This window comes from Pteropus medius, unplaced genomic scaffold (assembly GCF_902729225.1).
Source record: "Pteropus medius unplaced genomic scaffold, Ma_sr-lr_union100, whole genome shotgun sequence".
Taxonomy (NCBI): Eukaryota; Metazoa; Chordata; class Mammalia; order Chiroptera; family Pteropodidae; genus Pteropus; species Pteropus medius.
In genome coordinates, this window is record NW_024349799.1 from 2,053,929 (window position 1) to 2,125,628 (window position 71,700).

Below are 71,700 nucleotides of genomic sequence, written 5' to 3' on the forward strand. Positions count from 1 at the left end.
AAAATACTACACGCCCTGTAATTGTTGCAAGTAATACATGAGATAATATACTAAGAATGTTTAATGCTGTGCCAGAACACAGTTAAGCACACAATAAATGTGCCTTCTTCTCCTTCGTGCTATTACTATTTTAGTGGGAGTCATAGTAAACACCGAGGTGTGTCTGGCCCCAAACCTGGGACTCATTGTACTGCAACACACTGCACTGATTTTTTTCTCTCCCTGTGCCACATGTATTCTTCTTCTCTTTCTTTCTCTGCTACACAATTTCCTTCACCTTCCTTCCTATCACACACACACATAAAGCCTCTGACTTTTGAACACACACATGCCTGGCTTACGACATTTTATGTCTACCTGTCTCAGTCTTTCCCACTGAAATTTGCTAGAGCATCACAGGACTCAGAGAAGGGGTAGGAAAGCCTGGCCGTGGTCCTTTACATGAGTCATCTTTTGGAGGAAAGCTTAGTATATCCCAGCACATGTTTAATTGTTTTTGGTTTGCATGTTCCTACGCCAAGCAGATAGACTGGAGGGTCTCCAGTAGTTAAGCTGATTAAAGACAATTTTTCTTTTCAATAGTTTAGCTGAGTTAGAGGTTTCAGGAAGGAGAGAAGGACAAGCTAGGTTAGGCGTATCCACCTGAACTTCCATGTGGTGCCTTTCACTACTGAATTAATTCCCCGGATAAAGTGCCCTTTCTGGCAACAAGATAAACAGGTTCATCTAGAGGTTTGGCTCACTGGCGTATAAAGCCCTTCGTAACCGCAGCGCTCACCTCCATCCACCCCAGGCTCCCAGCCCTGGTAGGGTACAGTGGCAGGTATTGTGTGCTCAACAAGGTTTCACACCCACTGGGAATCTGAAACACAGACACTGCTTACACTGCAAAGATCTGCAGACCTGCAGGGCTGGTGCCATGATGGCTGCCTCACATCTGCCCCCACTGGGCTACAAAAAGATTTCTTTGCCAAACCTACCTATTCAGACTTCTGAAATGATAGGACAGGTAGAAACCACTGGCTGGGCAGAAGGCTGATGGCCAACACTTCAGAGCAGGGTAGGGCTATGTTGGCATCTTTTAAGAAGTTGATTCTGAAAAACCTTTCTTCCATGGTCACTCCTATTTTTAGGACAGTTCCACACCTTCCAGAGCCTCTGCTATCCTTCCCTCCTTGAAGAGACAGTTGAAGTGTTTTACAATGACTCGTCAAATGTTCTTATATTTGTTTGGGTTTTTCCAACAAGGAGATTTAGTTTGGGCCTTTTAATTTTTTTCAAGCACATACACATTAGGACAGGAGCACTGAAATATTTATAGGTATAATAAAAAGCATTCAGTACACTTGATTATTTGCTCATATACATAAAGAGCAAACTGGCCATTGCCTCTGCCTCTAGGCTCTTATTTAAGTTAATGTAGAAGGCCTTGCAACAGAACAGACGAGCCACTGAAAGGGAGCCATTTATTTTAGCCATGAACTTTATTCTGTTGCTTGATGTGAATTAGAGCCCAGGAAACTTAGAAACAGTATTATTCTGTCCTTGGAGATAAAACACCCATTTTCCCATGATTTCAAAGGTTTTGATCACCCACAAACATACAATCAAATCATTTTCAATAAATGCACCAAAGCAGTTATAGGAGGAAATGAAAGTCTTTTCGGCAATTGCTGCTAGAACAATCAGATAGCCCCATGACAAAAGAAAGAAAGAAAGAAAGATAGAAAGAGAGAGAGGAGGGAGGGAGGAGGAGGGAGGGAGGGAGGGAGGGAGGAGGAGGAAGGAAGGAAGGAAGGAAGGAAGGAAGGAAGGAAGAGAAAGAAAAAAGAAAGAAAGAAAGAAAGAAAGAAAGAAAGAAAGAAAGAAAGAAAGAAAGAAAGAAAGAAAGAAAGAAAGAAAGAAGAGGAGGAGAAGGAGGAGGAGGACGACAACGATGATAACGACCACCTCAACCCTTACCTCAACACCGTTCACAAGAATTAATTTGAAATGTGTCAGAGATCTCAATGGAAAAGCTTAAACTATACAAGTTTTAGAGAAAAATATCTCCAAGACTCAGTCTTTTAGTTCACAGAAAGTAATAATCATGAAAAACAAATTGATAAACTGATCTCCATCAAGTTAAAAACTTCTGCGCCTGGAAAGACAATGTTAAGAAAATAAACGGGCAAGCCGTGGATTGGAAGAAAATATTATGACGTGTATATCTGCAAAGAACCTGTATCTAAAATACACAAAGAACTCCTAAAATTCAATACTAAAAAGACTAACAACCCAATTTTAAAGTGGGCAAGGGACTTGAACAGAGACTTTGTAAAGGAAGATATAGAAATGATTAATAAGCACATGAAAAAGCACTTAACATCAATTGTCATCAGGAAAATTCAAATGAAAAGAACAAGGAGAGATGTCACTATCCATTAGAATGGCTAAAAAATTTTTTTTTTAATTAACACTACCAAATGTTGGTGAGAATCCAGAGCAACCAAAGCTCTCAATTGCCCCTGAAAATGTAAGGTCATTCACCTACTTCAGAAAACTGGCAGTTTCTTATAAAGTAAAACATGCATCTACTTGATGATACATCATTTCCACTTCTATTTGTTTATCCAAGATGAAAACATGTTCACAAATTGTGTCTGCTAGTTTCCTTCCTCCCTATCTTTAGCCATGTCAATCATTCCCTTCTGGAGTTCCCTTTTTCCTGTCCCCATCCCTGATTTCTGCATGTACAACCTTAAGGAATGTTCTGGATTAAGGAGCCTTGCTGGCTCCATTCCCTAAAGGAATCTCTTTATCCTCCAAATCTCTTTGGTACTCTTTTCTATGTTTCTTTTAGAACATCATTTTCAAAATTGTATTATAGTTATATATGGCACATCCCCATCTAGTCTGTAAGCTCCCATCTGACATGATCTCTCTGTGTCTGATTTATCTTTGCACCCACTTGGGGCTTTACACAAGTTGTTTTGATCTAGTATTGAATGAGTGACTATTTGGATATATATTCATCCTATGACATAGTGGACTTAAGGTGAGAAGATCTTGGTCCAAGTCCTTTCTCTGATCTTACTTGCCTCTATTTGATGATAAAAAACTGAATGGCTGTAGTAGACTGTTACTATGGTGACCTTCAATAAATTACGCCACCTAACTTCCATGCCCTTGTGTAGTTCCTTCCCACATTGACTCAAGGCTTGGCCATGTGTCTTGCTTTGACCAGTGAAACATTAGCCAACAAAGTATTGATGAGCATGGCACATTGGGGCACTGAGGAGGAGGGGGTCTTATCTTGGACTGCTGGCTCCTGGCAGCCCTGAGCTGCCATGTAAAAACTCTGACTACCCTGCTGGAGAGACCATGTAAGGAGGCCATGTGAAGATAGAGAGTCCTTGACCCTACATAGGGAAAAGGAGGCCAGCCATCTCAGCATCCCAGCTGAGCCTAGTCCAGATTACTGTTGTTTTAAGCCATTATTAGGTTTTGGAGTTTACAGGTAGGTGGGGGAATGAAGGCAGAAATAGCCTCTGCCTCTCCAAAAGGATGGTGGAGAGGGAGTCCCTTCTTTTGTGAAGAACAATATAATAGAATTGAGGGATTTGGAAAGTTTATGAGAGACCATTAGCTCCATGCCCAGCTCAGACACCTTCCCTGGACTCCCTCCCCTGACATAAGTGCCCATTTCACTTCCATCTATCCATTTTTCCTCTTTTAAGACTATATTATAATGTTGACATATATGCCAAATGCTAATCTACATGCTCTCGAGAGTCAGAATTATCTTATTCACCTTTTTCTCCCCAGTCCCTGCATAGTCCCTGGCATATAGTTGATGCTCAATCAATGTATGTGGCATTAGCTAAAAATCTGATGTTCTTTGGAAATGGCTAAAATCTGAAATATTATAACACCACCTCACTTAGAATGTTCCTTACCTTTCTGTCTCAATTTTGAAGTGGGGAAAACTGTACAGATCATTTGATCGTATGTCCTATTATGAGGAAACTGCAGCTCAGAGAGGGAAAGGCATCTGCCAGAAGTCACTCTGCCTGGTGCACCCTGCGCCCATGTGGCCCTCCTGGTGTCCTGGCGTCCAGGAGCCTTCTCTCTTACACTTCCCTCCTGGGGGCTCCAGGGAGGTAGAACCTACCAAGACTCCACCACATCACACCCCAGGGACTTAGCCTTTATAGAGGTCTTTATGTCTCGCTGAAAGAACATTGTCTTTAAATTGTGCCCATTCTTTCTTGCAGGCAGTTCCCCAGATTGTGCTACCCGAATCTTAGCGAGGAGGTGCGGGGAGAAAGGGGAAGAACCAGCTTGCCTGGAGGTCTCTAAGCCTGGATGCCATAGCCCCCCGCCCCAAGGCTGAGAGGGGGCTCCACCAGCGCTGGAGGAGGCGGTTCAAACTGACAGAGGGAGCCCCTGCTGCTATTGCAAGGAACGTTGAGGCTCCTTTAAGGAACCCTTTACAAGATTATTTTAATTGCCGTGCAGACCTTGTAACTTGACCCAGGGAGGTCCTCTGTACTCTCCTAGAGAAAGTATTCCTAAAATCCCATTTAATGTGTGCGTCTCCCTTCTGCCCTCATTCAATTTCAGGCAACTGTGTACCCCTATTAATACCCCCATGACAGTGTGGGAAATAGTTTGTAGTGCTTTGTCCCGGGCTCCCCTTTCCACTCTATTTTCTGTATCTCATTAGAATTTACAGCAAGTAGCTTTTTCTTTTTTCTTTTTTTTTTCTCTTTTCTTCCTCCCCCCTCTCCCCGTGGTTGTGGGAGCGGGTCTGGAGAGGAAGCGATGAGCTTGACTGGAGCCAGGAGAAATATTTAGAAGAGTATGTACCTTCAATTCGATCTAAACCCATCGTTCTCAAACTTGGCTGCTCATTGGAACCACCCGGGAGCTTTAAAACCTAATGATGCCTGGATGTCAGCGCAGGGGTCTGACTTAATTGATCTGGGATACGGTCTGGGCATCGAGATTTTTCAAACTCCCCAGGTTATTACCAGGTTGAAAACTACTGAGATATAGTCCTCATTTCTTTTTGTACCCTGAAAAAGTCAGACTCTCAGTTCAGGTCGATGTTCCAGAGGTTGCAGCACCTGTCCATTTGCAGCCTCCAGCTCTGCATGGTCCGGAAAAATCTGAGCGCGCGACTACGATAAACAGGCGGCAGCGGGGAGGACGGAATGGGCGGGGTGGGTGGGCGGGGCCGCGCCTTGTCCCGCCCCCTGCACGCCTATCGGCGCGCGGTGCGGGCCCTGACGTCACTCTTGTCAGGGCCGCGGCACATGGGCGGCCGGATGCGCTGAGCCAGGCGCTGCGGGGCCGCGGAGCGCGGGGGAGCAGCGGCGGCCGGCGCGGGGAGGGGGGGTGGGGTGGGACGGCGCGCGGCCTCGGTGCTGGCGGGACAGGGCCACGGCAGTGCGGTGTCTTCCGCCCTTCTGCAGCCGTCTGCAAATTGTTTCTTTCTTTTTTGCAATTTTGAACATTTTGCAAAACCAGGGTTCAAGGCAGGTGAGAGCATCCTGCTCGTCGCCGAGTAGCCCACAGGCACTTGGTGCGCTCTCCGGAGACCGTCCGCACTGGGAACCCGAAAGTTTTTTGTTTTTTATTTTCTTACTCAAATGTATTTATAAAGATTTGATTTTTTTTTCTTCCCTTGTCTCCACCGCCTTGAAAGAGAGTACTTTTGGCAAAGGACGGAAGAAAAAGCTCAGCAACATTTTGGGGGCAGTATTTTTTTTTTTTTTTAAAGAAAAATATTTGAGTGCATCGCGACGAAGAAAATGTCCCGACCGCTCCCCCTGAATCCCACCTTTATCCCGCCTCCCTACGGCGTGCTCAGGTCCTTGCTGGAGAACCCGCTGAAGCTCCCCCTTCATCACGAAGACGGTGAGCGCTGCCCTTCTGGCTGCCCCGCTCTGGGAAGGGATCTTGGGATCCCTCCTTTGCCAGGCACCCACACTGGCTTGCTGGAGCATTCATCTCTGTCCCCCTGGCCCTGCTTTGATGAAATAGAGGAGCTCACCCATCACCCCACCCCTCCTCTTCCTCAAAAAGGGGGGACGCCCTCTCTGAGCAGCGTTTAAAATAACGCTGGGAACCCGGCCCAGCCCCCCGGCGTCTAGCTCCCGCGGCACAGGTGGGAGATATGACTTGACAGGTCGTTTCCTAGATTAAGGCTTTATCCGCCCGCCGAGTGAAACCGCCTGCGCGAGGGGAGAGCTTCGCGGGCTTGGGAGGAGAAACGAGAAGGCTTGCTTCCCATACGGGTGGGGGCCTGTTGGGGGATCTCACCGCCCGGAGGGCTGGGTATTGGGATCGTACTGTTGTTTCTGTGTATTGATGAGTATTTGGGAACTCACGAGGTGTGAGCGGAGACGCATGTTCTCCAGTGGAAGGGTAATTCAGAAAGGGGGGTGAGGGCTGGGGCCGGCGGGGTGGAGGGAGTGGTCTCTCGGCGGGAAGCCGTGCACGCCTCCAGCGCTGACACTTTCCCCGTGCACTTTCCTGGTGGGAGGGGAGAGAGGAGCAGGCTCACGTGTAACCCGCGCAGGAGCCTCCTCTGGCTTGAGCCTTTTCTTGGTAAGTCCCAAACCTTCCCGAGACAACCTTGGCTGGAGCAGGACAGGAGGGGTCGTGCGAGGAGGCGCAAGACTTAGCTGGTGCCTCCAGGGATGTCATTTGGGGTTTTGTGATTTCTATCCCACAGCAAATACGGACCGTGCGGTTCATGGTGTAAAGTCTTGGAAGCTCATTTGGCTCCAAATAGCTCGGGTGTACTCCTGTCTTCTTTCCTAGCAGGGGCCAACCTGTTGCATTGCAAGAGTTGAGGGCTTTGGTTCTTAATCTGCAGAGCACAGCTTCCTTCTTAATTCTCCTTTAAGGAGTAGCACTTGGGAGGAAGGTGCTGCCTGCAGTCTTTTGCATCTGTGGGTGTTTTAAGTCAGATTCCTAGGAGATGAGACTGTAGAGGATTAGAATGGATGGCAGTGGAGGCTGTGATTCTCTGAGGAAGAAACTCAGAAACCAAATTCCTTAATCCCAGATTGCACTGGCGCCTGAGTACTAGACTGGCAAAATTGAGAGCGCTGGTTAAAGACCTCATTGGCTGGGCAATACTTCCAGGTAAAAATAGCTGCATACATTCTTCATAGGTATGTAGACTAACCACCTTTTCCATTAGCTATGCTTTTGACAGGTTACATACATTGTGTAATTTTTGTGAATCGGATTGGGGGAAGGGGAGGAAGATAACACTTTGTATTTAAAAAAAAAACTTTTGCAAAATACAGTGTAGCGCAGGGGCTTTAGAAGCAAACACATGTGGGCTCAGGAAATTGTTTTCTCTGCCAATACGAGACAAGGTCCTTCAAAGCACAGAGCTTCCATTTCTTCACTGGAAATGGAGCTAATTGCTATTTGTAGGTTGATTATGAGATTTTTGGAGATAACGTATGGAAAAAACTAGAAATATAGTAGATGCTCAATACATGGTTTCAAAGAAGGTTGAAGAGTTCCTACTTTGCCAAAATTAGAATCACCAACTTACTGGCTTTCCAAGTCTGAATGACTTCATATTGTTACTGTAATGAACTTCCTGGATGCCAAATCATGCCTGGTTTTTGCCTGTTTTCTTAAAAATCACAGCAATTGAATGTAATTGCAGGTGTTATTTTCCCAGTGTATATTAAATTATTTGTCTCCTCAAATCATGCCCTGAATTTTGTGCTCTCTTGTTTATACCCTAGATTGGTCTGTAGCCCTGTCCCGAGGACTAGTGCTTGCTTTCCAAAGTAAATAGGAAGATGGTAAAAAAAACAGGCAGAGATCCATGTCCTGCCTGAACTTTTAACTCTAGATCCACAAGAGCCAGCAGCCAGAGAAGAACCCTGGCATTTGTGACAAGTAGTTTTATAGCAGCGGCCAGGAGGAATGGTAAAAAAGTGACACTTTTTATTTTTTAAAGTCCAACTTTTCCTCTTCTCCTGCAGCATTTAATAAAGATAAAGACAAGGAAAAGAAGCTGGATGATGAGAGCAATAGCCCGGCAGTCCCCCAGTCGGCGTTCCTGGGACCCACGCTATGGGACAAAACTCTTCCTTATGATGGAGATACTTTCCAGTTGGAATACATGGACCTGGAGGAGTTTCTGTCGGAAAATGGCATCCCCCCTAGCCCTCAGCATGACCACAGCCCTCACCCTCCCGGGCTGCAGCCAGCTTCCTCAGCTGCCCCCTCCGTCATGGACCTCAGCAGTCGGGCCTCTGCACCCATTCACCCTGGCATCCCGTCCCCGAACTGTATGCAGAGCCCCATCAGACCAGGTAAACTCTTGGAAGCCTCTCCCTCCAGATGGGGAGGAGGGTGAAATGGAGGGCCAGGGTGGAGGTGGCATAAAGGTCTTAATCGGAGGACTTTAGCTCACTGTAAAAGAGGAATCTTGTATCTCACTCACAGCACTGGTTGTCTCACTTCAGCGAGCATCAGTATCACCTGGGGAGTCAGCTAAATGCCGACTCTATGGACCTACCCTAGAAATTCTTCTCAGGTCTGGGGCAAGGGCCCAGAAATATGCATTTTTAACCAGCCACCTGAAAGCTGATTCAAGGACTTCAGTTTAAGAAATACCAACCTACAGTAAATGATTCGGATAATTCAGGCATCTGTCTCATCTCCTGTCTCTTTTCCACATTCCCCAAATACACAGATCATAGGATCTTGCTGAATGTTTTGGGTAGACTCTCTAAGGCTGTGGTTTACCTGCATTCATTCCCTTCTGGCCTAAACGAAAAAAAAAAAGTTAGGGGTGTGGGGCAGATACTTTTTTCTTCTTTTCATCTTGTGTTGTCGCTGATTGAGAAACGGAATATAAAAGCAGCTCTCATATTAAGCATGGCTTAGCCTTTTTCAGCACTAGACCCCATATTTCTCTCTTCAGTAGTCCTACACACCAAATTGTTCTTACATTTCTTTTTTACATTTTCATCTGTCCATCACACTTAATCCATTTTTATCAAAGCCTTCAAGGTCACAAGGTCAGCTGTAAATGATGTCGAAATATTACAGAAAAACATCACCTGAAATGACCAGTACTTCAAAACTCACTGCTAAATGCTCAGATATACACACAAGTTGAGGCGGCTCTGGCTTCATGCCTTTAGCACCCTGTAGTACAGTACAAAACGAACGGGAAGAAAGGCCATTTTATGTGCCCAGGTAACCAGGAACAAAGATTCACAGGTAAATTGTCGGGGAGGTCGCAGAGCTGAGGCCTTTAGCTGCAGGGGAAGACAGAAAGCAGGACAATGGGAGACTTGTGCCAGAGATCATTCCTGAACTCTGTGTCCTCAACTCGTGTAGAATTTCTGTGACACACAGAGCAGGATTAAAATGGAAGGAAATGATGCAAAGGAGGAAGAGGATACCCCTGCCTTGATATATTAATATTGGAGTTCAAGTTCTCTCATGCAAATCTCTCTTTGCTGGCCCCTTCTCTAAAACCTACTTTGAACTATAACTAAGGACTACTGGCTGGAATGGAATGAAGTCCTAACCGCTGACCGCCCCAGGAGGCTGCAGAAGCTTGAGAAAACACTCTTTTATGTGAACCTAAGCCCCTATTCCTTAGAAGGTATAGTGCCATTGTCTTCAATTTCTTCCCAGGAACAGACAACCAGCAAAGTAAATAACATTCGAAATGGAAAATAACCAGGGAGAAGGGGACAGAGACCCAGTGAGAAGGCACAGTTACGCCTTAGTCATTCTGCCCTGCAGAATGAGACCTACCACTTGGTAGCTGGGTGACTTTATAAAGTGACAGCCTCCTGGAGCCTCAGTTTCCCTTTGTGTAGAATGGTATAAGTTCTATTTGATTGGGTTATTGTGAAAGTTAGAGATAATATGTATAAAGGGTCAAATGACTAATGCTATTTTATTAATGAGAGCAGTTATGATTATTGTTATATCTTTGTCAACTTTTGTCATTTATTTCACTCCCTCTCTTCTGAAATACCTTCTTAAAGTCATTAGGTACAGTATATAACTTCTTAAGACAGCTACCAATAGTTATTGGGTTGGAGTGTTTTAACCCTAACATGACCAATTGACAGGTATTTCTCAATCCTCTGCCAAATACATAATATACCACATTAGAAATAATGTATTTTGTCCCAGGAGGCATGCAAATATCGAGTCCCCCACACCTCAGTTCCTATTGAGAATCAACAATCAAGGTTTGGGGATCTGAGGTTTCCTTAAAAGTCATTCATCAGAGCTCATTAGAATCAGTATTCATCAGTGACTCTCAGTAACTTGAGATGCCTCAATCATGTTTGCAATCCACAGCAAAGGACTCCTGAGTTTCAGTGGATGTCAATTGTTAGGTTGTGGAGGAAAGAAAGGCACTAGGATCAAAGGGGACACTGGGATCTAGACATAAAGAAGATAAAAAGAAAAAAAATAGGCATAAACTATTTGAATGTCTTTTTCGATAATGGACATGCACTTCAAAATAGTCTTCTTTGAATTGAAAACTCAAAGATACTCCTAACGAATAAAGGAAGACGGCGAAAGCTCTTCTTTACATACCAAATGTAGATAAAACAATCCTCTGCTGTTTATACAATGTTGGTCATTATAAAGATTATAATATAAAATAAAATTCTAGGGGATGCGGACTCGATGGATGGTCTATCACAAGCAAACCTGAAAAAGGAAAAAGTCCTTAACTGTTCTATGTAATCACAGTGGTGACCAGAATAGAAATACCAAGTTAATCTTGAGGAAAACAAGTCCTCAGAAGGGAAGAGCACAAATGTAGCCTCGAGCATTCTGGGAATCGCGTAGTTTCAGTCTAGATCAGGATTTCACAACCTTGGCAGTATTGATATTTCAGGTAAATCTTTGTTGTGGGGACTGTTCTGTGCATTTAGAAGTTTAACAGCATTAGCGCGTGCGCGCGCACGCATACACACACACACACACACACACACACACACAATTTAGCTGTGACAAGTAAAAATGAGTCCAGTCGCTGCCCCATGTCCCCTGGGGGCAAAATCATCCCTATTGAGAACTACTGATGTAGACTTTCAAATTGGACAGCAAAATAGTGGGCTTAATTCAGGATCCTGTCACACACATAGATGCTTTTTACCTCTTGTAATGCTCTATGGCAGAATGTTTGAGAATGTCAGGAGACATTAGATTGTCAAGAAGAAATATAATGGTAATAAGAACATAGTTATACATTTTCAGTTGGTAAAACTGAAAATTATCAGGTTAAGCAGATAATTGCAGAGTAATTTTATTAAACATTTATTTTCTGCTATTTGCATCTTTCAAATTTTGCTTAGTAATACTGTATTATTAGTGCTACCTGTCTGGTTGAAAGGACACAAAGCCACAAGGTGACACATTATGCATTTCTAGGTCTGTCCAAGACATGTCTTAGTACGATAAGGTGAGCATCCTTGTGAATTCTTGTACTGTTTACCATCAGTGCCCCAAACCTCCTTTTCTATTTTGTGCACCAATCCTTACTCTTCTGTCTGGCTGTCTGATCAAAGAATGAATCAAATATCTGAATATACTTTCCTTGATAAAATAACTCAGGGATCCTTTGAAACTTCCTGTGGCTGTGGGGTGATTACTAAGCTGTCTGGGCTGACATCTCAGTGAAGAGAGAAGACGGATAGTTAGTTCCTGGATGGTACAGCCACCTGCTTGGTTGGGCTGCTTAGTCACCTGAGGGGCAGCGTCCTGGATGCAGAGGTGCAGGAGTCATCCTGACCGCTTCAGTGCTTGCATTTCAGATGCTTTCAAAGGTGGTACTTGGGAGCGCTCTCCTGGAAGGACGGACTGGGTGCTGGAAAAATAAGAATCTGTTTGCCCTGAGAATTGAGCAATTGCTTTAAGGACAGCAGTCCCTTTAGGGAAAGTCATCTATAGCAGACAAAGGCAGAGTTATTTTTAAATCACATGCTTGTAAAGCCAGAGTTGAAAACGTTTCCTCTGGTGGTTTTTCTTTGAGTAGCTTGGGGGTGTCCTAGCACTGTTAGACCCATATTCAGCTGAGAATTAAGAAGGCTCTCTCTGCAGGTCTGAGCACAGAGACCGGGTTAGAAAGAAGGCTGGTTACAGAGTGAAGCGAAAGCCTTCCATTGTGGTGTGTGGGAACAGGAGCACATCAGTGGGTGGCACAAGAAGAGCAGAGAGCTGGGGGAGAACCCTTTGTACCTTTGCACGATGGAATCGGTATTTTGTTTCTGTTGACCTTCCCTTGTGATAGGTTGTGGTGTGGAGGGAAGACGCTGGCCGTGTCATCTGAGTAATGACGGAGGGGAGTTCTGTGCTCGTGGTTCTGGGGTTATGGGAGGTCCTTTCGCCTTTCCCAGCCTCATGAGATGAAGCTTCAGTTTCTCCCTCCCCTTCAGGACGGGCAGTTCATATATTTTCCCATCCAGCATATTGATATGTCTGTCGGTTGAGAGCGCCATGATTGATAGTTACTATACACTGTGCCTCAAGCATTTTGGAAATGAATCAGGATCAGGATCAAGGGGAGAGTGTCAGCTTTGTTTTAGAGGCAGGAAGACTTTTTTCTATTTCTCGTAAGAGTTTATCTTCTCCACCACGCCTCGCAGAGAACAGCCTTGGGATTGATATGGAAAGCAAGGCGACTTGGTGGTTAAGAGCATATACCCTAGACCCAGAGTTCACTTCCTGGACCCACATTGGCTGGCTTTGTGTACTAATCAATAAAATGGAGACTATAAATATTCCCCCTGCCATGGGGTTTTAGCAGAGTTAAATAAGATAGCACGTGACAGAGGACGGCACATCGTGGGGCACATGAATCCTTAGTGCCTGAAACTGGTATGATGCCAGTGACATGGGAGTAGGGAAAAGACGACTCTATTCCTGACCCCCGTTCTTCATTTGGGATTTATTTCATCCAGTCCCTGTCTCTCTTCAAAAACAGGGCATGCATTTTCTTCCCGGCAGGCCCGGTCCTTATTCTCTGTAGCCTGCCTGACTTTTCTCTTTTCTTCTGGGTTAGGACAAGGCCCTTCCCTGATGTTAACCCAACAGCATCGCTTCTGGGTTTGCGCCTCCTGTTCTGCCAGTGTGGAGACAGCCACTCGCACTGCTCGCTGGGTGCCCAGGCCCCACCCCCGCTCCAGCTCTCGTGTGAGCCCCGGCAACCCTGGCTGCCTGCCTGCGTGACCGTGTGCTTCACGCACGTGGCTGTGCCCTGTGGAGCTCGCCCAGTTCTGGGAGGTGTGCTGGCTGGCTTCCGCCACCGCACCCCCACCCCCGCCCCACCTCGCTTCCCTTCCCAGGTGAACTACAGCAAGTGCCAGCAAGAAATCGTAGCCCTGACCCTGGCATGAGAAAGCTGAGCTCTGTGTGGCACTTCATATCCCAGGGAAAGCTGCTCCCTCCGGCACTGCGGCCAGACCCCACAGTCAGCCCTCTCCTGCCTGTCAGCCCAGAGGCCTTGTCCTCTGGACAATGAGGTGGGCAGGATTCCTGCAGGCCAACTCCTGCCAAGGGTCTTGGCAGAGTCTTTTTAGTTCAGCACTGTGCTTACCAGACTAGAAAAATAGCAATATAAAGACAGAACTAGGTAGAGGAGAAGGAAAGGGGCGGGGGAAGCAGGAAGAAAAAAGCCTTGATAACATCCTAATGTAGAAAGCCAGGGGATGAAAAGACAGCGATGATTTATTAGGTTTCTCAGAAACGTCTTTTCCAACCAGCACTAATCACTTTTACCCAAGAGTCATTTTTTATGTCTCAGCAGTAAAAATAGAGGGAAGAAGGAAGGTAGTAAGGGAAGCAATAAGATTTAAAAAACATTGGAAACAAATGTACGAGAGAGGGACAGAGAGGTACAGGGTCTCGATTTGATTCTATAGTGGAAATGGTTGAGAATATTTTTCATTTATTATAATATTTGGTATTCTCTCAGCAAATGTCTTGACCTGAAGCCACTAAACCATTGTTTTGGAATAAACTTAAATTTCCCTAAGACATAGTTGCCTGCTGGCTCACCTTCACAACATCTGTCAGAATGTCCTATGTTTGTGACACAGTTCTGTATGAGCAATGTAGGAATGATTTAGAACACAAGACCTGACAAACAAGCCTGGATGTGAATTCTGACTCTGTCATGCTTGCTCATGATCTCGGGCAGGTCATTTAAATGATCTGAGCTTCTGATTTCCCATCTGGAACTTTGGAATAGTCATTGGACCTGCCTCATAGGATTGTTGAAGGTCATGCGAGCCAACGTGCATGCAGAATACTTGGCACGGTGTCTGGCACACAGGAAGTGCTCGGTGATGGTTAGCTGCAGGGAGAGGCGGCCTCACTACCATGGGACCTCGTTTGTCACAGAGGGACCTAGCACTGGAGTCTCCACATTTTTCCCTTTCTAGCCAATTAAGGCCTCTGGTCAGGGAATTTGAGTTTCTCATCTGCTTCTCTGCCTAGTCTTGCCTGCCCTTTTAGCCTCTGAGTTTTGGGTAACTTTGGGTTGATAACTGTAACCTTTATTCATTCCTCTTTGTTCATGAGATTAAAAAATCAAACAAACCAAATGCAGTTCAAAGAATCTCTTGATTAGAAGGTTTCTGCATGACATGTTTGCTAGAAAGCCAGTCAATGTTACCATTGCAATTTTAATAATAAGCATTAATAATTAAACTTGAAGGCAATATAATGATCTCAGGGGTAAAAAAATTCGTAAAGGCATGTTACGCTGCTGGAAGAGGAGAAAGGTCTAGTCTGGTTCATTTTCCCGCTTACAAGCAAGACTTTACACGAGCATTCCAGAATATTGATTCCTCCTTCCCCAAATGGTCCTGTAATAGGTAACTCCTTAATCTTTCTGAACCTTCATGTTCTCATCCGCAAAGTAAATTCTTTGGCGGTTTTATGTGAGCTTTCCAAAGCTAATGTGCATGAAGGGTCCAGCGTGGTGCCTGCACACAGTAGGCCAACCTCCACCAAAAGCCGGTCAGTTACTTTTCTCTAGTAAGTGATATGAAGATAGGAAAGCAACAGAGGAAGTTGGAGGAGCGAGAAGCAATGTGGACGGTTCCCAGAAATAGCATCGGCTTTTGCTTTGTGCTGTGCCCTGGGGAAGACAGACAGGGGCGCGATTTGGCTGCCGGTCTCAAGGAGACGGCAATTTAGGAAGGAAGATAGACTTTTAGGTAAAAGGATGAGTGACAGGTCAAACTAGCATGTTCTTGGAGTCAAATGATGGGTACATGGAGGCCTCTAATACCTATTGAAAAGAGCATGAAAATGAGTAAAAACTTAAGGGAGCAGTGCAGACAATAAGATCTGCCAGACCTCACAGGAAGCAGCCAGTGCCCAGGGCAAGAGTGCCTGGGACAAGACTTCTTGGAAGGGTTGGACCTTCTGCTGGGCCTGGAATGAGAGGTGGTGGAGCCAGAATGGTAAGTGGGCAGAGGTGTAGAGGCAGGAATGCCTTTGGGGTATATGGAGAACAAGGTGTAGATCCAATTTGGCTGGTGCAGAAAATTCAAGTGAGGGAGTCAGGGAGATGAGTCTGGAGAGGTAGGTGCCAGCCAGGGTGGCAGCTTCGTGAATGCCAGGCTACAGAGCTTGAACTTTATCCAGCAGGCAGTGGGGAGCCACAGAAGGTTTCTGAGTAGGGAAGTGGCATGTGGACATTTCCACTTGGGTTCAAGGTTGGATCTGAAACATTTTTAGATACTTCACAATAGTTTCCTCTGGCAAACCGGGACTTCCTTATTATTATTGTTTTGAAAATAAATACTCTCGCTTGAACATCAAACAGCTTTTCAAAACACAATGTTCTAATGATCTAGAGAAAGTAATTCAAAAACACAGGGTTTAGGTTTCACTTATAAAGCCCGTAATTTTGGTGATTGGGGGAAACACTCTTTGGCAAGGAAATGATTTGAGGGATTTGAATGGTTCAGAATTTAAAAGTCTAAAAGCAGGCCTGGTCTCATAGGAGTAGAAAAATAGATTTTAATAAATCCAATCCATTAACATTCATTACTTCAAATGCTTCTATTTTATAAAGCTTACGAGGTTTGCACACAAGTATGTCGTATTGCTTTCAATGAGTGTGTGCGCACACTTTTTTTTTTTGTATGTGTGTGAGAGAGAATGAGAAAGACGCTTTAATGCCTCAGTGATACAAGTGGCACTCGCTTATAAGGATTACCTGCAGCAGTAATAGCAAGCTAAAAATACTTAGCTAAGTTTCTGGCCAGCTTATTAATTTTACTCCTGAGAGACAAAGGAATCATTATTACAGTTTTGCATTCTTGAGTCCTGACCTTGTATTTGTAGCTTCCCTCTTCCCTGAAACTAGAATTAATTGCACATCATGCCTAGATATGGTGGATACTTGGTGCGTGTGTGTTTTGTCATTGGAAGTGCTGCCAGAGGAAGGGGACTTTGTGGGAGGAGACAAGCTCTGGGGGAAGGGATAGGGGCTACTGAGTGGCACGTGCATGAAGTGACTCGCTCAGGTATCCTTGAAGTGTGCTCTACATCAAGCCAAGATTGCAGAGAGCTGGAGGAGTTGTCATAACCCAAACTGGTTCACTTAAATAAAAAATAACAGTCAATGTGTGCAATTTCACCTCCAGCTATGTATAGTAGACAATTACAGGAGTGTTGGCAGAATCGAGTGTCTGTTGGGGGAAAACTATACAGTACTTGTTTCTGTTAAATTGGCTTCTGGTGGATACACACGCCACGACTTAATGTGAAAATTCCTAAAATGTTTTCCTTCTTTTCTGACTTTAACAAATATCATTACCGTCTCAACTCCCTACCTTTCCAACTCATAGTGGGAATTCAGTCTCATTTTGTGTCCTGAAAAATTACTCAGCTCCACTGTCATTCAAGGTTCCTAAAAGTTTTGTTTTTAGAAGTTTAATCTAGGATTTTTTTTTCATTAATGATTTTGGAAGAATGCTTTGGAATTTGGGGTCTTACAATCAGAGATGGCTCATGACTAATTAAACCTCTTTCTCTCTCAAATCTTGCCTGGGAGACCCTAGATTCCTGAAAACAATGATTGCATGCTACAGAAAGATGCTCAAGGGAGCTACAACACTAAATCATCTGTGACAAAATGTTCTCTCAGAAAGTGGGATTGCATAAATGGATCAGCAGAAATAAGTGCTTTGGCAGGAACTCCTTGAGTGGGGAAGAACAATGCTTTCTTTTCTAATTAGTCCTGGGTAACAGTGTGCTTCGACTTCTTTGCTGTGGAACCTGGGCATGGACAGTACAGCAGAGAAGGAAGGTCTCATTGCTGCTTCTGCTCTTAATGGAAAGAGTTAAGCAAGGCTGTCCATTCATGCACGGTAAATGCCTCTTGAATTGAATTGTTTGAGGAAGGATGCCACCAGGCCCTGACCAATGGGAATCCGTGCTGTAAACCAGATGAACAAGATCATCTAGATATGCAGTAATCAGATTACCCAGAACAGAGACCGCACTACCCCAAGATATGAAGAATTCTTCTAAGGAGAGTGGTAAACAATTAAACTCCATCCGTTGTAAGGATTGAACAGAAGACTTAATTCACCTTGGAATGGATTCATTATGCTGTGGGCTTAGTATCACTGAAAGAGATGAGGGAGGCTTTTAGTAGAGAAATCGTAAAAAAAAAAAAAAAAAAAAAAGATCTCAGATCCAGTCAAAATAATATTGCTTTTAAAAGACCAAAGTCCACTGAAGGAAAGAATAGGTAATATAAAATGTAAAGATAGAAATAAAGCCTTGTAGAGTTTCTGAGAACGAGAGAAGATAAATTTGTAGAACTGACTTTGTAAGAAAGTCATAGAATTTATTTTATTGCATGTGATTTCTTTATGTTAATATGCTTTCCCGGAGGAGGTGGGTATCTTTTTTTCCCAGTAGCATCTGAAATATGTTTATTTCAAATGGCCAGTAATACCTGACTGATTTTTAAAATATTTACATCCATGTCAAAAAATCAGTATTTTTAACATTGTAAGTAAAATTTACCCAAACATAATAAGCCATTTCATGGTTTTTAGTTATTGGATTCCTTAGAATTTTGAAGATTAATGACAGGAAGTTTCACTATTACAAAAACTAGATATAATGGAGCAATTCGAGTTTACTTATATTCTGTTTCTCTTTTTACCCACAAGCTTGCCCGACACTAACATTTCATTGATTCAAATTTTGTGATTTTTTTATCTTGAATTGATTAAACTGAAATTATTACCTTTGTCTTTCTTATAAAAGATATTGCCAAACACATTAATTATGCAAACATAATTTTAGGAGGCACATTTAACTTGAGTACAAAATAGGCTTTAAAGAGCTTAACCGTGTGTATATAAGTTGATGTTCTTAATCACTGTATGTTAGTGAATAGCAAGACAATTTCTGTCATTTGACATTTCAGTAATTTGGGTTAGTATTCCCACCAAACTGTTGCAGTTTATCTCTGTCTTCCGCCTCCCCCACTTGCCCCACCCCACCAAATTTTCACGTTTTTAAACTTAAATTTTTATATCATACGGAATCAAAAGAGTATTTTTGTTTATTTCCCTGCCCTCAGAGAGGATGTCATAGACCAATCTCCAATGAGGATAGTTTTCTCTGGAATGTTACTAATGAAATAATCATCTCTTAGAGCGGCTTCCACTCATTCTTCCCTTCTCCTCACTGGTGGGCCACATAATGCACTGGCCAGACCTCTGGCCTCGGCTTAGATCTTGGCTCTGCCGTTTACCAGCTCTGTCACTCTTCCGTGGGGCTGATAATATCTGCTCCAGGGGATTCCTGGAGGGGTCACTGAGATGATACATGTAAAGTACATAGAACAGTGCTCAATAGATGAGTGGTAGCTTTCATCACTTTTATTTGTGGTCTATGATTATTATTTCTTCTCTTCCTCTGTCGTCATCTTGTGGACACCTAAATAGGAGCACAGCTTGTGCTATAGCGATGATGGCCTGGAACTGCTCCCTACCTTTCAAGTCATTGTAGGAAAGAAAGGGAAGTGAAGAGGCGGAGTGGTGAGCATCCTGTGTATTGATGTCTGTGAAAAGACATGCTCTAGCTTGCAATGTCCTGTGACAGTGCAACAGCCTCTGTCTGTGCCTAAAAGACCATGAGTGGGTAAAGGGTTAAATGGAACTTATACATCAGGGGTCCCCAACCCCCAGGCTGCCAACCGGTACCAATCCGTGGCCTGCTAGAAACCGGGCCTCACAGCAGGTGGTGAGTGGCAGGCAAGTGAGTGAAGCTTCAATTGTATTTGCACCCGCTCCCCAGCGCTAGCATCACCACCTCAGCTCCGCCTCAGATCATCAGGTGTTAGATTCTCCCAGGAGCACTGGTCCCTGGTGCCAAAAAGGTTGGAGACGGCTGTTATACGTGCTTCCTTTAGTGCTCTCAAGCTTTTCCAGCATGCTGTCCGATTTGTGCCTGGGGTTTCTTCTTTTCTCTTTTTGGTGACACCTTTGGGTCATGATGTGGAGGACTGACCCCCTCCCCTGGTCGTTGGTGAGGTGCTGCTGAGCGGGGAGAGGCAGGGCAGTGAGTCTCCATTGGCAGCCAGCTCCCTGGCCTTCTGCCCCGCTAGTGTAGATCTCTCAGACAGACACTCCCTTCGGAGCTCTCCCACGAGATGGGAACGTGGCAGGGATGAATCTAGACAGGAAAAATGGATGCTTCTGCCAGAGTGGAGTTTCTGGAAACGTGAGGAGATTGAGAAAACAAAAGTAAATTATTTGGAAAATGTATGAAAATAGTTTTTAGACAAAGGGGACAACTAAGAGATGATTAATTTAATAATTAGGATTAACCTGATATGACTTTATTTTCAACCAGATCAGAAATGTGAAGTTCTTGGCATGAGTCTTGATTTAGTATGTTGTATACTCCACACATATGGGTAGAGGAAGAATAAAGCTTTTAAAGGTACATAGACCTGTCTTAAGGATAACAAAGTACATCAGCATCAAACTAGGCAAGATTTTTCTCCTCTTGAGAGGAACGTTTGATTCCAGCTAAAGCTCCCTCAGCATTTTTACATCCAATCAAATATCTCTGAGTTTTATAAAAAGTGGGTACAGTGCTCCTAAGTTTAAATCAGCTAAATGTAGATGAAATCATAACAATACCCATTATGTGTTAAAGCTAGGATGGTGCTGAGCACTAACGTAAGAGGCTATAGGAAATCAACTCATATTAGAAATGATACTGGTTCCTGGAATTTAGTCTGCTCCCAGGAGGATTGAATGTTGCAGATACATTGCCAAAGTATGTTTTGTTTTGTTTGTTTGTTTTTTTTTTTCCTTCATCATCCCTTTCATTCTGATTACAGGCAGCTTAAAAATACATTTGGACATATCTCAGTGGCCAAAAACCATGGAGATCAGGATGAAATCAGTTTCAAGGCAGAAATAACAAGCTTTCATAAAGATATTCAGAGAAGATCAAATAACATCAAAAGATCGCTATCGGATCCTTTAGCAACTAAACTGAGTTTGAAGTCGAAGGGCTCCTCATGATATCCTGGGCAAGTCACTCAAATTCTCATCCCCTCGTTTCTCACCTGGAACGTGACAGCCTATTTCATGAGGGTTAAATTACATTAAATTGGCTAATCAGTGAATGGACCTGGGACTGTGCCTGGTCAGAGTGGTAACTCAATTAGGTTTTAATTCAGAGTGAGACCCTGGTACTTAAAGATCCCTTTTTAAAATGCAACTGTAGTTCAGTCTTTGGAGTCTCACTTCCAGAGTTCTGAGTTGCTGGGCTGAGTCTTTGCAAGCTCCACGGGGCTTCCTTAGGTACACGGAGAGATCTCGTTTATAGTCCCAGCTATGCTATTAATTAGAAGTATAGCCTTAAGCAAGTCATCAGCCTCTGGGTCTTACTTCTTCATCTGTAAGATGGGAACAATCTGTGTCCTTCTAATTTATCAATATGTCATAACATAAGATAGCCAGTTAGAAAATTTGCCAAATAAAATTCAAATCAAATTTTAAATTGGGTTAGCATTATTATTTCCATTGGGTTTTAGGTGGCAAGAGAGGAAAACATGTAGCAACAATTGCAAGGTAGGCCGTTTCCTAAGAGCTTCAGGTTTTAGAGCTGGTTTGCCAGGATTGGGTTGTGTGTCCCTAGGCAGGTCAGGGAATCTCTCAAGGCCTCAGTTTTTTTATCTGTAAAGCATGGGTGCTATTTTTAGCTCTGTGACTCTTTGTTCTAAGACTAACATTCAAATTTTAGTGTGAAAACCATCAAGCCTCTTGGGGCGATGATACTGCTCCTGAACAAGTAGATGGATTAAGACTTGGGCATTTTGCCGCTCATAAAGGATGACAGAGTTTGAAAACTAAAGCTACAAAGCAAAAGACATTTGACACCTTTGGGGAGGAAATGAAACGGCACTAAAGCTAGTTATTTCTTTTAAAATGGCCTTCATTCTGAATGGGAACCACTGGCTTCTGTCTGGTGTTCAGCATTCCAAAGTAACCCGGAGAGCAAGTTATCTGGTTGGAATCATTGCTCCAAGGGTTGAATTTTTTAACAGTGGTTTATTAACCAGACAAAATAATTTTTAAAGAAGAAAAGAAGGGAACCACCCCCACCCCCACCCAAGGCCCACAGCTCAGTCTTTTGATGGTAACTTTTTTAGAAGGATAGTGGCCAGCGGTGCCTTTGGCTGCTGCTCCTCTGGGTGGCTGGATTCAGGTTTGTAGGACCTCCCCTAGTAGTGGGTTTCATCTCACAGCTGGCTTCCGTGGACTAGGTGCCCGGAATGTCATCTTGAAAGACAGAGGCTGGATCTGGGCTCAGTAGAAAGAGCTCTGTGATTAATTAGAATGTCTGCCGTGGGCTTAGGTGGGATAATATTTGTGCCAGGTATTTGCTGTCCTGACAGAGCAGGTTGCAAAGATCCTTTAAAAGTACTTGTCCTTTCACTGGGCAGAAGATCAAGCCCTCAGGCCAGGACTGCTTCCGGTGTCCTGGAAAAGTGTTTTTCCGCGACCCTGGCACGTACTGTCTTGCTCTGTGAGGGAGGCTTATTCTGGTTAGCTTAACAGACAGAATAGAAGAAGGGAAGTCTGTTGACTTTACTCCCTGGTCACAGGACAGGAACTGCAAGCAAGGTGGACAGAAGCTGTAATTCCAGCAGTCTCCATCAGATTTCCGTGGATCCCGTGGAGCACAGGCTTGGGTGCTGACTGCTCTAGCCTCAAACCACAGAGCCTGGCAGGCTGTGGTCAGCGGTCATGGCTGCACATTCCCTGGAAACCCAGTCCTTGGAAGGACCAGGAGGCTGGGCCCCAAGTATTCCACACACTGTGATTCTTGATATTTAAAACAGAAGTACTGCTACCTTCTTTAGGAAGGCTCTGGAGAATTAACCAGTGTACTTAGTTATATGGAACTGATCGATATTCAGAAGTTCATTTTTCTTCACCTTTGGAATGCGCTTTATGTTTTTATGGTACTGATCTGCTTTTCTGATGATGTTCGAACTCTTCAAATTCTTCTAAAGAACACTTGAGGGGGTGTGTAGTGCTTTTCACAGCTCCCCCAACATGCTTCCTGTAGCCAGCCAAACGTCTCAGAGATCTCTGTCTCCTAACGTTCAGTCTGTGAACTGCATCCATGGAACAATCATAGTTGCATTTTGTTGAGCACTTACTACGCGCTCCCTGGCATCAAGGTCACTGTGTGGAATTACAGCTTCTGTCCACTTGCAGTTCCTGTCCTGTGACCAGGCAGTAAAGTCAACAGACTTCCCTTCTTCGCTTCTCTCTGTTAATCTAACCAAAATAAGTCTCTCTCACAGAGCAAGACAGTACATGCCAGGGTCGCGGAAAAACACTTTTCCAGGACACCGGAAGCAGTCCTGGCCTGAGGGCTTGATCTTCTGCCCAGTGGAGGGACAAGTACTAAAGGATCTTTGCAACCTGCTCTGTCAAGACAGCAAATACCTGCGTGACAAGGGCTAGGTCCAGGAGTATGTGAGCCAGTGGGGTGAAGTGGACTTGGGGTTAAACATTGTCTGTGGAGAATCTACCAAGAGTTCACAGGGAATGGACCTGACTTCCTCTGCTTCTGCGGTTTCCTCCTGTTTCCAATGGCTGCACTTGAGCTCTGAGTAAAATTAACTTTCAATTATCCTGAGGCAGATTAACTGGTTTGCAGATTAACAAAGGTCAAGGCTCACCTGGGCCTGGGAGGGGCTTATTAATTCAGCTGCTCCATAATTAGCTGGTTATGGCTGATTGCCTACCCATGGTCAGGAAGCCTGGGGGTGGGCTCCCCTACAGAGGGAGAGGAGCATTGTCTTCTAGGACCTGCCACTCCCTTCAACCAGAGGAGCCCATTGGCCCATAAAGTCCTACAATCCCCAGAATAGTCCCTAGGAAGTTCAGAATCTCCCAGAAGTCCTGGTGTTCTGCCCCCGCCAGCTTTCAGCCCAACACACTCTAAATTGTGAAGATCAAGTAGGCTACAAGGCATAGTGAATTTGAAAGTCCCAGAGATTCGTGATCTAATATGTCGAAAGAAGGCCCAGTGAGCAAGGGCGGCTATTCCCCTTTCCTCTTCAGCCTGTAGACCCTCCACCACCACCAAAAATGGAGATTGGCAGGCTTGAGACACTGAGCAGTGGATCCCTCCTGAGGTCAGAGGAGGCCAAGGCCACAGTGTCAAGGAGGCAGGAGTTGCCTGCAGGAGCGGGCTTCTCAGGTCCAGCCCTTCCCACCATGATTGTTTGGGTGGCCTGAGTCCCTCCCCAAGGTTGCACAGGTTCATAGAAAGTTGACTGCATTTGCCGCACCCCCGTCGGGTGAGGGAGTAGAAATATGCTTATTTGCCACACCTTATATCAGACCAGAATACACAGTTTAACCTAGAGTCAGACTCCTGCCTTATTCGGAGTGATCTCAGTTTTGTGGGAAAAGTACCTTAGATCCCACGTTTACTGCAAATCTTGAGAAAGCGTACGTAAAGGACTCTGGTCTATGGCCTACCAAGAAAGAAAGAACATTTGCACAGGATCATGTTTGACGCGATTCCATGGATTATTTTTATGTCTGAAGCAGCGTTCACGCGAGCCCTTGACATGTCTTTTCATCTCTGACTGTTTTCATTTTGCATTTGCCAGGCCTGGAATGCCTTGCCTCAATGCAACTGAGTGAGTTTGCAGGCAACTGCGGTCCCTTTTCAGCCAGGGCGATGGGTTTCCTTGGGTCCTTCGCTCTGGCTCACGTTTTCCCAGGGCTGCTAGTGTGTACAGTCTAGAGATCACATTTTATTAACACAAAGAAATCTGCTTGGGCTGCCTGGCTCTCGCAGTCACATGGAGAGAAATGTGCTCCTTTGGTACGCCAGCCTGCAGCTCTCTGTGCAAAATACAGCCGAGAGCCGGGCACTGGGCCAAGCTTACATTTCACTTTGGAACACACTTTCGCATCACTCCTTGGCAGAACATCCACGGCGGTGTCTATTTGGGGAGTAAGTTAGAGAAGTGTTGTTTCCTTCTTCTGCGTGTCGAGAGATAGGACCTTTAAAAATTATTTGACTCTTCCCCATCTTTGTCGTCTTCAAGGTGCCCAGGTAATAAGGTGATCCAGCTAAGTGGAGCAGCCTCCTCTGGAGAGAAGCCTCCTCCCTCGCGGGTTCTCCCAGTCGCCCTGTTAAATCAGTAAACACAGCCAGGACCGCCTGGGACAGAGAAGCTTAGGCCAAGGTAATAACATCAAAACCAAAGTCCTGGAACTCTTGAGTAAACTAGTTGCCCTCCCAGATAAAACAACTTTGTTGTCCAAATCTTTCTTTCCAAAGATCTAAGACTTTTCAAATGTTGGTCCAAAGCCAGCTATTGGAGGAAGGAACTCCAGCAAGCCTCCTGGAATGGCAAACACTGTTAAAATAAACAAATTGGCCTCTTCCATTCAGTTTTCCCTTACTGGTCTATTTTCATTTCTTTTACCATTTCGTAGTACCCTCCCTTCTCTGCCTCGCCTCCCATGTCAATCTCGCTTTTCTCAGGGACCAGTAAAATAAATATCTAATTGCAAAAAGAGGAATTAAGAGAAATGAGGTGGTATGATTTCCTTCTTTAGTTATCACCTCATACTCTGTTCTTATAGGTGGCTGCCTGAAGCCTGACTTGGGTTTGAAAATAAAGTTGATTTTGGAATTTTTAAACCCTCCTCAGGAAAGGTCGGAATGGTTAGAAAACAAAGGTTTATTGAAATAATACTGACTTCTCTTTTCTCAATGAAATGGATCCCTCTGGTAACAAATGATTGAAAATAAAATCTTCCTTCCCCATTAGGCCAACCCATAAATTCCACAGGGATCTCCCAAATGCCAAGCCTAATTCTGATTCTAGTGTTTACTGCTTTGGAAAATGGCTTTTGCTGTCAGTACCATCCAGCCAAGGAGCAGCTAATCAAGATTTAAAGAAACTTTTCCAGCAACACACATATGTCAGGCTGCTGCTGCTTAGGACAGGCCACCAAATGGAAGCCCACCACATCGTAGAGGCTGCCCAGGACCTAAGGGACCAGGATGCAGTCTCCTGCCAGTCACCTGGTGAAGCTTTTGCTTACTCTGCAGAAGGGAGGTGACAGAAATCCATTCCACCTGTCTCAAAAACCTGCTGGTAATTAGCTTTAAAAATAATGCCAAATTTTCACCTAGCTGGTAGATGCATAAGCTCAGTGGGGGACTGGAAGGAGTGCTGCTTCACAGAGTAATGCTGTTGCAATCACATTATTCATTCCAGGTGAGGTTACATAAGGTTATTGGAGAGATGAAAGTCACCTTGCTGTTTCAAAGAGATCTCCTGAAAGTATTGATAAAGGGTTGAAGTTTAGAAGTTTATTTGAAACTTTCTTCCTCTTCCCAAGTGAGATCAGTACTTTTTAGTCACTTTTTTTTTCTTTTCTTTTCTTTTTTTTTTTTGATGGACGAAAGCTCTAGCAGATGATTGGGATGATCTGTAGTGAGCATCAGGTGTCAGTTCTCCATTGTGGATTTTCTGCTTGGCGTCTTAGCCCTGGTAATGTACAAGCCCCGGCTGATTGCCGTTTGGTACCCAGCAAGTCAACACCTCGAGGCTTGTACCCCGCTCCCTCACTTGGGAAAGAGTTCGAGGAATGTAATTTCATTTTATAATTAACTGAAGCAATGCATAGTGCATTTCCTAGTGCATGATAATGATGGGACAATTATCACTCAGAACTGACTGTATCTGACCTACCTCGAAAACAGTAGGTTAAGTGGTTGGACCCGAGTTTGGCCTAGCCTCATGCCAGTGCGAGTACTTTAATCCTGCAGGATTCTTTCATTTTGCATAAAACAGGTAAAGGTATGTGTAACCCATCTCTCCAGCGCTTCTGTGCACTCATGGTAGGTGTCGGTTGGCTCTCTGCACTTGATTGGAGGTTTCTCAGAGGCAGGGACTAAGTATTTATATTCAGTCCCTAAGCATGTGCTTTTACACCACAGCTGGTACTCAGTAAACATTTGCTGAATGAATGAAATAACAAAGACGTTCCTTTCATTATAAGTGGTTTTAAGAGTACTTGTTCCCACTTTAATATCTTCAGTGGTGCTGGCCGAATTTTGTTTAATCTGGCAAGTCTTTGCAAAGGATCATGACGGTATGACAAGCTCCTTTGGGGCTGGTGGTCTTAGAGGAGGCAAAGCACAGACATAGTGACAGGTCCCTGCTGACATAGTCACAGGTCCAGAGCTACTCTAGGGCTTCAGTGAGCTGCTTATATATGTGAACATTTTGCTGTTTCCAGATTGGTTATTTCATAGTCAAGGCGGAAGAATGTTTTCAGACAAGAGGATTTAGCTGCTTACAAATAAAGGTGGATATTGACACCTTGCTCCCCGACTTTTCATGCCTCAGTGACAGAGACATAATCGGAAGTCAGCAGCTCCAGTCTGCATGTTCCAAGATCACCTGTAAGAGTTGTTAAATCTCACCCAACACCTTGTTAAGTGGGATTTTAACTGAGTAAGTAGAGAAGTCCCGTGTTCTGTGGGGGGAAGGGAGGGATGCAGAGGGATATAGAGTTTTAAGAAACACCAACTTGTGTTTCTTTGGTTAACAGAGGCAGGAGGATGCCTACCCACGTGGCACGTTACAGTTGACTTCTTTGCACATAGGATTTGACTGGTTTATGGAATGGCACTTCTGCCTATGTCAGCCAGCGGTTGGGGTTACTGACATAGACATGGCCCTGCCACAGAGGAGAGTGGCTTCCAGGGTCCATGTTGTGAGCAGTTGCAGCCCAGCACTGGGGTGTGTGCTGCTGGCAGAAGCGACCCCAACAGCAGCAGGTTAGGTGTTGGAACAGATTGATCCCCAGATTTGCGATGTCCTCAATATGCCCTGGGCAGAATTCATTCTAAGCACCCTACACACTGTGTGCCCACAACAGGGAGTGTGCTGTGAACCCTCTTGTGACATCTGGAGATGCTTGAGGCTTCACACACGTGCTGCTGCTATTCAGTACCCTGCGTCTCAGTTTTGTAGTCCGTTGGGGGAAAGAACATCCCTCCTACCGGCATGAGATAGCAAAGGTCTCTGGATGGAATAGTGCAGAAAATTATTCAGATAACTGAGGCATTTGAAAAATTATCTTGAGAAAGATTTAAAATGTAAAAAAATAAAAATAATACATTAGAAGCACCCTTCATCCTGTCACCCAGAATTAACAATTTGACATATTTATCATATGTGTTCATATATAAATCAATCTGTACATTCATCTATGAATTTAAACATTACAGATCAAGTCAGGGTCTTGGGGAACTTTTAAAAAAGAGAAATAAGCTAACTCATAAAGGCCGAACTGGAATAATTCCAAGTCTGTTTTCTGAGGTCTTAATTCCTCCTGGCATTTTGCATCGACTGTATTAATAAATCAACCTGTTTTCAGTCTAGTTAGAAAACAAGGCCAGTCTCCCTTTGGATGTACTTTGTCGGAGGCCTCCTGGACATTTCCCTTGGAGTGGAAGAGGAGTCTCCCTTACCCCTAGCAGAAACAGCACCAGAGTGATCTTCTTTCCTCGGTGCCAGAAAAACCCAAATACACAAAACTGACACTAAAAGAAAGGCCTGGTGCAGCCTGAAGACCTCAGTAATGTGCTGTGACACTGGCTCACCCCCAAGCACTGCGGGTGACGGGGCGCCAGTGGAATGACCGTTCCACGCGGCAGTTGGACTGGGCGATGGCCAATTTAAAACTCTGCGCTTTCTCTCCTGACTGGTAAAATCTTGAGAATCGGGCAGTCACACGAGATGGGTAGAAAAGAAACACTAATAGCTAACTTTTCTTTAGCACTTACTATAGTCTGGGTGCTAGTCTAAGTAGTTTACATGTTCTGTCTCATTAAAATCAATACAACCTCCGCGTACTACGATTAGTAGTACTAGGTAGGGGCTATTGTTATTGTCCTTTTACAGATGAGGCCAGAGAACTGGCTGAAATGCTGAAGGGAGCAGTTAGGAGGCAGCAGGGCTGGAACGTGCAGCCACACAATCCGGCACCAGAATCCATGGGCGGAGCCGCCACCTCCCGCTGCTCCTCGGTAGAAGGCACTTTGCCTTGTGGAAGATGGCAGAACTCCTGGAACCTCAGAACACCTGAGTCGATGGTTCGACACAGTGACATATGTACCAGGAACCTAGCTCTGGGGGGAATGAAGACAAAAGGAGCAACTAAAATCAGGCTGATCCAGATGCACATCTGTGTCCTGAGGCCCTAAGGTCTCCTCAGCCAGGTCCTGGGGAATCCGATTTTAGAGGTCAGAGAGGCTGGTTTCCAAAACAGAGACTTTGCTTTTAAATCATGAAATGTTTAATTTAAAAACAAATTCTATGGTTTTGTATGACTCTCAAATCCATAGTGTCTTCCAATAGGATCTTAGAAGCGAAACACTGTGCAGTGATAAACACAGCAGTCCAGGAAGATTTAGAGACGGTCTAGAAGAGTCTTGGGGCCATTTAGTGCCACTGTACTAAGCCCACAGCACAGTCCATATAAGTCAAAGAGAACAAAATTCATTTTCCTGGTGCTCACCCTTTGCTAATTCTTCCCAATGCAATAGGGAGACATATACAGTCAAGAGAATCTTGGTCGTTCATGCATAGATTTCCCTCTTCAGTCATTCTGAGAAGTTCCTGCAAAGAAGCACACATGAGTATATGCATAGGCATCAGCTCTGCATTTTGCCATCAGTTGGATGAATGGAGGGAGTCAGAGGTGTTCACTCAGTGTTCACCTCCACGTGCTTTTCAGAGACATGCTTGGTGAGAGCTCCTCGCAGATTCAAAGCATGGGAGGAATATCTTCTTGAGAGCTATGTCTGTGCAGCAGCCCAGGGCGTGCAGCCGGCACTTGGTAAATATTAGCTCTCTTCCCCTTCCTGTGTGTGAGGCAAGTTGTATGAGTGAAGCATCAGCAGTTCGGAATGCAAAAATAGATCTCCATGTGAGGATGTGGCCTCTTTTCCCTGAGTGTGGACCAGATGTCAGGCTGCCTGGTGAGGACTCAAGGAATGTTACGGCTTCCTTCTTCAGGGCTTCATTGCTTCTCCCCATATGGAGAAGCCTCCCTTTCGATGTGCTTCTTGGATCTGAAAAACAAGAACAGAAAAGAGGATGGTATAAAAGTCTCAGGGAACAAAGCTTCTGTAGTCTCCCTTGAAAAAAAGGATTTTTATGTGTATCGTTTAGATCTTTCAGATCTGATACTCAGTCATCACATCATTATCTTTGTGATTTAATAGCATAATAAAACAATGGAGAACCACAGGCAAACAGACATCTGTTTTGGAGCTCATTTTTCTGTTTTCTTACCAGACATGTACTGGGGGCCAGCTATTTACCAGGCACTGAACCAGGTGTTGGGAATTCAGAGATAAGGAAGATGTCATCCCTTGAACTTGAGAAGCTTATGCATCGCAAAGAGATAGATAAATAATTGTGAATGGAGTGTTATTGCATATGTACAAGGTAGAACCAAGAATTCAGAGGCAAGAATGGTCGCCTCTGAATGGCGTGGAGAGAAGATCAGAGATCTGTGAATTGTGTCTTGAAGAATGAGCAAAAATTGTCTCAATAAGGATACATTTCAGTGACTCATTGAGTTTTTCTTTACTGATATTAGGAGTTAATTTCAATTAAAGATGCACAGGAAATAATTCAGATCGTAGAGTTAAGGGACATGGGACTGGAATTTAAAAATAAGAAAAAAGAATAAAAAGAATGTATGTGGTGGTTAATCCATGAAGTGGCTGACTCCCTCCCACCCAAATGAAGGTAGGAAACTGCTGCACAGGGGGGCCTGGGGCTCCGCACTTCCAGGGCAGCCGAATCACGTGTCTGAACCGTGGTACGTTTAAAGAAGATGTCGGGAGGTTAGAGGCAGCATAATTGATGTGATTTGACAGTTGCTATGGCAACACGCCCACTTCCAGAAAATCAGCGTTAGTGGGAGGGCAGGAAAACTCGTGGCTTTGCCCTGGGCTGCCCTGGGCCTCACACTGCCTGTTCTGGGCCAAAAGTGTAGATAGATTCAGAAGGACAAATGTCCCACGTGGCTGATTGCCACCTGCCTTTGTGGAATTGACTCTGGAATAATATAAGGACATGAGTAAACAGGAGCAAAGACAGCAGGGAAACAGTGCAGAGACGGAGGGGGAGGTCTGAGCGAGCATTGCCAATTCCGTTCAGGAAAACATCTCCCCAGTGTTGTATTAGAATATATTGAATGACCCCATGGATTTCTATGAAAAAAAAAAAAATCGTATGGCATAAATGTGTGCAAACTTCCCTTTATAGAAGCAGTGGCAAAGAATGCTTTGGGCATAAATAAAATAGTTCTTAGAATAGCAAAAAGATTTGGGTCAATGAAAAATCGGTTGCGATAAGTTTGGGTTGAAGAGAGCTGGGTGATTTCCTCTGGGACGCCACCTCCTGGCACGTTAGAGGTATAACACGATAGGAATACTCCCCTCCTGTGTGGGCGGTGAGTGTCCTTACAAACTCCAGTGTATCAGCTACTGGCATCCACAGGGGCTATTCTCTCTAGACCACTGGTTCTCAATCTTGGCCTCACGTGAGAATCTCAAGTGGATTTTTTTTAATTATCTGTAAAAATATTTAATTAGGAATAAATGATTATTGTCATCGTCAAAATAAAGTCAGAACTGTACAGGTGTACAGCTTGGGTTTCTATATCCCATTCCTAGATTTAACGATCAATAGCTTATAGTTCAATAGCTTATATATATATACATATATATATATGTTATATATATGTAATATATATATTATAAAAGCGACATATATTTATAAAAATGTACAGTTCTGACTTTATTTTACAGTGATCATATATAGTGTGTGTATGGGAATATGGAAATATACGAATATACACTGTACTTAGTGTTATGCACCTTGCCTTTTTTAATATCTTTTGGATATCGTTCCACATTAGTGCATATAGATCTAGACCTATCAGCTGAATGGAATCCTATGGTTTGAATATACCACAACTTATTTAATAACTACCTTTAGCTCATTTTCATCCTTGGATGCCGTTCTTTGTATATTTATATGGCATCTCTACAGTTTAAATTCCTGGATGTGTAATTGCTGGATCAAAGTGTGCGGGCTCTACAAAAGTTGTAGTACTTCACACTCCCACTAAAAGGGTGTGAGAAGGCTGTTTCCTCTTCCATTAAACAAACAAAAACTCCAATGGAAACAAAGCAAAACAAAAATACAGAGCCCCATGTTCAGAGCTTCTGATTGGCATGGAATGGGTGATGAGCATCTGTCTTTTAAAGTAACTCCGCAGGTGGATCTGGCCCCTAACCAGGGTAGAGAACTATGGTCTCAGAAAGAAGGGTAAAGTTAAGAGACGATGTCCTCAGTGGTGATGCCGTAGTCTTATCCTTCCAAATCCAAACAGCAAGACTTCCCTTAACGTGGTCGATTGGGAGAAATAGAACCACCCGTTTCCTCTCAAGTCCCTGTTAACTGGAAACTTTTATTTAGACAGACATAAACATTAAATGAATCTGTATTTATAAAAATAGCGCAGGATTAAAGCCACAAGAGCCAGAGAAGTACAGTTTGATACTTTTCTCATTTTTTCTGTATTTATTTAGTCATAATCCATTTCATCTTTTTATAGGCATTTAAGGAAGAATTATTTAATTCCTTTTGGTGTGGCCTTATATTCCATTAGAAGCAGGGGGAGTTTGTGGATGTTAAAAGTCAATAGTGCTTTCTCTTTCATTCTCTTTCTCTTCTTTCAGTATGAAAAGTCCCCAGCTGATATATAGCTTGCCAGCTTTGGGAATTAAAAGCATCTCCTTCCCCTTGCTTAGTTAGCCTTAATAGATTGAGAGAGAGAAAAAAATGGACACTTCTTCTCCACAAAACTTATTCTAAGAAATATGCATCTTAAGGAATTACTCTGGTGGTTGTTGACTATCTTCACACCCTCTTTCAGAAAACATTCACTGACCTTCAGTTCTTTCACCCTTTACCTTGAGCCCATGCCTTGCCATCCTCTTCTGTATGTCTCTGTCTGCAGAGCTGCTGCCAAGTACAGTGTCCCTAGCGCCGTGGCATCAGGAAGCCATGTGACTGGCACCTTCACCCCGCAAATCTCCCACCAGTCTGAAGATCGTTTGTCTTCATCTCACAGCATGTCTTTCTTTTCCTTTTTTGAGGAAACTGACTCCTACCCCACCCCACCCCACCCCACACACACGGCTATCATTTGCCGGGCATATCTTTACAGCTGGTCTCCTAACCAACCAACTCACTCCCCCGATTAGGTAAGAACTGCCTTCCGTTAAGGAGTCTTGTGTCCTGAAATCTGAGCTGATTGGGACGGGGGGTTGTCAACACATGGAATGACAAAGGATTGCTGAGGTGTTGGAATATTCTTGGTCCCCTGAAAAGTTGCAGACTGTGGTGGGATTTCTCCATAGACAACATTAGGCAGGAGCCAGATGGGTGTAGCTTGGCTAATCTTAGTGCAAGCTGGAAATTTTCAATTTTTCTGAAACGACACATTTCTAAGAAATTGTCTAGTCTAGAATATTATTCTAGTATATGTTAGGGAACTGTATGACTATAGGCTAACTTACTGCTGGTTTATAAATATGTGTGAAAATTTATCTACATTCCCCTTTTTCCCCCCAGCAATGTGGTGGCAAAAGAATTCAATTTAAGAAGTCTCTCTCATTTTTACTCCTTGTCTAAGTCGGTGGCTATTTGGCAGTTTTTCTCCTACAGGGGGCTTGAATTTATTTGAGAAAACCTGAGTGTATGTCTTTCCCAAGTCATGGCTTGCATCTGAATGTAAAACTCAGATGCACACTCATTGAATATTAATTTAGATTATAGATCGCTGTAAATCATATATGTTGCTCTCTAGTCTTCCCTTTTTCTCTGCCTAAATGACTGATGACCGAGCTGTCACTTCTTTATAGTGTAATACCTCTTGTGATGCCTCATCACATAGGTATATGCCAGTTGGGCAATAGCTATACTCGTGAAATGAATACTTATATCAAGAAGTGCCTGGCAGTGGCTGCAAAGGCTACAGTATTAGGACATTGCTCACCTCACCCCAGATGAGACTCTGGGGACAAAAAGCCCATTTTGTTTAGTTGCCACTTGACTTCATGAAATTAAGTTGATTTTCCCCCAGGATCTATATCTCTGACTTAGCATAAACCCCCACTAGGCAGGCTTCTGTTGCCTAGCAACACTTATTTAGTAACCTTTCAGAATTATCATTAACTAATAAGGAGAGAATGTCCCTATTCTATGTTATTCACACAGCCTATGCTACAGACATCTCTGCAGGCGATCGGGGTTATCTCTATAGATACTTTTCTCTACCATCTTCACTACTTCCATAGCCAGTGCTCCCCAAAATATACAGGTGCCAGACCAAGAATAAAAAATATAAACAGGTGTTGTGAGAACTTAGGTATTGGTGCGCTAAACAGCAAAAGGAAATACCTCTACTAGGCTAGGTTGTTCAACATATCAAGATGCCCATGCAAATACCCGCTACAAAATACTCCCACAGAAAATGGAAAGTAGACACCTGACGTCCCAAGAAGCATGTAAGACCCCAAGAATTCCTGCCATGTGTGGGGTCCAGGTGAGTGTTGCTTGAAGGAAATTGTTGGACACTAGCCTTTGGCGTTGATTTTGCTGGGGGGCATGTGTGGGTGGAGGGTAGAAGTGCAGAAAGGAAGTTAGGGCTTTGGAGTTAGCCCTAACTGAATGTGCTCTTCCAACTATTTGACCTTGAGTGAGCTACTTAATCTATCTCATCATTGTTTCTCATTTGTTTAGCGAATAGCGGAGGTAATAATGCAGGTCCTTGATGAGGAGGTGCAGTGACTGACCACGAGGGATTAACAGTATAATTAGAACCATTTCTTTGGTCAGTCGCATTTCACCAGCTTGTTCGAGAACTGCTTTGCGTCCTATCTTTCTGGTCTCTCTGAAATATACTCCATGAAGTGCTCTTCTTCTAACGGTCCCTAAAATATCAGTGTTTCCCCAGGGCTTTGCTCTGTATTCTCATCTAGGGGGGCCTTGGGGTTACTAAATCTGTATCTCTAGTTAGGATTGCTCTTCTGGAGCCTAGACTCGCTTACAAAGCTGAAATCTACATCCTCCAGCCTCTTTCTCTGGAGGCCAGACGTACCGCAGGTTCAAAAGATTCACAATCAGACACGACACTGCCTTTTCCTCAGAACATGCTTACTCCACCCTATTCCTGATTTCAGTGAATTTTACCTCCTCTTTTCCAGCTGTCTAAGGCAAAAAACCTAAAAGTTTGTCTCGCTCTCTCCTTCTCCTTCCCTCATGTCAAGTTGGCTAAGACTCATATCGAGCTCACCTCATTGATAACTCTTGAGTCTACCCAGTCCTCTGCCCTTGGTAAACTCACCATTTCCGTTCTCCCCTCTGACACTTACTCCACTTGGTTGCCACAGCAACATCTCATTAAATTGCTTCCCATTCTCTTGAATATCTAAGGCCTTTCTCTGTCTCATTTCAGCTCTTACTGCCCCTCTCCTTGTCCTCTGAGCTTCAGCTGTACTACCTATTTTCAATTCCCTGACTGGCCTGTGGAGTCTCTCACACCTTCATGCCTTCACGTATCCTGTTCCCTCTGCCTTGATCACCTCTTACCCTTTACCCATCTAGCCAATCTCAAGAATCCGCCAAGATGGCAACTTCCTATGAGACGCATTGCCTGATGTCCCGGCATAGCCTTCAAGGATCCAGGTTAGGGATCAGCCTCTGGACTCCAAGCTTTGGTTCTCTGGGCAAAGCTCCTTCATAGCTCTCAGCATCTGTACTCTAGTTATCTGTTTGCTTAATTCTATCTACCTCCAGCCTGTATGACCCCAGGGGGTGGGTTTTATTTATATATTCTTAAAGCCTAGTCGATAGTAGGTGCTCAATGAATGTTTGTTAAAGAAAGAAATGTTTTAATCAACGAGGCTTTGTTGATCATCCTCTATGCAAGGCATTGGCAAGGCCTTTGCCTGAAAAGATTTCAGGTCCAGTTTGAGAATCAATAATTGCTTCAAAGCTATGGAGTCGCTTGATCTGATAAAACTGTTAGGCTGGCATATGCTAAATACAATATAATATAGATATTAAATGTGAGGGATGTTAGACGCTGTCACCAACACTGGGACAGTCAGGAGGAGGGCTTGACTTAGACCTTGATGGATGGTAGGACTGGTAGAGGTGAAGTGAATGTGAAGAAAGAATGTTCAGGGAACAAGGCAGACCAACTCGTCTTGAGCGGAGAACACAAGATGGGAGCAATATGCTGGAGAGTGGAGGTTCTTGACTGCCAGACAGAGTTTGGACTGGGAGGCAGTGGTAAGCCATCGGCTACCTGTAATCATAGTAGAGATGCTCTAGGAAGAGTAACCTGGTGGCTGTGTTGGCAGAGAGGCCATTTAGGAAGGTACTACAATTATCTAAGCCCTTAGTGGATGGCCTGCTCTTGGCCTATGACAGGGATCTGAACCACAAAGGACAACCTCCACTGAACTTCCAAAAAAATCAGTGTTAGAGCTAAAATGAAATGAATTTTTGCTATCATCCCGGGTTTTCATCCTGTTGGAGTCAAACTGAATCCAGGGAATCTCTCGAGGGCCCCCCAGAACTGATGCGGAGTTCGGATTCTTATCTGTGGCTCATTTCTCCCTCCCATGTGAAAGGTGTGTGACTAATGTTTCAAGCCTGACAGAATGGAGAAATAGTTCCCAGGTACGAGGAGACCCAGAGGAGAGGCCGATGGTCACTGCGAGATTGGAGGATGAGGTTGGCTTGAACTCACCGGCTTAGAGATGACAGCGGGACTGGAGGCAGCAACGGCAGCAGCACACAGAGCTGGTTAGGACGCTCTGTGAACCTTGGTGTGAGAGAATGACAGAGCGCTGGCCAGGAGCCAAGGCAAGCCGGCTTTGGAGAAGCATGTTTACTTACGGGTGTGCAACTTGGAGACGAGCACAGGAAAGAATTTTTGTGGATCTCCTTGAGAAGCCGCAGGACCACAGACACACCTGAATCCTATTCATGTTCACCCGGAAGCCCAGGCTTTAAAACAATCCTGTTTTTCTTCCTATGTTTGTTTGGCTTGGTTCAGGGGGTTGGGGAGAGGAGGAAGGGTGGTGTGCAGGGAGAGTGTGGGCTGTTTGTTTGCAGTTGGTCCCTGGGTTCACAGTGGACGTCAGGAGCATGTCACTTATCTAGTCTCCTGCTTCACTCTCTCCTCTAAATCCAAACAAAAAATTTAACATCGCCCAAAGGAGAGTAGTCAGTTTAATAACTCGCCATGCCGCACTTTGAAAACTGCAGGTTTCAAATGACTAGGCCTACGCATTTTCACCAACTCAGACAATTAAAAGGACCCCAGGGGCCTACGCGGTGCTGATTCAAGTGGTGCACGTTGTCATTAAAAATGGAAAGAGCCTCTGGAAATAGATTCCAGGTATGGGTGAGCTTGTTTCTCTGCTTGATGAGAAGGTAGCCCCATCCTATGGGTACCCAGGTCAGTTGCTTAGTGGCTCGATTGCTCCACAGGTAAAATGTGCCCATTGGCCCTCTCTACTTCTCAGGGTTGTCAGAGGGTGGAGTGAGGCTGTAGATTTGCAGCACACAGCCGACATAGGTCCAGGTGCAGCGTGTAATGAAAGCAGGAGTCCCTCCATCTCTGTTGCTCTGTGGTGGTGACTGCATCACCAGCATGCCCACCGTAGGGGGCTCTGACGAGGGCCTGGGATGAACACACGTTGGACTTCAGTCTTTATTTTTTCTCCAAATGTCTCTTGCTGCTTGTCTTCCAGTTTGTGGAGCTGCATAAAGGCTTGAAATGGTCGTTCATTATTATACCCACCATCACCATGACAGCCTAGAGAGGGATTGGGCCTCTACTCTTTCAGAAAGATAGCCGAATCACAGAACAATTTGAAGACTTGGAGCCAGTCGGCAGTTCACTGGGACTTAACCTTCCATTTCCCAGGTCTTTGCCCCACCATGCATTCCCTACAGGTACAGAGGAGGCCTGCTCTTCTCCCACTATAGTCCCATGACTTTGGGATGGAGTGGGGGCAAGGGTGTGTGTGTGTGTGTGTGTGTGTGTGTGTGTGTGTGTGTGAAGGCTAGTGCCTCCTCTTTCCCATTCACGACCCTCCGTACCCAGCTCAGGGGGCCATCGTTGCAAGATCCGAAATATACCTCATGCAGGCCATAGTCTCAGACACTGTGAGTTCATTTCTGGCTAGTCTGTTACTTCTCTGCACCCTGAGGTACCGTGACAGCGATGGGGAGAGGCTCTCAGCACAGGAGAGAGGCGTATAGGGTGCTGTGTCTCAAGGGCTATGGTGACAAAGCCAGTGGGCCCACATGGGCACTGACCTCTAGCTGGAACTTCTGTTCTACCCCCATTTAACTGACTCTAACAGTCTGTGGTTCTGAGTTCCCCTGGTCTCACCTCTCAGTCAGTTCAAGGAGGTAGGTTTCTTGCTGACACCATTGGCAAGAAGCGTGATGATAAACACCCTTGGAACAAGAGGCCTTGTCAATCCAGCCCCAGCTCCTGCCAAGTTAGGAGCTGCCGCATCAAGTCCAAGCCGTTTTGGGTACCGAAGCACAATCCCAGAGCAAATGTTTGTCCTGGGCACGAGGTCGCAGGTGGTGATGTCCCACAGGTTTTGCTTGGGCTACAGGTAGAGGAAAGGGAGCTAGACGAGCATGGAGAAGGGAAGTACAGATCCCACACCCACTGGGGCTTCCTCCCACGTACCGCCCATCCCATGCAGCCCCATGAGTGAGCATTATTTCCCCACTCGACAGGTGAGGGAACAAGACTTGGAGTGGTGAAATGACGGGCCCTGGGCCACAGGGCTATTTAGGGGCAAAGCCACAGTAAGTCCAAGTCTGCCTACACTTTCTGATGAACCATGCAGAACAGGTCAAAGAGGAGGATGAAGGCCAGAGCAGAGCCTCAGAGCAGAGTTCCAACTGCCTTTCTTTACTGAGACCAGACCCAGCATTAATTGACATACTGATAATTTAAAGGTATAGATAGAAAACATGTCTGCACCATAAAATGTCCTGTGAAACCAACTTCATATCCACATGACAAAATATGTTAGATACCGTCTCTGCCAGGAATCTGTGCCCTTCTCCTAATGAGGCCTGGCCCGGTCTCAGGCTCTCCACAAGCTCTTTAAGGAGGCTAGTGAGTGAGCTGTCGTGTTGACAGGAGCCCCGACCCTGTGGTCAGTAGTTGCATTGTCAGATGCAGACATGCCCTTGGCACTGCCTACCATGCAGGAGGACTGAGGTAATGGAGGAGGTGGGGGAGGAAATAAGAAAAGAAAGGAAAAGGATATGGATTACTGGTTACCCATAACTTCCCAGGGGCTCTCGTCCATAATGGGAGGTTATTCCCACCTCCTTGAGGGACCATCTGCTGCTCAGGAACATGTTGACCTAGAGAGGAGGGACCTGTAGGGTCCTCCTTTTTCTTTCTCTCCTGCCCCTTTGAGGGGAAAATAAAGTGTAAAAAAAGCATAGACTGTGCATCAAGCGGACTGGAGATTAAACTCCACCCAGACTTCCTCCTAGCTTTCTAGCTGCGTGATTTTATGCTGGCGGCTTCACCTCTCTGACCCACACCATTTCCTCACCCATAAAATGGGCAGCACGGAGCCCATCGCTTCCCCTCGGAGTTTTGGCATGGTTAAGGACTTGGGTTTTAGAGTCAGGAGGACTGCAAGGTTAGTCTTTGTTTCAGCGACTAGAGCTGGGCAACCTTGGGTAAATTATTCATCATTTCTGATCTCGTCTTAAACTATTCGTATTCCTTTATTGCCACATCTGGAAAATGAGGATGCTAATAATTCCACCTTCATACAGCTATTGTAAGGATGAAATGAGGTACTATGTCTAAGGGGCTGGCACATAGCAAGGGCTTTTACCCAGTTACCCATCAATATGACTAATATTGATTACTCAGTTGGCTAGGGGGGGCCTGCTTGCCAGTCCACGGGATGTCATTTCATTCCCCCCTCTCAGTAAATGGGAACAGGCAGACCCCCCTCCCTAATGTTTACACACAATGATTTTTAGATGGCGTTATGCTTTGCCCATGTTTCTGTTGACAGCCTGTTAACTGGAGAGATGTGATGGAAAAGAGCTGCTTAGATCAAAGCGATCTTTGTACTAGGCCTTTCATTGTATTTGTTCTTCAATCACAGACGGCACTTACTGGGTACCTTATCTGAATTTGGCACAATGGATGAATGAGAGAGAGAGAGAGAGAGAGAGGAAAGGAGGGAGGGCGAGAAGGAGGGAAGGGGAGAGGGAGGGAGAGAGAGATTCATTATTGCCTTAAAGTCAGCATATCAGCTGTATAAGGCTCAGGACACTTGACAGATTCCCAGGATCATGATAGATTCCCAGCCGCTGGGGTCCAGAAGGACACCTCCTAATTTAATCTTTGGCTGAGCCTTTTCTTTCTCATCCTCTTTCTTTCTCTTTCTTCCTCCTCTTTTCTTTGTCCTTCTTCCCTTCCACATTTCCTTTCTTCTTTTCTCACTCCTCCCTTCATTTCCTCTTTCTTTCATTCTTGTAGTCTTTCTTTTGTTTTTTAATCCCTCTTCCTCTCGCTTCCTTTTCTTCCTTCTACCCATTTCCTCTCTCTCTGGTCTCCTCTTTCTCCTTGTCTTCTTCCTGTTCTTCCTTTCTAGGTCTTCTCTCAGCAGCATTTATCATGACCCCCAAGAGTATTATGTGCAAAGTGAGGCAAAATCCACTTTTTTAAAAATAATGATTTGTTTTCTTCTGATTTGGAAAGTAAAAATGTCTATAATATTCATTATAGACAATTTGTAAAATATAATAGATAGATAGATAGATAGATAGATAGATAGATAGATAGATAGATAGATAGATAGATAGTCCCTGTTGCCCAAAATAATCCTCATTAATATCCGGGAGTGTTTATTTCTGGTTACTCAGTAGTTTGCGCTGAGTGTCCCCTCCATTCAGGCTCCATCTAGAAGCTGGGGAAGCCACAGAAAACAAGACAAGGACCCCATTCCATGGAGCTTACATGTGAGTGAGGGGAGGTGGTCAACAAACGTCAGTCAAATAAAAAATAATTTTGAGTGAGATAAATATCATCATGAAATGGGGTGGTTTGATAGGCAGAGAGCTGGGGTAGAGGAAAGTCCGAGGATTAGAAGAGATGGCATTTGAGCTGGTGTCTAGATGATGCAAAAGGACCAGGCAGGCAGGGAGCAGGGGAAGAATGTCGTACGTAGAGAGACTGCAAAGTACAGAGGCCTGGGTGGGGTCGTGCTTGGATGTGTGAGGAACAGGAAGCACCTGTTGGATGAGAAGGAGCGTTGAAGGTTGTTACCATATGGGGCCATGGTAAACCTTTGGAGGGTTTTGACGTGGGGAAGTGGCCTGCATAGCCTTGCAGTTTTAGCACACCTTCCAGGGGTTGCATGAAGAGTGCATTGCCGGCACACGAATGAGGGAGAGCAGTTAGGAAGGCGTGTCAGTAGACGAGGGAGAGGCCGTGCTGGCTGGCTCGGACAGGGGCGTCGTCTGTTTATTTGACTTTTTAATAGTGTCTGTGATCATAGTATCTATATTTTGTATCTGTGTTTATATATAGGCCATTTATTACTTTCTAAGTACTTCCTGTGGTGCCAAGCACTTGATTTTTATATAAATTTTCTCATTCATTTTTCATTCAACCCTATGAGGCAGGCATAGTAACCCCTAATTGCAGATGAAGAAATCGAAACTCAGATAGATTGAAACAACAACAACAACAACAACAACAACAACAAAAGAAAAGAAAAGGAAAAAGTTACCAGTCGTCCCCGTCCTTTAAAACAGACCTTCTTAAGAAATGGCTTCTATTTCTTTCTGGTCCTTTACTCACAAACACCGAAGTTTATAAAATACAGATAGCAGAATCAGAATTTGAACCCAAGTCTGACTCACTGCACAGCTTAACCACTACCCTGCACATTTAAAACCCTTTTAATTATGTTAATGTTATTGTACGAGCCTCTTCTTATACACTATAGCTCAACTTGTTGATTAGTCATCTGTTGCCATGATAGTGTTTATCATACCATCACAAATACTCAGTAGCACACACGGATAAGGGTTTATTGTTTACTCATCTGAAATTGCTATAGGTCTTTCAGGTGGCTCTGCTGATCTTGGCTGGACTCGCACGTCTAGGGAGCATTAGATTTAAGCTGACCTAGACTGGCCTGCTCCATGTGTCCTTCACATCCCACCCCACAACAGGCTAGACTGAGCATGTTTACGGTGACAGCAGAAGTGCTAGAGAAGAAAAGCAGAAACATGCAAAGCCTCTTTAGGCCCAGCCTCAGAACTGACATTCATATCTCCCACATTCTGTTGGCCAACGTAAGTTACAAGGCCAGCTCAGATTCAAGGGGCGGAGAACTAGATTCACATGGAACAGGGAATATGTAGATGAGAGCTTTGGACATTAAGACATGGCTGCTTTTGCAGAGCGTTTGTCGGACAAAATAATGGGTGCCTGCCATCGGAACAGAGATTGGCTAATCGGCCTCAGAGTCCAGAAAGCCCATATCTTTGGGATGTACTTGTAAGATTTTTATTTAATCTCTGAATATCGTGTTAGCACTCTTTATTGGCTCTGTAATGTACCCACAGTCTTCTAAGTTAATTGGGTCCCTATAAGGTAAGGGATTCTTAGAAGCAGGGGTGTTTTGTAGTGAATAGGCTATGAGCCCAGATAGGGAGTTTTCTTCTGAAAGCAGTGGGTGCAGAATGAGTAAAAAAAGCTCAAATTATGACCATCTTGGGCTCAGAAGGTCATGACAAGCAGACAGACCACAAACTGGTTATGGGAGGAAAAGAAGATCTTAGACCAAGCTCTGAGACCAATTTTAAATCAGAAGGAATTTCACCCATCCGTTCTAATAGAGAAGACTTTGGCCAAAACCAAATCACTTTCTCTTTTCTCAGCCTTCCTTTATAGAGAATAATGCTCATCAGCTGGCTAATGGTATCTGTTCTGACATTGCTGCTGCAGACCTAATGCTTTGTTTATTTACTTGCCTGAATGAGGATCTCATCAGAAAGGCTGGAGGTGTTGCAATTAGCCTTGAGGGTTAAATAGTAAACACAACTATAACTTATTACTTTGATGCTGCCATAACTTAAATAAACATTGACTTGAGAGGAGATAAGGGCACAGGACACAGATTGCTGCTATTCCCCTTCTTTGATGACTTCTAGATAATCAGCTAACTGAACATGAGATGCTACATTTTTATTAAGTATGTAAGAATAAGAAACATCCTATCTTCAAGTAGTCAAGTTATGCCTAATCTGTGACAAAAGTGAAGGCCAACTTTGGGTTTGAAGGTAACTTCTAATCTCTTTCCAGATTTAAATCCTTTGTTCCACCCTTTCCTCCAGAAATCCTCCTTAGCCCTCCTGGAAGTGACTTTTCATCGAGATACTTTTAGAGGCCAATAGACTTCAGAGTCTACATCATGGGATTGATCTTGTCCACCCTGGATCTTTCAAGAAAGCCTTGGAGAAATACCAAGCTCAGACTTACCGAATACAGGAGAAAACCACACGATTACCTCAACAGTTCCTTAACAGGAATTTGAAGAAATTTAATGCATCATTTCTGGTTCAAAACAAAACAAAACAACAGCAGTAGGGCTGGGAGTGTTGAAACTGCCTTAGCTTGTCAAACTGTACCTACTGAGATTCTAGAACAAACCTTCATACTTAAAGGTATAAAGTGTTAAAAAGCTTTTTCTGTAAAATTCTGGGACAAGCAGGGATCTCTAGTCTCATCCCTTTTGCTCCTCGTTGTTTTGCAGAGCCTACCTAATGCACTGAGATTTTTTTTTAAGTAAGAATTATAAACATTGAAAGGAAGCAACAGCTGTCTCTAGTGGCAGAAGATAAGATTATTTACCTAGAAAACAAAGAGAAGTTAGAAATGTTAGACCCGTTAGAAGTAATAAGAGAGTAAAATGGCTGCATAAAAACTCAGCATGTTAAAACCAGTAGCTTCCTATAAGCCAGCAATAACCAATTAAGAAGTATAACGAATGGGAAATTTACACTAGGAACAACTATTATAAAACTTGTAAGGGATAAATTTAGCAAAAAACGTGAAAAGTTAAAATGAAGAAAACTGTACGACTTAACTGCTAGATATAAGAAAAAGATCAAAAAATAAAAATGGAGAGTATACTATGGGTATACTCAATATTTTTCATATAGTCAGTTGTCTCCAAATTAACTTATGACTTTCATGCAATCTTTATTCAAAATTCCCAATAATAACTTTAACTACAACTTAATAAATGTATTCTGAAATTCATCTACAAGAGAATAAGAATAAGAAAATTTTCTAAAAAGAACAATAAGGGGGGGGGCAGAATTTGCCTTATCAAATATCAGACCTTACAGATATGATTATATTCAGACATTTGGAAAGCCCTTTGCTTATACTGTATACAAAAATAAATTCTAAGTGACTCAAAATTCTAAAAATGTAAATCAATTACAGTTGTATTAAAGTATGGAGTAATATATATATATATATACACACACACACACATACATATATGTATATATACATGCATTGGTTTATATGTGTGTGTATGTAATATAATTTGGAGGTAGAGGAGGTATGAAAGTTAGAAGCCATAAGGAGAAGATTTCATCGCTACATTACAATGTAAGATTTCACCAATAGTGTGAAATTTTATAAGCAAAGTTAAAAAACAAAGAATCTGGGAGAAAATATTTTCTTTAGATAAAACAAACGAAAGGATTACATCTGTAGTCTACAAAGAATTCTTACAAATGAATAAAGAACAAAATCTGTATACAAGGGAGCAAAGACTATGAAGGGGTGGTAAACAGGAGAAGAATAAATACCCAATAAACATTCGAAATGTCCAGTCTCACTGGTAACAAGGGAAATGCCAATTAAAACAACAGTGATAGTTGTGTATGTCAGACTGACATTTAAAAATTAATATTTAATTGTGATAAAATGAGTTCTCATTAATGTTGGTGCAAGTGTAAATAGATATAACAGTTTAGCAGTAAATTTAGAAACATAAAATGTACATGCTTTTCGCATGAGCAGTTTCACTTCTAGGAATCTCTTCTACAAAAATACCCACATACCTAAAAATCTGTCAGAGAATAATTAGGTACATACTGCTCACTCTTTAAAAAGAACAAAGTGTTTTTATTTGTACTAACATGAGAAATTATATATGGACTATTGAAAAATTTATTCAAGATATATGGGTAGTTAAATCATTTATGTGTAAAAAAAAAAAAGATCTGAAAAGCTCACACTAGCAGTTGAGGGCAGTCACCTCTGGGAAGAGCAGCACGATGGACTGGGGGCAGGGGAGAGGGCCACTTCTTGATACATTTCTGCATTTGTTAAAATTTCGCAATGAACATCTTTGGTAACTTTTCAAAAGTATGTAATGATACATTCTTAAATTGAAAATTCTTATGCTAAATTTTGAAAATCCACAAACGGTAGGACAAAACAGTAAAGATCCTCCTTCTCTTTTCCCAGTGACACTTGACATTTTGAAGTAAAGAGGAAAAAAAAAAAAGAATCCAGCGGAGTTAATCAGTAGAAAATGTAGATCAACAAGGTGGCATGACAGTGGCTTTGCGGGGAAGGGAGACCTGGCTGTTTCTTGGGATTTTTGCCATTTGCAGGTTGACGCTGGAGAAACCGTTGACCTCGTCTGGGGTCCAGCTAGATTTTCTCCATTCTGCAGGTAGGGTGACCTACTTCCATGGGAAGAAGAGGCCAGAGAGAAAGCATGCCAAGGAAGGCTCTGCCTAAATGTGAAGTGTTACCCTTAGAACGTCCGTGAATGAATGTCAGAGCCCAGTGTCATAGATGGCCACCACGAAGTGAGAGTACTCCTTGTAGAAGCTGAATTCCCACAGTGTGGAGTGGGGTGGAGCTGAAATAGATAAAACATGGAAGACCATGACGTCTGGTAGAGGAGGGTGGCGAGCGCTTGCACGCGCATGCGTGTGTGTGTGTGTATGTGTGTGTGAAACTTAAAAACATTTGTAAATCAGTAAAGGAAAACATTTTAACGTAGCATGATGAACAGAAGACTGAAGTACTAAGGAGGAACTTGAAGTAACTTGGAGCAATTATATTTGGGGAATATTAATTAAAAGATACTTCCAAAGAGTAGCTGCATGTGCCTCTGTGTGTGTGTGTGTGTGTGTGTGTGTGGGTGTGTGTTGGGGTGGGAAAGTCGAGTAGAGAGAGGTGATGGGCATTGGGTAGCTAGCTTTGTTATTAAATTCAAACAGTTTCTAAAAAGAAAATAAAATCCCTGTTTGACTCAGATATGGTTCATTTTCTGAGGCAATGTCAAGAGGCACAGGATCAAATCCAGCTTGACACCATCCGATACAGAACTCAGCAGTCTCTAGAAGCTGGAGCTGAGCTGCAGCTTGGCTAATGAGAAATCTCTGTCCTCTGCCAATGCCTCGGGGGCCCATCTCTTCCTCTTTGGCAAGCAAGAGACAAAGAGAACTCAAAGCAGAGTGGGGACATAAAAGGTCACCCAAAACATTCATTTTGCAAGCTCCCCACCAGGCCCTGCCAGAAAATAGAAGAGCGTGGTTTCACAGTTTAGCTAGAATTTGAGCCATCGACTTCATGCTTCAACCTAGGATAGGTTTTAATGAACCCTACAGGATATACATATTGTCCAGCCATTGGCAGTGAGAAAGAGGAGATGGGCCACATGGAGCTGAGCCATGACGGCTCATTTATCCCCTGGGTGTGAAAGGGGTGACTGTAAAATTTAGATGAAACTAGAAGTCAAGATTCAGAGCTCCCTACCTAAACATCATGGTTTGTTATTAAGTTCGCTTTCACCAGGTAGACGTATTACAAAATGCAGTAAACCTGTTGTTCTATGGACGTTTGTGCATTTCAGTGGTTTAGCCTGTAGAACTCTCAAGTGGAAGTTAGATTGTCTCCATTATGTCCTTTCGAATTTGTTCAATATCTCTTTAAACCGACTCCCTTCCCCCTGTCCCCAATGCCAGTCTCCATGCGTCCGTGGGTTATCACAGCAGCCTGGGAGCTGACCGCCCTCATCCAGTCTTGTCCCCTTCAGTGTGTGAGACCCACACCACCTGGGTCTCCTTCCCCAGACTTCAGCTCTGCTTGTTGCTTCAGCGCTCAGAAACCTTCCCTGACGCCCAGGGTCTGTTATCATATCTCCACCGCCCACCTTCCCGACCACATCTCTTACACGTACACCCCTCTCCCCTCCATCTTGTGCTCTGATTCAGTGCTACAGCCGCCCAGACTACCTGCGGCTCCTCAAAAAATGCAGTCCTCTGTCTTGTATGTGTGCCTGGTAATTACCGTTTGTCTCAAGATACAACTACACCAAGTGTCATCTCTAGGAAATGTTCCCTAACCTCCTCTGCGTTATGTACTGTTCCCCCACACTCTAGAAGCTGGGTTTACTTCCATCCCAGCACCTTTACTATATCCTCACTGGCTAGTTGTTGGTCTGATTCCCTGACCAGCCTGGAAAACATCTTAAAGGTTAAAATCATGTATTTCTACCCATTGCACCTTGCAGAGTGCCTGGCACGTAGTTGGTGCTCCATGAATGTGTTGTAGAAAAGAATGAATGCAGGTAGTTTTTAGCTTAGTTCGTGAATACATGGGTGTGGGTCTTTGTCGTGTCTGATCAGACACCAGTAAAGTCATACTCAGTCTGCTGTGTTCTCAGGAACATGGTGAGGATGGATAAGATAAACAGTGCCAGGGTCAGATAGAAAATAACTTGAAGACTCTTGCCACTCATCCTGGAGCATCATCGAGTAGTGTCTACTGGGTCTCCCTAGGGTGTTCGTGAATTAAAACTCCTATGTTGTTCCAGGTCAGCTGTTGCCAGCAAACCGCAATACACCGAGTCCCATTGATCCTGACACCATCCAGGTCCCGGTGGGGTATGAGCCAGACCCGGCAGATCTTGCCCTCTCCAGCATCCCTGGTCAGGAAATGTTTGACCCTCGCAAACGCAAGTTCTCTGAGGAAGAACTGAAACCGCAACCCATGATTAAGAAAGCTCGCAAAGTCTTCATCCCTGATGATCTGAAGGTAAATTGGAACTGGTAATCAGGCTTTGGGAAGATAGAGAGTGGGAAGATCAAGAGGCAAATTAAAAGGGTGGCCCCAGGAAGATCACACAAACTAGTGAACGAAAGACTCCGTGATCCTTGATCCTGTTTCTTGGAGTGTGGCTCCAGGCAAGTTGCTTCTTCTAATGGGTGTCTTCTGAAACATGCCTTTCATGTCCTGATAATACACAGAAATAAGGAGAAGCAATAAAATGTTAGAGTGATTTGCAGCCCATGAAGGAGGCAAACACCCTACTATCTGCAAGGAAACCCAGGACGGTCTAATAAAATCAAACCAAAATCTTTCAGGGTTGGAAAGAGAAAGAAAATTACCTGGGAAGGGCATCTCGACCTCACAGCCTTCCAAGGGGTCCCTTTCTTTGGGGGATTTATTGATAGTCAATTGCTGCCTTTTCCCTGAAGGCCTCAGGGAATAACAGCTGGAGACAGGACCTCTCTCTACATTGTCACCCTTGGATGACCACAGTGGGATTTTGTTAAGGAAGCTGGTGGGTTCCCTGATACTATTTATGTGCAGTGTTCACTCTGTGTAGCTCAAGTAATGATCACTCGAATGTCTCAACAAAAGGTTAATTCCAGGTTGTTGTTTTTTTCTCTTGTGTTGAAGGGTTACTTTCTTTATAAAGGAACATAGATTTCCCTTAGGAAGTCAGGTATAACTTTAAACTATTTTGACACATTTATGAAACTTTGGAAAGGGAATTCTTTCCTAAATGATGTCCACTAATACCAGATGAGAACCACTTTTGTTTAGCGGTTGCTTAGAATGTTCTGTGTTTATGCTTCTTTCAGTCTTATGGACAATGGAGATTTGATTATATACATTCAAGGCACTGGAACCAGGCATGAGTAGCCCTTTTCTAATTCCTGAACCACATTTCTTAAACCTAAATATGGTTTAAATAGAAAGTCATTCCTAGGCCGAGAAAACGGATCTTTGAGACATTGTCCTGGAGCCGATTGAGACCAGTTGCCTCAGTTTTTCGCATCTAGAAAGAGCAAACGTACCTGGCAGATTTAAATCACTGCTGTCATCCACATACCTGTGATTATCTTGAGTGATGCAGAATTGTCAAATGTCAGGGCCGAAAGGGACCTCAGAGATTCATTAGACCAAGTTATCATTTTGCAGTGGAAGAAACGGAGAAGCAGAAAGGTGAAAGAAGGTGAACACTGCTAGGTACAGTAAGGCCTAGCCTAGTCCCCAAGTCTTATAGCTTCCAGCAAGGTCATTGCAGCATGTTGGCCCTTCCAAAGGGCTACAACAGGGGCTCACGGGTGACAAACCAGTAGCTGTCACCCTGAGAATCAAAAGAGGAAAGTGCAGAATAAACCACCAGAAAATCTAAACTAGTCAGGGTGTTGATATTTAGCCTAAGACTGGGCATGCAGGGGGCGCCATGAGATTGGGTCCTGGGCGATTAGGTATCAGCTTTCAGCGGGGCCGTTTTCCTGATCTTGTGTTCTTAGCCGTCCAGTTCTGTGTGGATTTGAGAACTCGCCTCTGTACTAAACTGAGGAGCACATACAGCATGGATTTCCTTTTGAATGGAGAATAGGTTGAAAGGGTGCTGATGAGTAATAGTTATAACTTCCAGCCAGACCTTCACAGGGTCTCCAAATTTATAAGTTCAAAGCGGAGAGCAAGCTTACTTAATAACTCAGGTAACCTTGGCAACAAAGAGGCCACCTGAAAAATGTCTGTGCTGGAATTATGCATGTTACTACTGTCGTGGCCAGGCCTGACCTTTTCACACGGCAGGTCGGGAGTAGGCAGGAACATTCTCCCGCCATTTGTCCTTGGATTTCTTCAGTTGTGGGTGAAGCCTCAGGCCACAGGCCATGAACTCATGTGAAGCAAGAGGCAGAGCTGTAACATATTTCTCCTTGCAGAAGGACTGAGCTGGGGCGGGTGGCAGAGGTGTTTGTGGGCCCCAGCATTGAATGGGCAAACCAACTGAGTGAAACGGCCCCCACTGATAAATGGGCTTCTCCACAGCTAACTGAACTTCCTCCCTTGAGCCAATCGTTTGAGTTAGCACGCATCCCCTGGGAAAATTAAGGAGTGGCATACTGGGATTCCTAGCTGAGAATCAGTTTAATTACTTTTCAACGTCCAATCAATCACTTGATAAATATTTTTTAAATGCTGCCGTGTTCCAAGCCCTGTATCAGGGGCTGGGGATCGCAAGGTGAGCCAGTACCGACACTGTTCCTACCTTCCAGGAGCTTCCAGTCTGGTGAGAAAAAGGGATATTGACCTGTCAGGAGAGGGCTGCTGTGGGGAGGAAGCATCAAACATGAGGCCCTCGGAAAGGTGATGGGACTGCACTGAGGGGACCCTTGCTGGGCGGGGGGGTAACTGGGCAGCCAGATGGCATCTGCACCTGCGAGTCAGAGAAGGGGGCAGGGATGTAGTGCCAAATTTGTCAGCCCCACTCAGTATCCTGCTTTCCCCTCCCCCTAGCCATTCTGTGACAACAAAGGGCATCAAGCCAGTTTTTCTCGGCCAGGACGGTCCTCCTTCCATCATTCCTGCCTTCTGTGTCTTCTGCTCCATTCCTGTTCCCAGCTCCTCCCCGATCCCCACCTAAGGTGGCCCCCATCCCACACCTTTCCTAACTAACCTGCATGTGTGGACAGGTCAGGCTAGGAAACGAAAACACCTGAGAAGTGAGAAAAGCTGAGAGACAGAAAAGTGGTTGTTACCCTGAGGTCACCAGCTGGTGACTGACTTCCTGGTCCTTAAGACCTGGTCGCCAACCACCAAGGCCATGGCCTGTGGCGGTCTGTCCCCATCCGTCTCCCTGCCACGCACACAGCTTCTACAGTTTCCCAGGGACTTGTTCTCTTGTACCCCTTCACCTCTCCAGCTCCCGTCCCCCTCAGCGCAGGTTCTGATACACCCTAAGTCAGCCCCTCTTCCGCGTGATCTTGGAAACCACACTGCCAGGAACGTTGACAAGCACGTAGATGTACTGGCACTACCAAGGAGGCGGGATTGGAGCTACATCAAAGTAACACAACTTCCATCAGAACCGAGGCCTCCTTCACTGTTGTTAATAACCCTTGGGGCCCATACACCCCTGTGAAATCTTTCATTCCCCTGGCGTCTCCCGGCTGCTCTCGTCCAGCTACCTAGCCTCTCTCCCCTTCCCGTAGCTCCCTTTCGGAAGCACAAACAACAAACCCCACCAACCGCCATTGCACACCTGCCCCAGGCTTGCTCTAAGAAGAATTCCAGTACCCGCTATTATAAAGATCATTTTTTTTCACTTTGTTATATATTATTGTGAAACGTACAGAAAGCTGAAAGCGCTTTATAAATAACAGTCCCAGCTCGTGAGCAGCAGACACGCTTCCCGTCTCACGCTTTCTGTCTTTGTGCAGGGCACCTGTCTGCCGAAGGTTATGGGCAGATATGGGGGTGGACCACTGACCTTGGACCTGGCTTGCAGCCTTGACCCCAACCCGTATGACCTCCTCCAGTGCTAACTGCCCCCTTGGAATCCTGGGGGAGGACTGAACTGGCCTCACCCACTTATTCTGGGCGGCATGTCACCGCAGGTATTTGGCTTGCTAGGATTAAGGGATTTGCTGTTGCAAGTTGTTAAATAAAAAAACAGGAGGGGCGACAACATGCACCAGGTGGCACCATAAATCAATTAGGAGGGTGTAGAAGAAGGTTTGCATTTCTTAGTCTTCCTTGGAAGGTTCTCCCTTCTTTTGTCAGGGGGAGCAGCAGTGGGGGGAAAGGATTGCTTTCTTGTTGACTATAGTTAAACAAACATTACTCAGGCTAATTAAGGCCTAGAGAACAGTTAAACAGGAAATTACAGTAGGTGGTTTAAATGCTACCATCAATATGAGTGTATTGATCAGTGGCAGGTAGAAGTCTATTTTTTACTTTCTGTTTTGAATTACCAAAGTGTACATGCCCATTACGTAACATTCTAATAGTTAAGGATATAAAATAAAGGGTGAAAGGTCCTACCTCTCTCCTTGGCCACCCTCCTCTAATTCCCCTTCTGAAGGCACCACTCATACTTAGCTTGGCATAAATTCTCCTGGGCTTCTTTCTACGAATACATGATATTATGATTTTTTTAACCAAAGGGGGGCGAGGCCATACATATTTATCTGCAGATCACCACTGTTTCTGCCCACGTAGCGGTATATCATGGATATCTTTCTGGTTCGGCTGGGTCATTAACAGCTGCAGAGTATTCTCCATCATAATGCAGTTTCAATCTCCTATTGATAATTATTGTTTCCCCTTTTTTTCAATGCCCGTGTCTGTGGGCACAAACATGAAGATGCCTATAGGATGAGATCCTAGAAGTGGACTTGCTAGATCAATGGTATGTGCATTTCAATAGTCGATAGATATTACCAGGTTTCCTTCTAACAATATGGTATTAACTTACACCAAAAAGCACATGAGTGCCCATGGAAGAGAAGGGTTCATAAAATAAAATTTTTCAACAAAAAGAGTAGAGAAATTCGGAATGTGATTTAGGGCGTGCGGTGAGCTGCTTGCTTTCACTCTGCCTCCGATGGATCTCTCCTCGTGGGACACATACCCTGCTGGGCAAAGAGCGTAGGAGCGTGTGTGGCAGGTTGGTCCCTGCCCCAAGAAGGAAGCCATGGTCCACGGACCCTCCTCGCAGCCCCGCAGACTGTCAAGGGAGGAGGCGCACGTTAAGCCACCCGGGGCTGGTGCCTCGGCACAACCCGGAGGCCTGCCGGTGCCCCTGGCTGACACTGCGCTCTGCTGAAATCTAATATCTTGTTTCTTTTTCCTTCTGTAACTAATGAGCAGGATGACAAGTACTGGGCAAGGCGCAGAAAGAACAACATGGCAGCGAAGCGCTCGCGCGACGCCCGGCGCCTGAAGGAGAACCAGATCGCCATCCGGGCTTCGTTCCTGGAGAAGGAGAACTCGGCCCTCCGCCAGGAGGTGGCCGACCTGCGGAAGGAGCTGGGCAAGTGCAAGAACATACTCGCCAAGTACGAGGCCAGGCACGGGCCCCTGTAGGACGATGGCATTTGGGGGGAGGGGCTGGCCTTTGACTAGATGGACACTTTGTTTCCTGTCTGATCGCACCACACCCGAACCAACCTTCCTGACATCAGCACTTTACCAGAGGCACCGGCACAACCGCCCCGCGTGTCGGTGTGTATGTGCGCGCACGCCTGCGCTTGTGCTCCCGTGTGCGGTCAGCGGTGTGCGCGCGCGCGCGCGCGCGTCCCTTTCTTTGCACTTGCTATTTTCAGATATCCCTCTCACCCTCTTTTAGTTCCGAAAAAGAAAGGTGCCATGTTTTTACTGGACTGTGGAGCCCTCTCGTGGGTTTTCCTGACCCTCCCTTCTCCCCTGCTCCTGCCGTTTCGGTGTTGCTGCGTGTTCACTCTTACCCACTCTTCCAGGACCCTCTGCTTGGAGTCACTGACAAGGGCCCTGGTAAAACGGTAGATCTCAGTTTTCAAGACGACAAGCTTTTGTTTCTGTTTAATCTGTAAGTAACCGTGCTAATAAGGTGCACAAAATTACCTAGCACTACACCGCAGCTCTATCCAGTTATAGGTTGCTTTCCTCATACTTTCAGTTTGGGTGATGATCGTCTTCAAATTTAAAGTGCTGTTTAGATTTATTAGATCCCGTATTTACTTACTGCTATCGACTAAGTTTCCTTTTAATTCTACCAACCCCAGATAAGTAAGAGTACTATTATAGAACACAGAGTGTGTTTTTGCACTGTCTGTACCTAAAGCAATAATCCTATTGTACGCTAGAGCATGCTGCTTGAGTATTACTAGTGGACGTAGGATATTTACCCTACCTAAGAATTTCATCCTTTAAAAAAAAAAAAACAAAAATTACAGTAATGCATTCGAGCATGCCAGAACATCCCCAGGACAGGGAAGCGGAGGGAAATGCCAGGTCTAAGAAGGAGGGGTTAATTTATCAGTATACAGCCAAAAAAAAGGCGTCTTGGAATAGCTTTTGACATTGATACATTTGGTTTGTTCTCTCCCCTCTCCTATAACCCACTCCCAATTTTTCTAGTTAACTTTTTCCATATCCCTCTTGATATTCAAAGCAATTCAATTACTTAAGATTCAGTTTGCCCCATTTTTTGTAATATATATATTTTTGTGAATTATACCTTGCTGTTTTTAAAAATCAGTTGATTAAGTTAATGAGTTGATGTTTTGTGAGACCTTTTTTCCTAGTGGTGTCATTTTTGAATGCTTCATAAATTAATAATTCTGGAGCTCGTGTTTCTTATTCTCTGTTTGCTTTTGAACGGATGTGCTTTTATAAAGTGGACTTCTGAAAATGAATGTAAAAGACACTGGTGTATCTCAGAAGGGGGATGGCATTGTCACAGACTGCGGTTAATCCAATCAATTTAAATGTTTACTATTGACCAAAAGGAGAGATTATTAAATTGTTTAATGTTTATACAGAGTAATTATAGGAAGTTCTTTTTTGTACAGTATTTTTCAGATATAAATACTGACAATGTATTTTGGAAGACATATATTATATATAGCAAAGAGAAAAGGAAAACTATTCCATGTTTTAAAATTATATAGCAAAGATATATATATTCATCAATGTTGTACAGAGAAGAAGTGCTTGGGGCGTTTGAAGTCTTTAATATTTGAAGCCTATCACTGATACATCAGCATGTTTTCTGCTTTAAAAGTTTTATGACAGTTTCGAGGCTTGCTGTGATGAATCCCGCTCTAAAATAAATAAGAAGCTTTCTTGTTTCTTATTAGGTCTCAGAAAGAAGTCAGTTAACGTCACCCAAAAGCACAAAATGGATGTTAGTCAAATATTTATTGGATGATACAGTGTTTTTCAGGAAAAGCATCTGCCACAAAAATGTTCACTTCAAAATTATGAGTTCCTGGAATGGAATATCATTGCAAACACCCCAAACAATTCTGTTCTTCTCCGTGGGCACGTGCATCTTAGGCAGTATACAGTCAATATCGGTGCTATGTGTATGGTTTATAATTTGATGGATGTTTTGACTTTAAAGATTGTTCTCCTGTTTCACTAAGTTGTGTGATGTCAAAAGATTCTGCTGTTATCACAAAGAAACATTTTGTGCCAGATTAAAATACCTTTTCATCAATGGGATTTTCTAGTTTCCTGCCTCCAGAGTTATCTAATTCTTTAGTAACCTGGTGGTCTCTTTGTCAAACCATCAGCAGTTCTCTCATAGTGTTATAGTCTTGGGAAAGCTGACTAGTAGGCTGTTCCTACTAGGTATCCATTTTGTCCCAAGCTACAGATTACAGTGGGAGATGGAAGAGTATCGAAATTGAAATACATTGTTAAGGTAAACAACTAATAAACAGAACCTTTGACAATCTCAAGCAGAACTGAATTCAGTAAGAGACACTAGTGGACACAGAATTGGTCTTTTTATCAGTAAAGAGGCTAATTGCAGCAGAATCGTTAGACGGCAGTGTTCACTAAAGCAGAGACAAATGATGTATGGAGTGGAGAAGTGTTGAAGGGATTGTACCGTGGACCATCCAAATTCACTGAAGTATAAAATGATAGCTGAAAAACCTGTATTTGAGCACCGGTCTTTCTTGGAGTTAGGTTGTTTGTATCGAATGAGCATCACAAATGTTTTCAGAAGAAATAAAAGGATCATAATAAAACTTACTGTTTTGTGTGCCAGGAGAGGTTTCAGGAACCTACCTCGTCTTGAAATTTAAAAAATTGGAGTCTGTATAGGTGCCTTATATGTAGGTCATCGTCCCCACACGCACTCGAGCCCTCACTCCTGGACTCGCAGCCTTTTGTCCAGGGCAGTTAACTGGTAAATAGAGTCATTCTGCTAAGTGGCGTGGGAGGCCATGGCCTGATTTGGAATGACTTGGATCAACCAGGGTCAAATGAGTTCTCTAGGCCGCAGCTATTATGAGAGTCCCGTTGTCATTTTTCACCTCTTCATCATATACATCTTTCAGAGATTAATTACTGGGCCATTAAAAATGAATCCAAATCATACCAACATCATTTAGACATGATTCGGAATGAGTGGCCCAGGACTTCATCAAGGTCATGACATCATTTCTTTTTACTAGACTTTCAAAGAAAGGCAAGAATCGATCAGCCTATACCCTTCCATTCATGCTACCTTGCAGAGGTAGGTAGGGAATGGGAGGGCTTTAAGTGATCACTTCCTTCTCTTGAGAAAGTTGCCACTTTTTGACCATTGAAACCCCACTTTGGGCAAGATTGCGATAGGCCTTGCATCTGCAAGTAGGACAGGCATGTGCAAAACCGGCCCTTAAAGCAGGAGGACGTTTTGAGGAGAGTGCAGATGGGGTTCAGGCATTGGGTGGGTAGGAAGCTGTAGTGGATAACCCGAAGCTTCCTTTCAACTCACTGGTTTTATACGGGAGCTCAAAATAATTCTAAGTGTTTGTTTAAAAGGTCTCGGGTCTGTTTTTGGAAGAGTCAGGAATTTTAAGTGGATTTCTAACTCTCCTCCTCCCTCCCCGTCCCCCCACCACTGTCCCAGGGTAAAACAACAGACATTCCACACAATGCAAAGTTATACCTTGCTTTTTCCAGTAGTTTATCTAAATTTTCCCTAATGTTCCTTTTAGGAAGACTCAAACTTTATCAGAGTTAATCCCGAGCAGTCCCAAGGCAGGCTGGCATGGCCTGCTTGCCTGCGTGGGCGTGGAGGCCCGGATGTAAGCCGGTGTCAGCAAGGTGCAGGTGACAACACTGCACGTTCTGCCCTCAGTGACACCTTGTGCTCGCAGTCTGCCAGCTCCCTGCCTAGGAGCCCCCACTGGGGAGGCCAAGGTCTCCAGGTTTTCTCCACAATTAATAGTGTCATTTAAAAAGTGAACAAAGCATTAGCCTAGATCTTAATAAATTAGACTTGGCAACTAAAGTCAGTACATTTTGCAGAAGACCAAATGTATGTAGGTGTGTGTGTGTGCGCGTGTGTGTGTAGACATGAAATCTTTAATTTTGGAGCACCTTACCAAACAACAATAATCTACCATTACCCTTCTGGCAATACCACAAAGATTGCATCTGTTCAACAGGCACAAGTTCTCGTGAGGTCAGTTTGTGTACCATGATATTGGTGGTGTTTATGCTGTTGAATGCAAACTTTTACCTGTTATTCTTAATGTTTAATAAACTTTGATTTTTTTTCCTTTTTTCCCATGTATTTTTGTTGACAGTCTGCTAGAAATTAGATTCTGTTCCCAATTCTATCACCGAGAGACCATTTACAGAGATTAGTTACCTAGATGATAAAAATAACACTATGTGGCGATAAATAAACATTTATCTGCCAGACATTGTGCTAAAGATATGGAATATTTTATCTAATCCCATATCAATGCTATGAGGTAGGGACAATTGTTATCCCATTTTACAAAAGAGAAAATAGGTTTGGGAAGTCTAAGAAAATAGAAGCTTACCTAACATCATACAGGTAGAGGTGACAAATGAATTCTGATCCATTGAGTAGGCATCATTTAGAGTGGTTTCCAAAAACCAATCCAAAGACTGTTTTCTGACTGGATATATAAGAATCATCAAGGAACATATTATGGGTGAACAGATCCAGTGATCAGTAGATCTGGCATGGGGGCCTGGAAATCTGAATTATTTAAAGGCTCCCAGCTAACTCCGTGTGAGGCCAAGTATTTGGAGCCATGGACTTATAGACTCTTAGGATGAGTTCATGACCCTTGGGGGGTCCACATAGAAGCTTCAAAACTTCCATAATAACCTGAAACGGATGCAATTTTTGCGTATAACCATATTTATTTTTTTGTAGAGGCGATCCATAGCTTCCCCCAGCCCCCAAAGGAATCTGTGATGCAAGATGGAATTAAAAGTCCCCGATTGATAAGAAGGCTGATGTAATATGGTGATTCCCAGCCCAGGCAGCCCAGGAGAGTCACCTGGGGAGTTCGAAACACTGGCATTGCATGGGCCACAGACCTCGCCAAGGAACTCAGCATCTCTGGCACAAGAGAAGGGGGCTCTGTGGTATGGATCTCAATGATTCAAATCTGTCCCTTAGCAGGTATGTGACCTTGAGCAGCTACTGAGCATTTTTGAACCTAAATCTCATCTGTGAAATGAGAGTGTCATCTCCACCTCTGAGGGTTGTGGGGAGAACTAATGACATAACAAATGCACAGGCTCTGGCCCATCATAAATCCTGCCATGGGAGCCCGGGAAGGAGAATGTGTGCCTGGAGCACTTTTTCCAGTTCAATATTTCAGACCATTTGTTCCTTCAAAGAGGACAGAGAACAGTTCTGCTCAGAAGGAGCAGGTGGCTGGTGGTGTGGGAAGGAGTGGTGCTCTAACATAGATGTGGTTTCATGCTATGACGTCCCTAATAGAGCATAGCTTCATACACAGCTCAGTGAGCATCCACCCACTTGATGGCACCTTCCAGTTTAGACTGAGCAGCCACACGTCAAGATTCAGCTCTATTTTCATCATCACCTTCTCCCCTCTCTGAAGAATATGTACGATGACTTTAAGACCCTCTTTTGGGCAACCGATTTTATATTTGGCATCTTCAAATCTCCAAGAGGAAATGCCTGCCTGGACTCTAAGATGGCAGAAACCGATATGAAGACAATCTGTGTCGACAGACACCCAGTCACTCACAAGCCGTCAGTCCCCAGGGCCCGTCACATGCTGCCTGTGTGATGGCTCGTCCATGTATGTTTAAAACATAACAAATGGGCCCAATCATTAAGTCTCTCTCTTCAAAGCATGTGAATTCAATTCCCCCTTTGAAAATTATCGGCTTAGAAGTCGCTTTGGGCATCTTTAGCCAGGAACTGGGTGAGAATTATTGAAATTTTGCCTTTGTGGTCGGTAGATGGCTTCTTGGTAATAAATCAAAAGGATCTTTTGGAGGAGAAAGGCCTGAGTGAAGAAGGTAGTATGCTTCCTCTGCCGCTCCAGGCTTTGAGTCAGTGAGGACTTAGGTCCAAAGCTCCCTCTCTGACTTCTTTTCATCCTGCAAAGCCTGGCACAATGCCTAGAAATAATAGAAAAAGCTAACACTGAATCCTAAACCCTGTATCTGCTACATCTCATTTAATTCTCAACACTATGAAATAGATACTGTTATTATTCCTGTTTTGCAGATGAAGAAAACAGGCTCATGGAAATGAAGAAAGCACAGTTTAAACCCAGGCACAAAGCCTTGTTCCCGAGTTTGTGTGTTAAACCACTCCACTCCATGGCTTCCTATGTAAATTAGGTGCTCAGCAAAAGCAAAAGGTAATTACTGTGGCTAGGAGGGTGAGCCTGGCACGGGCAAACCTGGACTTGAATCCCAGCTCTATTACTCACCGTCTGGGTGGCCACAGAAAAGTCACCAAATTACCCTGAGTTTTATCTGTAAAATGGGCATAGTAATACTCTCCTTATAGGGTTGTTATTAGGATCAAGTGAGAACACACATGTAAAACACTTAGACGAATGCCCAGGGTATAATAGGCATTCAACAAATATTTGCTTTTCATAATAATAATAGTAATTATTAATAAATATTGCTTGATTCGATTTCACTAGTAATGTGTTATAATAGAGTCAGACCATGCGTTGTGTATTTCAGTGGATGCATTTTTATTATACAAATATTTGCTTCAAGAGTAACTGCTGGGTTTTGGCAACATATCTGTTTTATGAATGAGTAACCAGAGGGGAGAGTATGACCCACTTCGTGAGCCAAATGTGTTTCTGAGGTCGATTTTATAAACATAAAATTCATGAAGCATTACCAATTTTGAGCCAACCATGTTGCCTTTGATGCTGGAATTTTGGAGACCTTTAAGAATGTACTGGATGGTACTGAAAAGCTGACACTTGCAGCGCAAGAGAAGCCCGTGTTCACAGAGATGAGAAGTTCTGGGTCTTCCTAAAGCTTCTGCCTTCAGGCCTGCCTCAGTCTCCCCCATGGTATATCTGCTCCCGCTAACCACCTGTAGACCCGGCCCAAGCCCACGCCATCGATGACAAGGGTAAGAAGTGCGTCAGCAGCTTTCCAAACCCATTCCTTTTCCTTCTGGACAGGATGTTTGTTTTATTAACACGGCTTCAAGTTCTCCTAGCTGCACCTCCACTCCCCAAAGAGATTGCAGCCCCTAAGCCACTTCTACCTAGAAATTCTGAAGCCACTACTGAAAATGAATCCCAGGATGTGAAGAACCCAAGCTGTGGCCTTCGGCATGAACCTACAGTCCCCAGCCAATCGGGAGCGGTGCTCTTTTCCTGGGGAGTAGATATGATGTGCTTCCAGCATGGGTCACAAGGTCCAGCTACGAGCCAGGTTTCTTGTCTAGGAGTCAAGGCTGTCCATTCTCTTGGCAGCCTCCTGGGACTTGAGAAGCAGGTGAAAGGAAGGAAAGAAAAGAGGGGGTCCTCTCACGAGCTTCTCACAGGAGGAGCGTGCTCTCCAGGGAGGACCGCAGTTCTCGTCGCCCATGGGACACAGCTGAACGTCCCCTCGTCTGTTTCTCATTCGGGCCCTTTCAGCAACCCTGTGAGGTGCTCAGGGTAGAATACATAAGGAAACTGAGGCAAGCCTCGTCCAAGCTCGGAGAGGAAGGGGGCGAGGGGCTGTGCCGCAGAGCGTGTCTTGACAACCCTACGTTCCCTAAGGGGTGTGCGCTGACCCCAGCCCATCCCGCGTGTCTCCTCAACGCCCTGCAAACATACCCCAACTTCCTCAGCTATACCTAATGAGTTTTGAATAAATTTGCGACAATAATTGCCTCTGACAGGGTGCTGACTCCCCAGCCTGGGCCCTGCTGCTCTTCTACCCACCACCTCAGAGATCAAAGATTAGGATTTGTGAGTGAGAAGCCAGGGCGTAATTGATTTCATTGAAGATAGAATTGCCTTTCCTAAAACGAATGTTCCGCACCTATAACCTTACTCTCCTTTTTCTAACTTTTCTGTTCATAGCTTTGAAGGCCAGAAAATGAATGTCCCTTGACAAAGCTCCTGTGACAGCCCGGAGACGCCCCTCCCTGTCTCAATCGCATCCCACCTCCTACCTGAGCAGCATTGCAGAAACCCCTTCACCCTTCTTTCAGCGCCCCCCAAGCCCCCTGCGGCCTCCCCAAAACTACAGAGGAAAGCAGACACACACACAGCTTCATGAAAAGGTACCCTTAAAAGACCAAAGTGACTTTCTTTCTTTTGAATGATGATGAATCTGAAAAATAGAGGAAAAATAATTTGAAAGAGAAGGAGATAGGGGTGGGTGAGCAGAAAGGAGATGAGATGTCCCCTTGGTCTCACAGTGCTCAGTGGGAAGATTGGACTTGAGCTATCTGTGAACTGAGATGGTCATATTTCTCCCTCTCTCCCTCCTTCTCTCTCTCTCTCTCTCCTTCTCTCTCTGTCTCTGTCTCTCTCTCTCCTTCTCCCCACCCCCTCCCTCTCTCTCTCTTCTTTCTTTTCTAGGGGGTGTGGTAGTGGTGGTGGTGGTGGAGGTGGAGGGGGAATGTGAGCGAGTGGATGAGGGTGAGAGGTGGGAATGCCTAGAGGGGAAGTAGAGATGGAGATTCAAGGTCCAAGGCAGGTGGACGGAATAGGTAAAACCCAGACTTCCTGACAGCCTGGCTGTGACCTTGTAAAACACCACAGTTGACTCTCTCGATCCCCATTCACCAAAGTGCCTGTCTGAGCAGGAAGCCCAGTTCCCATTCTCAGAAATCTGCCCCAAGGCACTTTTAGGATCACACAATACGTTTGAGTCAGCGGATGTCTTGAAGATATTTCATCTGGTAAATCATTTGATTTTTCAGATGAGAACATTGTGGTCTAGAGAAGGAAAGTGATTTGCTGAATGTCCCACACAGCTAAATACCCTTCCAGCAATCCCACCCGTACCCCTGGGCTGCGCTCCGTTTCATAGAGCACCCTATCTCCTCTTTTGCTGGTTCCCATGTGGACCCAAAGTACAAAGATGCTCTGATTCTTTTGCAAATGCGGAAATGGAGGCTGGAAGAACCTCATCCCTTCAATCCACTGTCTTCTAGGGCTAAGTATAGTCTTCAAAAATCCAAGGATCCAAATTCTACCTATTCTGCAAGACAAATTGAAATGTCATTTTTCCCATTAAATCTTCTCCAGTCCCCTGGCTGGAAGCAGTCACTCCTTCCTTCTAACCTCACCCCACTTCTGACACGAGCTCTCCATCTGTCCCTCTCCATGATGGCCCACTTCCTACAATGTGGTTTAGACACATGTGTTTACAACATAGCCCCTCCACAAAGATGTCAGCATCTTTGAGGCACATAACGGACGGCAACTGAAACTAATCCTAACTACGTAATTCAGTGTGATCTTTATTCTTTAATGTGTTTTTGTATTTTCGTGTTCTTTTTGCAGAGACTAAAATGCAAAGAAAGGACCTAATCTTAGAACACATTCAATGCAGCCTGCCACCCCACAGATATCCTTCCCCTGAACAATGACGCTCACCTCCTCCAGAAACCATCCATGGGCATATGCGTACCAAGGGCTGGGTGGCAGAACAGATCAGCTCTGGGTAGGTAATAAGGGGGTACACTGTCTAAAGGGATTTAAAAATGGTGATATCAATGTTATATCAATGGGAATATCTGTTATTCAGGTATTGCCCCTATTTTTGCACAAGAAAAAATTTGAAAATTTTTCCAATATGATAGAAATACAATGAATTTTCTGCTGAAAGTGTTTTAATAGACATTTTCAACTGTGAAGATTTTGGCAAGCTGCTACAACAGATCCTGAAGGGAAACAGACATGGTCAGTATTGCAATTTCTGGAATTTATTGAGAAATGGGGTATATTATGGCTCTCTGCCGAAGTTGCCCTCACGTAGATATTAAAATTCCTACTTGTAAACCTGTCAATTTGCGTGAAAGAAAATTTCAACATTAAAATTAAGAAAAAAATTATTTGATCACCTATGAGTGAAGATAGCTTGACAAATTCAGCTGTATTGTCTACTAAACATGAATATGAAAAAACAGTCATTGACAGATTTACAGAAGTTAAGGCACAAACATAGAATCTGTAATATCGTTCATTATTCCAACAGGCCAATGTGCAAGTGTGCATTTTTTAAAAGAAAATACATTCATATCATTAAAAAGTATTAATCTACTACTTTTTCCCTTGATTTAATTTTTGTTACAAATATGGTTATGTATATGATATTCAAGAGAAGAAAAATTTCATGGTATTCTGGGCATTGTTTCAATTTACAATTGTTACTGAAAATAATCGCGTTGTACAGAGGAAAGGAAGTTAAAAGTTATCCACTCTGAGTCTACCCCTGGGTGCCCCCTGCCCAGGGCGAGCACCACTTCCTCTCGGTCCTTTGACAAGACCTTTGACTCACTCCTTCCCCACAGCACTTTTGAAATGGAGTTTTTATGAGGCTGTGTCTCCAGCAAGTTAAGGTTTATCAGTTGTGCCTTCTTTATTAAATCGTAACCACCTTGGTTCGGGGTCCTTGTCCATTTTTTCAAGTGTGGAAGGAGAGATACGATTTCCTCTCCTGGAATCCCCTGTCAATACATCAAAGGGTTTTTTCACCTCGGCACTACAGCATTTTGTGCCAGATAATTCTTTCCTACGAAGGCCTGCCCTGTGCAACATAAGATGCTTAGCAGCATCCCCAGCCTCTACCCACTGGATGCCAGTAGCACCCCGCCCCCCAAGTTGTGATGACCAAAATTGTCTCCAAAAACAGCGCAGGTGAGAACCACTATATTAGACTGAAATTCAGCACTTATATTAAAATGGACCTGGAAGAGGCCTTCTTCAAAGTTGTCGAACTTGAACAAGGCCCCCTACCATCACTGAACTTCTTTCGTCTGCCTCCGTAAAGTTGAAATAAGAACATCTACTTTAATCTGATGTGAAGATAATATGTAGAAAAGTGACTTGTATGCTCTAAATCTACTTGTGGATGTGTAAGGTCATTATAATAGAGAGGTAAAAATTTTTACACTGCAATTCAGTTGTGGGAAAAAAGTATAGCTCTTAAAAGTCTCTATAATTGATTTCATCTTTGATTCCCCCAGAAAACTGAATTGGCCAATTAAAAGTAATTTCTTATTTCCCAATGTAAAACAAGCTCTTTCATTCAACTTGATTTCTTTGGGTTAAGAATTCAATCAATGCAAAATACAAATGTCCAGAGCGATTCCCCTCGAGATTCTCTCTCCACCTTCTTCTCTTTCTCCAGCTCGTGTCTGGGTGGGGAAGAAGCATGCAAGTCCTATGATAGTGGGGGTCATCTCAGTTCTGCGTGCTGCTGTTTGGGTCTGGTTCCCGGGTATCTGCCCGGGAAGGAAATCCCACCTTGTCCTTTGGAGTTTGTGTGTGGTCCCCAACTTGGCCTTTAGATGTGAGTCCCCACTCCCTGTACACCTGATCTGCCACCCAGATCTTCATTTCTTTTAGCCCCTGTCTCTCCAGGGGCCCCAGAACTCTCATATGTGTTCACTGCATCAAGCTGGAGTCTGTCAACTCTCTGCCAAACGGACCTCCAGGCCCCTCACCTGGATTCCTTCCTCAGCCCTGGTCCCCCGCCCCGGAGCCATGCTGGATGGATAGTGGGCCAAACAAGCTCTGTCTAAAACGTTGCATTTCCCAGGGCTAAGTTTCTTATTTTCCTATCTGGGTGTTCCTAAACCCCCATTAAACATCTTTCCTTCCCTCCCACTCCCCAACAAACCTCGGTTTGACCTCGATTTGGGGAGCAGAAACACCCACATCTCACACCCCTTGTCCTGCCTTCTCTCTCTGCTGGGCCGCCTTCTGAGACCTGTTTGTGCTTTTCCTCCCTTTTCCTGCTGGGTATGAGTCGGGTCCCCTTATGATCATATCGTCCTTCTTCCCTATTTGATGGCTTTCCTCTTCTTCTCAGTGACAATATGGCCAAAACGCTGCTGAGAAAGAAACGGATTTATCAACGGGAGAAAATACAGTGAGATGTATTTCAGAAATATTAGCGGTTACAGTGCGGGCTCAGGGCCAGGTGATCCTCTGAAAATGAAAAGCATGCCCTCAACTGTCTTCGTAGTTCAGCCAACTGTCCGCCCACACAGAGACAAACTCCTGGCCTTGAAAAGCAAACCTGCCCTGAGAGAGAATGTCTCTCAAACCTTTTAAACCAACTTCTAAGTTTTCCCGCCTTCTCTTCTTTCCCTTCTTGTTTTCCCACTGTCTTCCTTCTCTCTGGACCTGTTTTCTTGTGTGGTTCGCTCCGAGGGGTGGCCCCCTGGAAAGAGGCCCCTGGGTGACTAGAGGGCTCCCCGCTTGCTTTGCTGACTTGCTTGGGGAAGCCGGGCCGACACAGCTGCTCTGGCAAACAGTGTTTCCAAGGGGAGTCGCCAAGCATGTGGAGCCTCCACGGAGAGGCCTGGGACAGCCCAGAACAGATCTCCTCATGGAAAAGCCATTCCAGTGGGTTTCTTCAGAACCACCTAAAAGGGCCAAGGCAGACTCAGTGTTATTCATCAGCCTGGGGCGCCTCAGGAAGCAATTTCCAGTGGCTCCATCAACAGCTCCCTTTGAAAATTCATATCCTACAACCTGTTCAGGGCCAACTATGCATTCTTAATGGCACCCCCCGCCCCAAAAAACTTATACTACATGCACGTGCATGCATGTACATGCTTACTGCAACAGACACACACACACACATCTCTCCTTGGACTCTGTTTAGAAGCCTGAATTAATATAATAGAACTTCCTCTGCCACATGGACTAAAATAACTCTGGCATCCCCTCCTGGATAGATTTTAATTAGGAAAGACACAGCATTTAAATTATGCTTATTACTTTCAGTTGCTTGTATAGGCTGTGGATATAGGAAAAAGCAATGGGAGTCATGTGTGCTGGATTTTTTAATAGGGTGACTCTGGAAGCGGGGAAAATGCCAAGAGCATTTTAAATATTTTTCTCCCCTTCTAGGCAACCTTGCTAGGAAAGAAGGTCTAGGTTCCATCATCATCATCATCATCATCATCATCATCATCATCATCATCATTATCGTCATCATAATCGTCATCATCATTATCATCCTAACATTCCTTGAGGGCCTACTCCATGCCACAATCTAGCTAATTAATAAGCACTTTATATGCATTACCTTATTTAGTCAAAAGAATTAGAATTTGACCAATAAACCTCATTAGGGACCACACACTCCTAGGGGAGACCAGGGACAGACCATTAGCATAAATCAGGGGTTCCTCTTTGGAGCTGCCTTGTATCTTATGCTAGTACCCAGCTGTTAACAGTACATGTGTGATGAATCGATACATAAGTAAATGAATGACAGTGTAGTGGATGTGCTCAGAATGAATCAGAGAGAAAAATTACATGTGGGAATAGAGTCTATCACCCATTGGGCTGAGTCCTGGCCACAGACTTTGCTTTTGGCTATACCAGACAGGTAACATATTGTGCCATTCCCAAGCTTTTCAGTGGGATTTCAAATTTGAAAGAATGGAGAGAATTATTCTCCCCTGCCTCTCTCCCCCAAATCTTTGTTGGGATCTCAAAAGGGATACACTTCCAGGCCACAGTTATGATTTTAGGCAAGTTCTTTAACTCATCTGACTTTGTTTCTTGAACTGTAAACTGGCTATAATAGTAATGTCTACCTCAGGGAATTTTCTAAGGATCATCCAAGATCAGACATATAGCCGGGGATTTGGGGCTCAAATATGTTAAATGACCTTATGATCATTATTCATCCAGCCATTCAGTAAATATGTGATGATCTCTTACAGGCCATACCCTGTTCTAGGTGCTGGTAGTGCAGCCGTGAATGTGACAGACGAGGCTCATTAGTGGGGCAGCAGAGACAGACAGTAAAATAAACAAAATAATTTCAGATTTTAGTAAACGCCATAGAGTAAAATAAAGCAGAGCGAAAAAGCTGTGATGGGGGTCAGGTTGGGAAACTTCAGAAGACATCCTCAGGAAAGACCTCTCACACACAGAGGAAGTGACTTCTAAGCTGAGATCCGAATCGTAAGAGGGAGAAGCCATGTCAAGTTGAACGAAGAGCAACTCAGTCAACACGAACAGCAAGTGCAAAGGCCCTGAGGCAGAACCGACATTACTGCGTTGTGGGGACAGACAGAAAGGTCAGTGAGTGAGGAGGTGAGGGGTCCAGAATAGGGCTAGAGAGGTAGGCAGACGCCAGATCATGGAAGGTGTTACAGGACTTAGTGAGGAGTTTGGATGTTATTCAAAGTTCAGTGAAAATATATGGAAAGTTTTAGTAGAGAAGTGGCATGTTCTGATTTACATTTTTAAAAGCTCCCTCTGGCTGCCATACAGAGAATGAATCACAGGGAGGCGTGTGTGGAAGTTGAGTGAAACGGTCAAGGGCAGAGGTGATGATAGTCTGGACTAAGGGTACCAGCGTGGCGGAAAGGCTTGGATCCAGCCGGTAAGTAAAGCAACTGGGTCAAGAACCGGGGCCTCCTGCATCATCTGCTCCTCTGGCCCACCATGTGCCGAGATATATATATATATATTCCTGCTCTTTAAAAAAAATAGATTTCCCATGTAACAGTGTTTCTTGCAGAGCTATGAGGTCACTGGGAACTGCTAAGGTCTACACTTGAGCAAGAATAACATGCCCGTGTGATAACGCATTTATCAAACAGTGTCTCCGAGGTTCACTCTCCTGGAGTGCTAGGCATGAAAGGGGACCTGTAAGGGCAGGAAAGGGGGCTGGTGGGATCCTGGGGTTCCTGCAGGGCTTCCCGCCCAGAAGGAGGAGTTCTGAGGAACACTCAGTAGAGTTACATCCAGGAAAGAGGATGCCCGTTTCCACTTAAGATCAACAAGCTTGCTGGCAGCACAAGGAGAGAGACCTGTGTGCGGGGTGTTGGGAGGGACAGGGTCAGCGGGAGCCTGTGGCCTTCAGAATTCCCGGACGGGAACATGCCCTCCAGTTTGCACACCTGAAGGGACGCCCCTGAAAGCACCCCCTCTCTTTTTGGCAGTTCACGTCCCCTGTGGAGGCGAGGAGGAAAAGTGACCAGCACTCCCAGGCGCTCCATGTTCCTCAAATGCCCCGTATCTGTCTCCATCATTACACCTCAGACATCTGATCGAAATCCTGTGTGTGTGGGTTTGTCTCCGCCGTGGGAGAGTGGTCTCCTCGGAAACTGTCTTATTTACTTTTTCATCCTTGGACCGTATCAGAGGACCTGACACACAGTAGGCAGTCAGCAAAAACAGGCCGAACAGTTAAATGTATAACATTTCTAGAAGCACAGAGCCAAAGAATTGCTCTAAAGTGGATTATAAGAGTTTATTAATCATCGAGTCCAGGGATTCTTAACCTTTGTTGCTTACAGACCCTTTTGAAAAAATAATGGTAGCCACGGACACTTTCCCCAGAAAAATCCACATATAGAAAACTATTTTTAACATGTAGTTTCTTTCTTGTGTTGTTTGTTTGTTTGTTTGCTTGTTTTGTATAGAAGGGAAAATCGAGGACCAGAAAACAGAAGTGACTTATCCAAAGCCACTAAACTTGTCTCTGACAGTCACACTTGAAACTCTGAAGACTTGATTCTCCCATCCTGTGCTCCTTCTACCAGGCCTAGGTAGAGCTGGCTAAAATGTGGACTCTGTCACAAACATCACATCGAGGGTACAAAGATTACAATCAGAACCATAACAAGAACTGTCCTTGGAAAGAATTCTTAGAAAACAGATGACTGCAGAGATAATAAAGTACCACCCTGGGCTCCAGTGATCAAACAGCCAAGAGGGTATTTAAGTTCTAATGAGTGACTACTCAACTGTCATGAGAGCGAGGTGATAATACCAAATGCGTGCTCAGGAATCCAGACCTAATTGTAATCACTAATTAGCTCATTTTTAACCTCCTGGGCACAAACACCTTGCAGCAAAGCACTGGCTTTGCATATAGGTTTATTTAGGACAAAGTCCCAAGGGATAGAAGGACGTGGATGCTCCTGGGAGCCTGCCCCACCACTGGGTGGCTAAAGCAGAAGGAAACACAGATTTCTGCTAGGTCTGTCCAACTCTGTCATGTTGAGAGAGAGAGAGAACAGGCAGGCAGAAAGAAGGAAGACAGGAGAATGACAGGATAGAAGAATATGTGTTGGGAGAATGAAGAAGGAAGAAGAAAAGGAACGAAGGGGTGGAGTGTGAGAAGGAAGCAACTTTAGAACAGGCAGTCCCTACCAAGATGCACTGTGGGTCTCTACAACTCATAGCACTCAGTCAAAGTCCATCAGAGATCCTCAGCACTGGATTTAGTAATGTCAAGAAGACTGGAAGGGTAAATGGCATCCGGTGTGATCTCACAACCATCCTGGACCAATATTCTTCTTTAGTAAGGCCATGGGCTGAGTCTCAGGAAACAAGGGCAACCAGTCAGCCTGCAGAATCGAAAAAAAAGTGAAAAAAAAAAAGACAGCTCACTTCCCTCTGAGGCTTGTCATTAAACACCAGATGTCCAGGAGGAAGAAGACTCTAAACCAAAGCAGATGTGTGGACAAAGTTCTCAAGCCACCTCTCCTCCCAGGACGCCTTGCACCGTAACTCCCTGTGCCTTTCAGTCTGATGGGAGCTTCATCTCCATCTCATGAATCCCTGGCTTTACAGCTGCCATGCTGCTGATGGGTGAGGATGATCCAGACACTGTCGCATTCTCTTATAGACAGACTCCCTCCCTTCTCCAGCCCTCCAGGCACCTGGCAAATTCTTATCTAGATTCATTCGCTCAAAAGTTACCTCTTCTTTGTTGCTTTTATTCCTAGACACACTCTTTCTCTGTGCTTGAAGATGAGGACGCTCACATTTATACATCTATTGTGTATTCACCATGTGCTACATACAGTTGGTCTCTTCAGTCTCAGAACTAGGAACAGCTGGGTTTCTTCTTCAGAACTCCTCTGCATTTTTCCTGGCACTCCAAGTCATTTAACTAACCATATTTCCTTTCTTTATTGCTTTGGATGCTAAGAAGCTCAAAGCCAAATGTGTGACCCATCTCTAGCAATTATATACTCTTACGATGTAATCATCCAAGATTCTAACCTCACCTCTTGTTTTTCCTCATTTTTCCCTTTCCCTGTTTTTCCTTTAAAAAGAAAGTCACTGAGCTAATTTCTGTTGTAAGTAAATGCAAATCCTATCTGAAATGAGTCATGATACAAATAAAAAGCGAAAGGTATTCTATAAACATCTCTGTGATTTTCATGATAATCCTGGAACTTTTAAGGCAAGTGGAGCTCAGAGAGTTTGCATAGCTTACTCAAGATCACACAGCGTTGAAGTCGGAGAGCGAGGAGTCAAATCTGTGCTCCTCTGACTTCAAAGCTCATGCTCTTGGCAGTCAGAATTGCTTATACTTAGCGAGCGATTACTTTGTACCTGGTTTTATGCTGTCTCGTCTCATCTATCCTCACGACAATCCTATGAAGCAGCTATTATTACAACCGTTTTACAGACGACGAAAAGTGGGGTTCAGAAAGATCCAATGTAATTGGCCCACGCAGCCTGAACATGCTTTCAAGTTTCTCTAAGTTATAATAGAGATAAACACACACACACACGATTCCTAATTAAATGTTTGACTTCTTTTGAAGGCCCAACTGCCTGGTTATATCACAAAGGCTTATCAACTGACAAATCCTGTTAGAGAAATGGATGTCTGGCTAGGAGTAGGTATTTCTGAGTTTCACAGTTCTTCAGGGAGCAGATGGATCAAAACCACAAAGTCTGTGTGCAGTACTGGATTTAAATGCCAGCCTGAGCACTGACAGAGAGAAGGATAATTACCTAGCGCCCAAAGGGTGGAAAGAAAAGCCTTTGGAAGGGCAGCTCTGCTCACAGGCGCCACCTGGCAGTAGAAGTGGGAAATTACTCTGAGAAAGAAACTGAGATTCCCCCATCTGTTGGGCCTCGTGAATGTTGAGCGCTCACTGTACATCTCTTCCTTTCATACCAATCCTGCAAGAGAGAGACCATTATATTTATTTTATAAATTAGAAACTCAAAACTCAAAGTATTAAATAACTTTCCAAGAGATTTGACCACAGTCTGTTAGCCTCCTTCATCCTTAGTGTCCACTGTACCAGGCAGTCTTAAAAGTGGTATTCCTTGGTAGCTCCTGCCTTTTCTGGACCCTCACAGCTGGAATCATGAATGTGTCACACTCTATCTTGAGCTATTCCCGAGACAGGCACATGTCAGCAGGGAGTACTAACAGGGTTGTTGTCCTCTGTGCTGGCCCAACTCACAGCAGGGGACATCCGCCCTAGAGACGATGTCTGAGGCTCCAGCTCTGAATCTTGGTCAGCTCACCTGGGCCTTTTTACTCCATGGTACTCTCACCAGCCCCCTTTCCTAGGGAGTGGGGAATGTTGGATTCTCTCTGTGTGTCCACTATTGAGTAGGTGCTGTCATGTAAATTAAAAGCAAAAAACCATCTCTGAACCTCACCAGGTCCCTCTGAGTACAATCTGAATTCTGCTGTCAAAGATTTCCCACCCCACACCTAGAGCTATCTATGAGCTGTGCAGGCTGCCCATACCAGAACCAGCCTCTGCAGCTGAGCTGGCTTTCCCCAGACCAGGCTCTTTGTGACCCTTCTTTATCAGGAAGAAGATCGCTAAGGTTTCAAATTAATTCTCACA

At 44.3% G+C, this 71,700-nt stretch overlaps 1 protein-coding gene and 1 long non-coding RNA gene across 4 annotated transcripts; one reads left to right on the forward strand and one right to left on the reverse strand.

Annotated features, from left to right (window-relative positions):
* Positions 1-5,335: 5,335 nt before the first annotated feature.
* HLF (HLF transcription factor, PAR bZIP family member) lies at positions 5,336-55,103 on the forward strand. 3 transcript variants are annotated; one of them, XM_039885694.1, is made up of 4 exons: positions 5,336-5,904; positions 8,007-8,339; positions 47,683-47,903; positions 52,767-55,103. In XM_039885694.1, the coding sequence occupies exons 1-4, from the start codon at positions 5,799-5,801 to the stop codon at positions 52,980-52,982; spliced, it is 876 nt and encodes a 291-aa protein (XP_039741628.1). In that variant the 5' UTR covers positions 5,336-5,798; the 3' UTR covers positions 52,983-55,103. The 3 variants fall into 3 exon arrangements, with proteins under 3 accessions (XP_039741628.1, XP_039741629.1, XP_039741627.1); XM_039885693.1 differs by having other exon boundaries at positions 5,378-5,904; positions 52,764-55,103; XM_039885695.1 differs by lacking the exons at positions 47,683-47,903; positions 52,767-55,103 and adding an exon at positions 28,544-31,322 and having other exon boundaries at positions 5,372-5,904.
* A 7,933-nt stretch (positions 55,104-63,036) lies between these two features.
* On the reverse strand, positions 63,037-71,684 carry LOC120620775 (uncharacterized). The gene is made up of 2 exons (XR_005657978.1): positions 70,844-71,684; positions 63,037-65,481 (listed from the first exon to the last, which is right to left on the reverse strand). It is a non-coding gene; the product is annotated as an uncharacterized LOC120620775 (long non-coding RNA).
* Positions 71,685-71,700: the final 16 nt, after the last annotated feature.

Bases quoted from the DNA above. Each gene is read 5' to 3' on its own strand.
- HLF (XM_039885693.1), top strand. From the start codon at position 5,799: ATGTCCCGACCGCTCCCCCTGAATCCCACCTTTATCCCGCCTCCCTAC. The intron at 5,905-8,006 runs GTGAGCGCTGCC...CTTCTCCTGCAG, and splicing joins CCCCCTTCATCACGAAGACG to CATTTAATAAAGATAAAGAC. The intron at 8,340-47,682 runs GTAAACTCTTGG...ATGTTGTTCCAG, and splicing joins GCAGAGCCCCATCAGACCAG to GTCAGCTGTTGCCAGCAAAC.